General features: G+C 40.6%; 4 protein-coding genes and 3 long non-coding RNA genes across 10 annotated transcripts in view; 3 read left to right on the forward strand and 4 right to left on the reverse strand.

Moving 5' to 3' along the window:
- Nucleotides 1-1,266: 1,266 nt before the first annotated feature.
- LOC115568388 (uncharacterized) lies at nt 1,267-3,490 on the forward strand. The gene is made up of 2 exons (XR_003981387.1): nt 1,267-2,886; nt 3,092-3,490. It is a non-coding gene; the product is annotated as an uncharacterized LOC115568388 (long non-coding RNA).
- A 379-nt stretch (nt 3,491-3,869) lies between these two features.
- On the reverse strand, nt 3,870-8,646 carry LOC115568389 (uncharacterized). The gene is made up of 2 exons (XR_003981388.1): nt 8,363-8,646; nt 3,870-4,930 (listed from the first exon to the last, which is right to left on the reverse strand). It is a non-coding gene; the product is annotated as an uncharacterized LOC115568389 (long non-coding RNA).
- Nucleotides 8,647-10,591: 1,945 nt separating this feature from the next.
- sybl1 (synaptobrevin-like 1) lies at nt 10,592-16,656 on the reverse strand. 2 transcript variants are annotated; one of them, XM_030396927.1, is made up of 8 exons: nt 16,480-16,656; nt 15,888-16,069; nt 14,945-15,002; nt 14,431-14,568; nt 14,202-14,292; nt 13,822-13,889; nt 13,232-13,324; nt 10,592-11,680 (listed from the first exon to the last, which is right to left on the reverse strand). In XM_030396927.1, exons 2-8 carry the CDS (start codon nt 16,031-16,033, stop codon nt 11,615-11,617), a joined length of 660 nt encoding a protein of 219 aa, XP_030252787.1. In that variant the 5' UTR covers nt 16,034-16,069; nt 16,480-16,656; the 3' UTR covers nt 10,592-11,614. The 2 variants fall into 2 exon arrangements, with proteins under 2 accessions (XP_030252787.1, XP_030252786.1); XM_030396926.1 differs by having other exon boundaries at nt 15,888-16,055; nt 16,480-16,646.
- Nucleotides 16,657-16,761: 105 nt separating this feature from the next.
- Nucleotides 16,762-21,450, forward strand: polr1d (RNA polymerase I and III subunit D). 2 transcript variants are annotated; one of them, XM_030396928.1, is made up of 5 exons: nt 16,774-17,207; nt 17,751-17,848; nt 18,277-18,353; nt 20,219-20,301; nt 21,195-21,450. In XM_030396928.1, exons 1-5 carry the CDS (start codon nt 17,169-17,171, stop codon nt 21,240-21,242), a joined length of 345 nt encoding a protein of 114 aa, XP_030252788.1. In that variant the 5' UTR covers nt 16,774-17,168; the 3' UTR covers nt 21,243-21,450. The 2 variants fall into 2 exon arrangements, with proteins under 2 accessions (XP_030252789.1, XP_030252788.1); XM_030396929.1 differs by lacking the exons at nt 20,219-20,301; nt 21,195-21,450 and adding an exon at nt 18,593-18,888 and having other exon boundaries at nt 16,762-17,207; nt 18,277-18,406.
- A 5,694-nt stretch (nt 21,451-27,144) lies between these two features.
- Nucleotides 27,145-40,254, reverse strand: LOC115569216 (endothelin receptor type B-like). Of its 2 annotated transcripts, XM_030397192.1 has the most exons (9): nt 40,026-40,247; nt 35,143-35,242; nt 34,709-34,957; nt 33,499-33,611; nt 33,203-33,407; nt 29,861-30,010; nt 29,623-29,756; nt 29,395-29,503; nt 27,145-29,290 (listed from the first exon to the last, which is right to left on the reverse strand). In XM_030397192.1, exons 3-9 carry the CDS (start codon nt 34,925-34,927, stop codon nt 29,150-29,152), a joined length of 1,071 nt encoding a protein of 356 aa, XP_030253052.1. In that variant the 5' UTR covers nt 34,928-34,957; nt 35,143-35,242; nt 40,026-40,247; the 3' UTR covers nt 27,145-29,149. The 2 variants fall into 2 exon arrangements, with proteins under 2 accessions (XP_030253052.1, XP_030253050.1); XM_030397190.1 differs by having other exon boundaries at nt 34,709-35,242; nt 40,026-40,254.
- A 1,020-nt stretch (nt 40,255-41,274) lies between these two features.
- LOC115569198 (uncharacterized) lies at nt 41,275-42,707 on the forward strand. Its single transcript, XR_003981520.1, has 2 exons — nt 41,275-41,307; nt 42,224-42,707. It is a non-coding gene; the product is annotated as an uncharacterized LOC115569198 (long non-coding RNA).
- Nucleotides 42,708-70,072: 27,365 nt separating this feature from the next.
- Nucleotides 70,073-71,224, reverse strand: part of cysltr1 (cysteinyl leukotriene receptor 1) — a 3,661-nt gene continuing 2,509 nt past the window's right edge. Inside the window, exon 2 of the mRNA XM_030395756.1 lies at nt 70,073-71,224. This exon is cut by the window's right edge and continues 1,220 nt beyond it. The gene's annotated coding sequence lies outside the window, so the exon portion shown is untranslated.

Here is a 71,224-nt window from a genome sequence, read left to right on the forward strand (position 1 = left end):
TGAGGTACCCCCATGAGATTATGCCGAGGTCTTACCTGTTTGAACAATGTTTTTATGTTTCATCTTAAGCTGCTGCCAAGTGCGCTTCTCCCCCGCGGGGTTGCTCCTAAATGAAATAAATTAATAGGCTACCACTCAAGCAGTTTCCCCCTGTAATATTATTGTGATTGCAAAGGACTACATTTAAACTTACGCATTGACCTGAGCACCAATGTTCTCCCACGCCGTCTCCCTCTCTTTTGCTGCTGCAGCGGTGTTACACTTCCTTCTAAAAACGTGCTCAAACTCACCGTATGAGCGCATTAATATTTCCAATTTCAGTGGGTTGAAAAACGTAGCCCTCCTCTTCCCCGTTGCCATGGTGACTCGTCGAATTGGGGCTCCATTGATGCTGTCTTTTTATACTTGTGGTGCACGTGCTTAACTCCAGGTTAAACTACTCCGAGTTGATCAAACTAACTCAAATCAGCTGTTCTGGAACCGAAAACTCATTCAGAGTTTCCTATCTCAGAGTAGATCAACTCAGAGTTCAGGGTTAGGCTCAGAGTTTGTTGAACCTGCTTCGTGAAACGGACCTCTGGTATGGCATGACCCATGTGTGTATGATTATATGGATTAGAAAACAAACTGTTATCCTTAGAACACTACGGTGGAAACAATGAACCATATTTTAATGTGTTTTCAGGTTTCACACAACAGTCAGGTTACAGTGGAACCACAACCAACTCTATGGAGCCAGAACAGTCTCATAATAATATATATATATATATATATATATATATATATATATATATATATATATATATATATATATACAACTCCCCAAATACATTTGTGAGTCCTTTTTCGTGCATTTATTCCTTTATGTGTGCATTTATCCATTATCCAATAAAAATTTGATCACAAAAAAACATATTTCTTTATATAACAGATTCTTGTACTAAAAGTGATTATGAGGAACTTTTAAGTGTTATGAAACAGTCGTAATTCTTCTGATGATTATAAATGACCTGTAACAGCAAATGCAACCATCAGCCTACAGTATTCATGCCTATACAATTTTTGCTATAACTTATTCACAATAAAAGCCCCAATTGTTTAGCTATAACACGTTTTTTCACATGCAGAATGTTGTTTCTTAAATGTAGTTTAAACAAATGATGTCATAAATGATGTCATAAATGATGTCATAGTGATACCACTGATTCTGATCTTGAGCAACATTCTAAAGAAGGGTTTGAGGCTTTGATCTTTTAGAATGTCCAGCAGAAGATCAGAGGTGTAGTGAAATACTGAACATTTTTCATTTGAACAGCCAATCTCGCACCAGCCAGAGCGTATAGTAAAATAGTGACTTAGTGACTAGCACACATTCAGAAATCGGGGAGTCATCTCACTTAACGAGTATGTCATCTACAGAGCAAATAGAAGTGCTGACGGAGTCCTTAGGCGATCCGAAGGAGCAAAAGGATCAAGAAAATGAGGCCTGTGAGGAAGGAATGGTGTCACCGACCAACACAGGTTCAGAAATCAGGGAATCATCTCACTCAACGAGAATGAAATCAACACGGCAGATAGAGAAGAAAAAGTTAATAGTTGATTGGCTGGAGCTGTCCGAAACAATACGAGAGCTTCACTTGGAGTTAGAGAGGACTCATGCACGCATAGTCCCAACACCATGTCGGATTTCTCTTCTTTTGAAAAAAAAATAGGATAGCTGCGGAGGAAAATCAAAAGTTGACACACAAACGTGAGAAATTGAAAGGCCTCATAATTAAACATGTCTGTGAGAAGGCGACGGTTGAAGAACAGCTGGAAAAGTTACATGAATGTGAGAACAATTGCGAAAGACTACAGACTCGGAAGTCAAAGAGCAAGAGCGTGTTTGTAATGATAAAAGACGTGCTCAGCCAGAGCCTCGTAGATGAAAGTAGAGACTTGTATCAAGCAGGTGATACACAAAGCCCAGGTTCAGAAATCAGGGAGTCATCTCGCTCAATGAGGATGTCATCTACAGAGCAGATAGAAGTGCTTCCAGACTCCTTAGACAATCCGGAGGAGCAAAAAGGCAGAGAAAATGAGCCCTTTGAGGAGGGAACAGTTTCACTGACTGACTTTAAGAAATGTGGAGACACAAGTTCAGAAATTGGGGAGTCATCTCACTTAAAGAGTATGAAATCAACATTGAAGATAGTGCAGCAAAATTTATTAGTCGATTTGGAGGAGCTGTCTCAAACTATAGAAGAGTTTCGATTGGAGTATGAGAGAGCAATGGTAAGCACAGTCCCAAAATCATTCCTGTCTTTTCTTTTCAAGAAAAAATTTGATCGTGCGCGTGATCGAGTCCAAAAAACAGGATGCCAACAAGTGAAATCATTCATTCTTGAAACTATCAGGCTGAAGCTGATGGTAGAAGAAAAGATGCAGGAGTTAGAAGTATATGAGGACACTATACAGACTTGGAGGTCAGAGAAGGAATATACAAGAAACCTGTGTGGACGGATAAACATATGGCTAACATAAACAGATCTAACCCCTAACCCTAGCTATTTTAATGGTAACTATAAGCTTTGGTTTCAGTGGAGTTGGAAAGAAAAAGGCTTGCACATGCCCCTAACAACAACAACAATCTGGAGAAGTGAACAGCTGGACAGTTGGATCTCTGAGGAGGGGGCTCTCCCTTTAAGCAAATATTCTCAGGATTTCTGTAAGGGTTTTCGCCGGGAGCTCCGGTTCACCCAAAAAGCATTAGCTTTTTTAAAAAATGGCATGGAGAAGAATCTGGAGAATTGAACAGCTGAACAGTTGGATCTCTGAGGAGGGGGCTCTCCCTTTGAGCAAATATTCTCAGGATTTCTGTCATCTGATTCCACTTGCCAATGCTTGGTAGGTCTAACAGTTGTAAACTGTAAAAATATTTTTTTTAATAGTCCCATGAATTGAAATATATTTATTCAGCGCTGAGTTCAAAGCTCTGATATTCAGCGTCACGGTGCTGCTGTAGCAGCCTGTTTGTGTGTTCCATGTTTTGCCGTTCACCCCTCCTTTCTCCCTCACCTGCTCCTTCTCTGTGTGTGGGGGGGCGTGGCAGCAGCTGCAGCAGCAACAGCAGACTGGCACACCTCACGATATATTGCGTCATGATTTCTGCCGCCCAGGTCCACAAAAGTGAAAGAAGAGTAAAGTTTTCCTGATTTCCTTTTCAATCCTGCTCCTTGAGGAGGAAGAGTAGAAGCAGCCAGGGACTCCTGCTGAGTCTATTACTGTACATTATTTTTAACTGTTTTAATATTTTTGTTAATCAATAATTGTTTTGGTTAATAGTTAATGATAATCTGTAAATAGTTATTTATGCTGTAATTTTGTAAATAGTTGTAAATGTTAATAAAAGAAAAAAATGAGATCCCTTGTTTTTGATGTCGTTTGCTACTCTGTCATAAATTGTACTTAACTTGTAAATACTAAATGGAATAAACAACGTGTAACAATAGAACAATATTTTATTTCATGAATTATATAAAATGAAGAATTATGAACACATTTTTTTAAAATAAATAATAAATTAACTAAATTATAACAGAAATAATGTAACGATTGGCCAGCCTCTAGAGCAGAAAAGAGCCTCTCCATCCTCTCTCTGTCCTAAAACCTCATCCATGAGGACAATCCAGGGCCAAGTAGCAGCGCTGGGCCTCCTGCTGACCCCCTCTCCTGTTCCTGGATATTTGCAATCTTGAGGCAGTGGAAATCAATCACGTCAGCAATTATCAGCAAAATATTTATGAACTTGCATGGGTAGGCATGCAGGCCCATCTATTCCAGAATGGTTCAAAACACAGAGAGAAGCAAGAGAAAAGGGAAACACAAGATCACATTCAAAATCACTTTTAATCAATATACACCGAGAAAACATATCAAGTAAACATCCAGTCTGTGTTTTTTCAAACATGCCGTTCTGTTACTTCTCAACTCTCAAATTCAAGGACATCTAATGCTAGAATAATAAAGAAAAATAATTGCATAACATTTTCTTAGATTACTTGTGAGTAAAGTTTATATACTTCCCCATTATTTGGGGCTTTATTAATGGCAACATCTGTCAGACTGCTTGAGAGACATGAGATTGCTAATCAGCTAGATATGACTGGCTGAGAGGCACATTAATTGGGTAAACACATTCAGAAAGGTCTGTTAGTACTGGTAGTATAAGTCTCATGTATACACATTGTGAAAAAAAATTTTGTTTAGCTTCACAATGACATGGTCTTAAATCTCTGAACTTTAATGGAAACTGCTCAGATCTGTTAGACATGTAGGAGCTCAAATCTGGAACATGGACTGAAGTCAAAAGATCAGCTGTTAGTTTCATATTGTGACCCCTGCATTGGATTCAGTATCCAAGAAGCTTTATTTTAACCTAACATCATTGAGGGTAAAGGAACTTACAGGATACTGGGTCCTGTTACATACAGTCCATTAAATAAGCATTGACAACACAATGTTATATGACGTATAATATAATCATATTATCTTTATTTACCAAAGAATTCAAAGTGGCATTGTAAAAACTGAGAATCAGGGGCAGCTAAATAATTTTACAAGTCTTTTAAAAAGTTCTGTTGTTATAGACTTAAGCATTTAATAAGTAAAGTCATAGTTTTCCTACCAATGCTATTCCCCGTTAGGAAATACATTTTTATATTAACTGCAGTTAAAAGTAAAATATGTAAAAATTCTGACTTCTTGAATGAAACTTCAAGGAGGTAGCATTTCTACTTCATCTTCATGGAAACACTGGAAGCCCTTGATCTTCGACGTTGTGTTGCGCTGCAGGGGTCCTGGTGATGGAGCAGCTGTACACTGACACGAGGACACTCAGCTCCCGCTTGCACCCCTCAGAACGGTGTTTGGAGTCAGCCAGTGGCAGCAGCTAAAGGAACATAAAAACAACATAGAGTGAATGATTTCATTAAAAGGAGGCCCACGTTAATGTCATCATGAACTATTTCCATACAATTATCTGTTACAGCCACCTGCATCTCTGTAGAAAAACACAACAGTTTCGTCCATCCATCATCCTTCATGTGTCAGCTGATGTCAGCTGACTAGGACAAAGTGTTTTTGGTGGCGAACATGTCAGACCTGTTTCTGATCATGTTGTAGTGACAGTGACAAAAACTTGTTTCTGCGGGTGAGAGTCACTGTTGTGTTTTTAAAAATCCTTATCTAATGAAGAAGTCACTTGGACAAAACACACAATCATCTCAGCAACCCGATGAAACAACTGCCTTGAGGAAAGTTATTGACATACGAACTCATACTGCTTGTTACAGTGAAAACTCAAAACAGTTTTAATTACAGTCCCCAATTTTGTGTAGGTTTTGTTACTATTAATGTCTCAATGAGCCAGTAAAAAAAAAATCTGAAATCATTATTGTGTAGTACTTTATTCTGGAGTCAAAAGTGGAGGTCCTATTTCTGAAATCAGCCAATCAGCTGAAAGACTAAAAACATTTCCTGTTCTTAGGCTACTGCTCTAGATTTTAAAAAAAAAGAAAGAAAAAAGAACAGCTGCAAAAAGAATTAAAAACCTTTGAGAAAATGCATAAAAATACAATGAATGAGGCAACAAAAATAGAAATGGATAAAAAGAAGAATGAATTGAATGAAATCTACTCAAATGACATTAAAAACAACGACGATCTTCCTTAAACAAAGGTATTATGATGCAGGGGGAAATTCAGCAAAACTGCTAGCTTATAAATAAAAAAAAGCAACACGCTAAAAACACAATTCACAAAATAAAGGACCCTGAAACAAATTGCATTAAATATAATAGAAAAGATATACTGCAATCTTTTGAAACTTTTTGTAAAAGCTTGTGTACACAACCTACAGCAGATAAAAAAAAGACGGAAGCTTTCTTCGACCTGTTAACTCTGCCTAAAGTGGGGATGAACAAAATAAAGGTTGAATTAAAGAAATTACAGATGAAGATATTAAAAGGCCACATGAAATTAAAACCCAATAAGGCAGCAGGGCCCAATGGTTTCTCTTCGGAGTGGTACAAAGAAACACATATAACCACATTATTAAGACTGGCATAACTCCTCCTTCTTGGAGAGATGCAGTGATTTCTCTGAAAGTTATCGGCCAGTGAGTGTACTCAATCAGGATTACAAAATCTTTACACACATTTTGGCAAAAAGACTCGAAAAAATCCTTCGTCTAATAATAAGTCTAGACCAGACGGGCTTTACCCAGCAAAGGCAGACATGAGATAACATTCGCCATATAGATAATATAAAAAAAATTAACTTTAGGCAGAACTATTGAGCCATGATGCAGAAAAAGCATTTGACCGAGTCAGATGGGAATTCCTATATAGTGTATTAGGAAAATTTGATCAGACCTTTATTAAAACTATTAAAGCCTTATATAATAATCCAAAGGCAAGAGTAAAAAATCAACAGAGAAGTATCAGACACATTTGGCCTGGAAAGAGAGACCAGACAAGTTTGTCCACTAAGTCTGTTACTGTTTGCAATTTTTATTGAAGCATTAAGTCAGGGGATTGCTCAAGATGATACAGGCATTACAATGTTAGACCAAGAACACAAAATTCCTTATTTGCGGACGACGTTTCTAAATCTACTTGTCTCACCCAGAGAGTTCAGTCTTGAAATTGTTAGAATAGAATAGAATATACTTTATTGTCCCCTAGGGCAAATTTGTCATGGACTCATAGTGCGTATTGCATAGTAGTAACTGCCCTTACAGACGATAAATACACATAAAATACATACAACAGTTCAAGGCCTACACATAGGCTACATACACACTCATGACACATCCAATAAGAGATTAAAGCAAATAAAAAAAAAAAACAACCTAAAAAAAAAAAAAACAGAACATCAAGTTATTGCACACTTCCCAGGCCATACGGATATATTTAACATTTTGATGGAGGCGGGTATGAAAGAGTATTTAAACGGTTCAATTTGCATTTGGTGAATCTGTACCTTCTGCCAGAAGGCAAGAGCTCGTATTCCGTTTGAAGGATGTGGGACGGGTCCGACAATACCCTCCGTGCCTGCCTGAGTACAGACTGCTCATAGATGGACTGAAGAGAGAGCTTGTCAGTCCTCCCCATCACCTTCATAGCAGTCTGTACCAGGCGCTGCAAATTAGATTTGGACTGTGTGGAGAGATTGCCCAACCACGCTGTCATCCCATACCTCATGACACTCTCCATCACTGCCTGATAAAATAAAAACATGTTGTTCTGGCTGACACCAAACACCCTCAGTCTGAGTAGAAAATATAGCCTTTGCTGTAAACGGGAACATATAGTCCACATGATCACTTCAGCTGAAGAGGTTATCCAGGTGGATACCCAGATCCATCATTTCATTTCATATCATTTCTGGATACCTTCAGCTCTGTGTCATACGGAAGCGCATTGCATTCATTGGATAAAAAAAAAATTAGACACCTTATCTCGTAATTATGAGAAAAGATCTCATAATTATGAGAAAAGATCTCGTAATTACGAGATCCGGATGTCGTAATTATGAGAAAAGATCTCGTAATTATGAGATAATACTTTTACAGTAAATACTCCCGGTAATAAACTGAAGGTATCACGAAGGTATCCGGATTTCAAAGTAAAGGACGACATGAGAAAAAACAACAACAAAACATTGTTTCCATAAGTAGTTCAAGATTCATAAACTGCTGGATTTAGCACTTCCTAGACTACTTGCATGAATAATATTAAGTACTTTTACTGTGTACTTTTCGAGTAATCCTGTGTCAAAATCCTTAACAGAGAAAAAGAATAAGGACATTTCGCCCAACTTTTATGTGTTATTAAAAAACGTATTTTCTATTAGTAGACCAAGATTCATATACTGCTGAACTAAGTACTCCCTATTGTGTAACTATAATGAAGTACTTCTACTGTGTTCTATTTAAGTAATCCTCTGTCAAAATCCTTATCCTCGTATGCTTCATGGGTCTGACTGAGAGACTGCATTCTGACCCACACAGTCACCACCAGCCGCTCATCAGAGCGGCTTCAGTACGATTACCGTAAATGTTATTCACAATCAACGACGCACCTTTCCTTATCTCATAATTACTAGATCTTTTCTCATAATTACGAGATCCTGATCTCATAATTACGAGATCTTTTCTCATAATTACGAGATAAGGCGACTATTTTTTTTTTTTATCCAGTGAATGCAATGCGCTTCCGTAGTAGTATCAGGATACAAACTCAATATTTAAAAAGTCTGCAGGTTTGTATCAAGTTCACACACACACACACACACACACACACACTTGGCTGTCTTCCTACCATTGAGCAGGATGAGTTTGTAACGGTTGCGACAGTCCAGTGAATACTCCAGGATGTCCTGCAGGGTCCTGAAGAAGAGCAGGACCTGCTATCTGCGCTCAGGCTCTCCGAAACCAGCGCTGCTCTCCTGGGACATGCTGTACAGCGTCAGCAGAGGCGTGGCATACTCCACCACACACTCGTGGCCCTGTTAACACACACACACGCAAGAGAGACACCAAGAGATAGGTACATTATATGGACTAATAATCCTTTAAAAGCTTGTGGAAGACTGGCACCAGCCATGTTTGATCTCTGTGTTTTACAGGTAGATGGTGCTGTTACTGTGCTTTACTACATTCTGGTGAATTCTCAGGTTTGACCAGGAGGCGGTGCTCATGCTGTGATATTGAGGGGAAACAGCATGTTGAATGTTGTGAACTATACTCTGAGTATAAGGCATCACAAGTCTCAAAATGTATTTAAAACACAAGAACATCTTAAAGGGTAAAATGTTAAGATTGGAAACAAATACTTGCTTATGAATTCTTTCATTTGTAAATTGTAAGTATTTACAGCTTAGTACAATTTATAACAGCAAAAGGCATCAAATGCTACTTTTCAGGGACAACAAGGGATTGAATGTTCACAGAGGACCATTTCAAACAAAAAAGCAGTTACACATTTCCCAAAAACAAAGATGGGAGAGTGTCGACATGACTTTTGTAACAGAGTCTTAGTCAATGGGGAAAAAATCAGAAGAAGCGCAGTGGCTGATGTACTCAAACAGAAATGATAGCTTGCACTGCTTCTGCTGCTAAATGTTTTCTCCAAAAGAATACAGACTTAAGAAGGAAGGACTAAAGGTCTGGAACAATGCAAGCCACTTGCTGAAGGTTCATGAGGATAGCCAGGAGCACAATACCCACATGGCAACATGGAAGGAGTTGGAGGTTGTTTTGCAAAGCGGCTGACAATAGATAAGTGAGAGATGGCACTCTGAGGCTGAGAGATAATATGTTTGTGCAATGCCTTATTTATATAGTATTTTTATCACTTGTTACTTTTTTCAGTTTTTATTTGGTGAGATATTTTTGACTTAAAATAAATAAAATCTTAAATACATACATGCAGTTTCTGTGTGAGTGTATGAAAAATGATTGTGAAATTGACTGCGATGAAAGAGGGTGATGGCTAAGATCTTGCCTAAGGCACCAAATTACTCAGGGCCGGCACTGGCGGAGCCTTAACTCATTTGTTTACTTCCAGTTGGTCAAAGAGAGATAGGTGTCGTTGGTTTAACATTGGCAGTTTATAAAGTAATCAAGGATTTATTTCTGAGGTAGTAAAGTGTTGTCAACTTTTTGAACACGGTCACCTCTATAACCTGATGATTGTTCATTGTCCTACTGCTGGCAGTGGTTATATAACATATGTATGAAATACATAAATATGAAGTGTGAAAAGGAATATCCCACCCATAGCAAAATTCCTGTTAACTTGCAAATTGTCACTTAAAATGTCTTGGATAGGTTAGTTATGGTTTGTGAACAGGAACAACTTAGTCTTTCACTAGAGACACTCATGGACTAGAATCCTAGATTTGTTTAATTGAGCATATGATCAGTGTGGTTCTCATGTTTTTACTGAAGCATGTCTCAATTAATAAACCTCATTAGATTTGTTCCCTTGAGCTATTTGAATGGATTATAGCACCAGTATATTATAAACTTCAGGGCCTTTGCGCTGACTCTGCTGTTTAGGCACTGTTGCTTATAACATAGATTTTACATGTCAGCCTTCAAGGGGAGGCTGTAGCTAGCTCAGCAGATAGAGCAGGTTGGCTAGTGATCGGAAGGTCGCTGGTTCAAATCCCAGCTACCCCGGGCTGGACTGAGCTGCATGTTGAAGTGTCCACCTCCCTTGCCCTTGAGCAAGATACTGAACCTGATGTGCAGGTTGGCACCTTGCATGGCAGCCTCTGCCATCAGTGAAGTGCTCTGCAATGAGCTGGCGTCTTGTCCATGGTGTACCCTGCCCAGAGACAGCTGGGATTGGCTCCAAGTTACAGTTTAAATGACTGATATGTTTCCTTCCAGGAAGTTAGTTTACGAACACTTTTTGAAAGAACTGCCTTCATCAACATGGTACGTCATGTAAGATTGTCAAAATAAAAGCCAAATAATAATAATAATAATAATAATAATAATAATAATAATAATATAACTGGTTTCATGTGTAGAGATCAACCACTTGATACCATCAGATTTTATTATTTCAAATCTGAATGTACAATAATCAAATAATATGATTATAAATCATATGTTGCCAAGAAGCAAACTATGTACAATGTAAAAAGTGCATTGTTAACAGAATGAAAAAAACAACAACATTTGGGCACACTGAACAGCTTAGCAGAGGTAATGGTTAAAGGAAGCCTCCTATCAAGTTGAGAAAAGGATAAGGTTATTCTCAAAAACCAGGCTTGATTTAAAAGAACCATTGTGTCTTCTGAATCAAGGATATCAATTATATTTACAATATTTATTTGTATGATCATATCTTGTATTTTACAACATCCATTTCAGAATATACTACTGTGCTTGGTGATAAATCACGAAAGAAATCAGAAAATCTGTTTCACGAGCCACATGCCACTTCAGACAAACTGTACACTGCATCAGTTTTGTCAAAAATAAGCTTTCAGTTATGTAAGAGACAACCGGACAGTGTGCTGAGGGAGTCCTTGTTGATGGATCTGAAACACAGTTAAGGCTACCGACACTTGCAGGTCTCACAGATATTAGTTGATAACAAAGGAAAAGCAGAACAATAACAAAGCACTCTTTGCTATTTTTTGTGTCTCATTCCAGGTATCAGTCTGAATGGGTTAATTACATAGATAGGTGCAGGACAGTATCACAAACTGATACATCAGGCCACTATGTGCATGACACAGGATGAATGAACAAGATTAGTATAAGACAAGATCATTGTTCCACATCAGTTTTAGGCCACATGGCTGCTGTCCATTAGTGCAGGTATGAGGTGGGACTCCCTGTCCAGAATGCAGGTCAATGTGCACAATATCGAAGAGAAGAGCAAGGAAGGAGGCAGGAGGAGGAGGAGCAGCATGTGTCTCCTGGGGATGTTGAAGCTGTAGGAGTAGCGGAAGGAAGTTGTGGTTCCTTTTGTATCCATTGGCAGGCAGAGGTGAACAGGCGCTTCTCCCCCTCGTCCTCATCTCCTTCTCTTTTATCCCCACCTCTGCTCTCATTTGACACAAGAGGGCCAGCTGAGGCCTCCACAGGCAGCAGAAACGATAATGTAGAGGACCACCTGAAAAGAGTGTAGATGTAGAAGAAAATGTCGAAGCAAATTGCAGCAAAGTTGCACCAAAAATGGAAGCAGTAGCAGCCAAGCTACATGGGCAATTTTTTTTAAGTGAAAGCAACATTATGTAGAAATTGGCATTTTGTGTGATTTGGCACCCCCCACAGATTCTGAGCCCACCAAAGAAGAAAGAAAGTCCAATGGAGGTGCTAACTACACTCCAAGGCCATTCCTATGCTGCTGACACTCAATTATATCTCTGCACCAAACCATCCACCCAGCTACCCCCACAGTCACTCGTCAACTGCCTGTATGACATAAAACTCTGGACGACATCAAATCTACTCAAACTAAACACTAATAAAACAGAGCTCATAGTTGTGGCCTCCAAGGCACTGCTCCAGAAGGTTGGAGATCTTCTCCTGGACGTGGATGGCTGCTCTATCTCCCCATCCATGGATGTCCGCAACCTTGTCCGCATCCTTGATTCCACGCTATCTTTTCAATCACACATAAAATCCATCACAAAATCAGCTTTTTATCATCTCAAAAATATCTCCAGACTCCGGCCCTCCCTCTCTGAACCTGTGGCTGAGACCCTCATCCATGCCTACATCACCTCCTGCCTAGACTACTGTAATGGAGTTCTGTCCGGGCTCCCTTCCAAAACCCTGGACAGGCTCCAGTATGTGCAGAACTCTGCTGCCAGGGTCCTCACCCGCACCAAGCCCTGGCAACACATCACCCCCACTCTCATCCGCTGTCACTGGATCCCAGTTAAATCACGCATCACTTACAAAATTCTCCTCCTGACCTATAAATCTCTCCATTGCCTCACCCCCCAATATCTGTCTGACCTCCTCATCCCCTATACCCGGACGCTACACGCATCAGACACACACTAGCTCTCCATCCCTCACACCAAACTACAAACCTTCTGTGACAGAGCCTTCTGTGTGACAGCCCCCACTCTCTGGAACACTCCCTGAGCCAAAATCCGCAAACTGACTTCTCTGGAGACTTTCAAAAGAGACTTAAAAACCCATCTTTTTAATAAGGCCTATCCGCGCTGGGTCCAGCCCCATCAGATCAATCAACTTTTCTATTTCTTTATCTTATATGTATTTTTTGTTTATCCATTTATTCTTTGTTTTGTTTGTTCCATTTTGTTAAGTGTCCTTGGGTACCCTGAAAGGCGCTATATAAATCAAATACATTATCATTATCATTAGTATTATTATTATTATTATTATCATTACAACAAACAAAACTCATTAGGTCATAACGTTATGTGTTGAATACTTGTATGTTTAAGTAAACAGTGATGAGGGCAGAATGACTGAGACAAAGACACCATTCACACTATTACAAGACACAGTACTAAAAAAAGTTACATAATGTTGCTTTCATGAACAAAATATACGATTTGCAACTCTGGGCACAGCATAGATACAGCCAAGTAACTATCCACCAAAAATTAAGAATTAAGAAACCTTTACACTGTATCCAGTTCATTACCAACATCTCATTAATCAATCATTTTTTTTCCTTACTCACCAGACACACCAGCACGATGACAACAGTCAGCTTGAGGTTCTTCATACACATGGCACGTGCCAGGTTACGACTAGTGGTCTTGAATGTGACCGACTAGATGAAGAAGGGAGATAATGTAATGTCATTGACTCGCCTGATTGCTGTCAAAATGTAAACCTGTGTACTGCAAAATTTCATGCATCAGAAAACGTGTAGGATGAGGTGGGGCTAGGCAAAATATCATATTATATCTTATACCTTATATTATTAATCTTTTCTGGTTTTAAAACCCTGACCTGGCCTACCAGACGGTTCTACTTTTTCTAACACTTGCCTTTAACCACTTAATCATTATATCCGCATTTCTGATTATTCATGTAAGATATATACAATATTGTTACAATGCTGATGTCAAAGTATTTGGTCATAAATATCATGATATTGGAATCTGTCCTCCAGTCCTAGCATTTATGAAGCGCTTTTGAGGAAGATTAAAAATATTGAGATATGTACTGTGTTTCACAATATAGCCTGACAAACTGCACTAATATTTTAAGGCTACATCCCTCAGCCCCAGGTTAAACAGGGATAAACTAGTTCATTAAACTCACTGAGTCAACCAGATTTTCTGTCTTGTCGATCAGCAACTCCAGCTTCTCTCCCCTCTGAGCGACCAAGTCTATAAAAAGACACAGCACCAAACAAAGTTAACATGCCAGACACAAAAAGTCTAGGTAATGTGAATTCTATCCAAATGGAGATTAAGTTTTTGGCCAAACTATTTGCTTCTGGCATGAAGACCAACAAATACCAATCTGCATTGGCAAAGCTTAAATGGGCATGCCACTGCACACTGCATTCATTTAAAAAGGGCAAAAATGCACACAGCAGGTTAAAAAGTAATTTAATTGTGTTGTTATCTTATAGTTTTGTTCATAAAAGTAGACATTTCAGCCTCCCTGTGCCATGGGGAAACTCATGAAAAGCCCACCTATGTTGCGGACCATGATGCCCTTCAAATCATCCACTTGCATCTGCGTCTCAGTTACACGGTCTGAGCCACGTGGGTCTGAGTGGTGTTTCTACAAATAGAAATGTAGACAGAGAAAGTGACTTCATTTGTGTTTTTTTATAGATTACAGAACTAAAAAGCCGTCACGGAGCCCTTGCAAGAATTTTATGTGCAATATGCTCCTGTTGCAATCAATTGTCATACTCACCATCTGAGCTGCCAGTGTTGAGGAGAACTCACTGTTCATGGCGTAAGGCAGGGCTGTTTGTGCTCTCGACCCGTACGTTGTCTGGAAGCGCTTCTTGACTTCACTGAGGAAGCTGAATGCGCGTGACCTCTCAAAGTCCTTAAGCACAAAACAATTATACACAAGAGTTACTCCAAACACATTCCCATTAAAAGTTCCAGTGATAAGAAAAATGGCTCTCTATTAACTTGGGTCTCTGAGTTTATTTTTCTGCTTCCTGTTGTTATAGGCTGAATATATTACTTCACAAACATGGTTTGAGTAAACACAATACTATATTTCTATTTCTCAAAGTGACTGGTTTACTCATCTTAACTCTTGAACTCTTCTTTACATTCAGTAATTCACATAAAAGGCATCATAATCCCCATCTTTGTAATGCAGACGCAGGTCAAACAACAAGAACAAACAAACAAACAAAAACACAGACTTCTAAATGAATAAATCCACAGATATCTGAGCCATATATACTTACATCATCAGTGATACACAGGTATATGATTCTGTCATGGCAGATGTAATGAAACAGATAGCTAAAAAAGACAGAAGGCAAAAATTGTCAACATAACAGACAGTTGAAAACACACCATTTAATACAGAACACCATGGTCACTGTAACATCTCTAAGGAAACATTAACTGAGAAAAACATAAGGAATTGGGCTGTAACTTAAATTACGGCATGTCATGAGGTAACATGGACTTGTGTCTTTGTAGCATGTGACAAAGCTTTATTATTTCATGTGATTGTTTCCTGCAGTGCATCTTCTGTAAGCGCTGATATAACCCCTAACCCAAGTGGTCTTTGGGATTTGCAAGTACATTTGTTCTACATGGCTGATTGTTATTAACAATAATGCATAGCGAAAAAAAAATTACATCACTTTTTATAGGGCAAAGTTTTCTGTGCACAATCATAGCTGACTGTTGACAGTCAAAGTTTACAATGGCCCTGTGAAACCACTGTGAGTTAATGTGGGTAGGTCAGCCCTCATAACGGCTCATTTTACACTTTCAATGCTTTGATACTCCTTTATAGATGTCCAGTGTATTACACTAAATGTTGGTGCCTTGTTTTGTATTTTGTTTGTGTATCTTGTGTAGTCTGAATGGTTGCTTCACCCACATTCAATGTGGTTTCACTCATTATTTGTGCTTACACCAGAAATCTGGAGACAAAAAGATTTCTCTCCCCTGTTTACAGTGATGTACTGCATAAAAAATGATGACAATACAGCAATCGCCACACCCATGGTGCACCTGTCCTTTCACTATATAGTTATCACTGCTTGTAAATAAATATGGCTAGGGGGATATGAACTTTTCTAAACTGGGAAAGACAGACTCATGTAGCAGCCTCATAGTTTCTGATGCTAAGTTAAGATATAAGTATAACACACATCTGTGTGTAAGCTTTACCTGCCGTGGCTGTAGGTCAATTTATTATTTTCTGATGGGATTTTGGCTAAAATCTGTTCAGTCACTTCCAGGAAGTTTCCACCACACCAGGCATGTTTTGCCAGGATGGTGGTTCCACGAGCCACCACAGCAAACAGGATTGCCATGGCAACAGCTGGGGTCTCAGCTCTGTTTTTCGCCGTCAACACGAGAAGAAGAACAGTGACATGTTAGAGACTATAGGCAGGAAGACGACAGAGGAGATTGCTTAACAGAGAATGATTCTGGCGTAACATTTGATAGTAACGTTTCAAAGGTGAAACTACGTCTGTGAAAGGAGCCTAAGTTAGTGCCGTTACTAGGAGAGATTCCTCCCGAAGTAGTAGACACTAAGCTCCACTAGCACTTCTTACATGATCTAGCTGTCACGAGAAATGAAAACAAAAGCCGATGGCTTAAAAGACAACAGGATAGCTAGCTAATAAGGTTGTTAACCAATGTACACAACAACGTTAGGTAGGTTAGTAGTTAGCTAGCTGTCGCAATACAAATTATAGCTTCTGTTGACGAATGTAACGCAATAAACAGTGATATATAATAACAAACTCAATACCTCTGTGTGTCAGCGCTGTTCAAAGTAGCCCGTGCAGCGCAGATTCCAACATCTAAGGAGATTTCATCTGCTAGCAAGCTAGCTAATCCCTTTCGAGTGACTTCTGCTTTGCAAATCACCCAGATCTCCCGACCGGAACGAATTCACTCTCCCGCTGGGTAATGTAGTTCTTACCACATTCCTTAGCCCATTCACTCAAATATAGTGCGTCGTTATATGGACTACACTTTTGACTTCCTCGTTATTCAGTCTTATGCGTCGCATGTTTTCATACTACGTCACATCATCGCGACAGTTGTATCATGAGGTTATTTTAGCCCTTGTCGAGGTCTTACAGGCAACGTAGGCTCTATTACAATCGATAGACAAATTGTTAACTAACCCACAGTGCGCTGGTCTTACTTAACAGTTTATTACTAACGTTAATACAAACGCTGTATATAAAGACACACTAGCATCGTGACACAAGAGCCAGCTACCACTTAAAAAACTGTGGTGCCGAGTTAAATTAATACATCACCTATACATTTGAATAAAAATTCGATTTCTTAATATTGTCTCAATATCCCCTGCCCATATAATATCACTCTCCAAACACGGGGCTCATCCTCTTGCCTGTCAGACAGTGGTGAGGGAGGAACTCAACGGCGCAGCATTGACGGACATAGTAGGAATGCACTGATGTAAGCATGGCCGGGGAAGGAGAAAAGAAACCGGTGCTGGAGATGGTAAGAAGCTAAATAAACCCGTTTGCTTTTGGCATTATACACAGCTTTGCCTGTCAAACTCTGCTTGTAAGAAAATATTCAGCTAAAGACGCTAATCATAGCATTTCGACTGCCTTTTAACTGCTCACGTGGGTAGCTACAGAAGCTAGCAGTGAGAAAACAACAAGATAACAAACGCAACCAAAACTACATTGAAAGCAGTTGTGTCTTAGCACAAACCACGTTGTGAGTCCACAACTTTGATCGTGCTAAAGTTACCGTAGGTTTACCGAAATCACTTCACCGGCTTTAGATTTGCCTCCCTCTCAGTCTGTAGCTGACTCAGAGTGGCTCCACTGGGGGGCAGTGTTCCCTCAGTTTCTCAGTATGCCATATGTTAACCTCATGCTTGTCAATATTCATAATGGAGACAACAAGTATTGGATATGCTGTCAATGCATAATAGTTCCCCGATTCTCCCACTGCCATTCTCCAAGCAGGGTAATGTTTGTGTCTAAAGATAGATGTGTGGTTCTAATTTAAAACATTTCTGTTGTGTTGTAGATCCAGGCTGATGGGGCTGATGAGGGCTGTGTGACGTTTGTGCTGCATGATGAAGACCATACACTGGGCAACTCCCTCCGATATATGATCATGAAGACGTCAGTGTTTTTTGCTTTTTCTTTTCCTCTCCAACAAACTGCTGCTTGAAACTCAGCATATTGTTGCCATTTGTGATCTATCTGCCGTTTGTCTGTTTAAAATCATTGAACCCTACACCGGTGTAGCACGTTTGAAGTAGTATGACTTATGCTTAATTGGTGTCATTTGTGATTTGATTCCAGCTGGATGGGACTGTTTATTCCCTCAACGCTCATACTTCATTCTAGACATTCATAATAATCACGCCAAAAAGGAACTCAAGTGTGTCTGTGATTCCACTGTGTTACCAGTGTTGTTGTCGGTCCAGGTCAGCTGGGATGAGTCGATCATGGAAACATTTGTAACAAAACTGACTTGCCTCTGCCCACTTGAAGCAAAACATGATGATAACCACAAATCATGCTTTCACTTTATGATTTTCTGTCAGTTTGGATGTGGAGTTCTGTGGCTACACCATCACGCATCCGTCCGAGAGCAAGATCAATTTTCGCATTCAGACACGAGGTGAGAGAAATCCCTGTCGCTTCATCTTCTTTAACCTCCTCTTCCCAATCCAGGTTAGTTCATGTGTTCATACATTCGTCAGACCACTAGAGAGCAAAACATTTTCAGGCTCTGTTATGGCGTAAACATTTAGATTGGAGTCTGGTGCTTTCACTTTGTCCACTCAGCCGACTAAGAAGTTCCTGTGACTGACCTAAAGTGACACACATACACATATAACCCCTCTTGTTCCAAAAAAGTCCCCACAGATAACAGCGGCCCATCACATGAAAGGATTCTAAAGGACTGAGACACAACTTGTTTTTGTTGGTGAACTGGGTTTCCGGATGCCTGGAAGATCTTTCCTCATGTCGTCATCACAGAAAAAGGCACAATTACCTTCCAGGCACCCAAAATACCCCTCGTTTCGACTGTGCTTTCATATATTCAACTACAGCTCTATATTTATTTCTGTATTTACAAACTCCCACCATGACCACAAGGAAAACGGGTTGCTTTATCCCCGTGGGAGACGAATAAAGTTCCAATCTTGTCATCTGCTTGCACTCCTACGCTAGTTGATCACTTTTGAGGCATTTAAAGTCTTCATTACCTGTTGAATCACAGTTCAATGATTTCTTAATATTTATATCAATTTATATGAAATTGGTTGGGTGCTTGATCGCAATCTGGTCCTTTCCCTAAAAAGGGATTTGAAATCCACTGCTTACACAGACATTATTGGCAGAATCATGTTTCTAGAATGATTGTCACTTGCAATTTGTATGTAGTTTGATAGTCCTACAGGGCAGTGTACCAACCCTGGCTCTGCACAGCACACCTGATGGTCTCCAACCCATTCAGAAGCAAGAAATTCCACAAGTTAACTCTTGACAAGGCACACCTGTTAATTGAAAACTGTTACATTGAGAGAATGAAGTGTGCAAAGCTGTCATCATAGCAAAAGGTGGCTACTTTGAAGAATCTAAAATATAAATCCTATTCTGTTTTTTTTAAACACTTTTTTGTTTACTTCATAATTCCATATGTGTTCTTTAATAGTTTGGATGTCTTCAGTGTTGATCTACAATATAGAAAATAAAACAAATAAAGAAAAACCATGATATCTGGTACTGTATATTTAGGCGATAAATTGCAGCTTGCATGGTCCATTTATGTGAAATCATCCCTGGAGCAGCATTTTACTCCAGCTTTGTGTTTTGCGAGTAACTCCGCCCGCCCTCATCATGGCTGTCTACAATAATCAGTCACAATATAAAACTACTGACAGGTGAAGTGAATAACATTGATAATCTTGTTACTGGCATTGTTCCGCTGGGAAACATGTTCCAGGCATTCATGTGGAAAGCACTTGACACACACGCCCCACTCAAACACCACTGCAGAACATGCACACCCCCTCTCCCCCATGGGGCCGCTGTGCGTTGGACTTGTTCCAGGCTGTCTCACAGATGCTCGATCAGATTGGGATCTTGTAAATGTGGAAGCCAGGTCGACATCGTGAGCTCTTTGTCACATTCCTCGGGTCATTCTTGAGCAGGTTGTGAGTTAGCAGTGCCCATGGTTCTGCTTAAGGGGGACACTGTCAGCTGGGAGTGCTATTGGCATGGGGGGTGTACTTGGTCTGGTACAATGTTTTGGTAGGTGGTGTGTGTCAAGTGGCATCCACATGAATTCCAGTACCCAGGTTTTCCCAGCAGAACATTGCATTACAATGAGATGATCAGTGTTTTCACTTTGTGCATTGTGGAGCAGGATGAAAACTCACTATCTGTCCTGAAGAGGTGATTGAATTGAACCACAGAATGCAAGTGTTGTGTGTTTTTATTTAAACTGTTGGTATGTGTGGTTTTCTTTTGTTTCAGGGGGACTTCCAGCCTCAGAGCCACTGCGCAGAGGACTGAATGAGCTCACTGATGTTTGTCAACATGTTCTCAACACCTTTCAGGTGAGCCTTTGTGTCCATTTTGGACAGCACGAACGATATATCGGTTTGCCCATATTATCACAGATATCGGTATCTGTGTGTTTGATGTCTGATAGGCACCAATATGTAAACTAATTATTAAAAGAGATTACAATTGAGAAAAAGATGTTTGGGTTAATATAAATGATTGAATTCCTTGCAAAGTTTGTTGTTTCACTGCACTAATGTCATTTTAGACGATAAAGATTATTGTTAAACTGTAAAATATACCAACTCCGTTTGTTACCCACATGTAAGGGATCATGGCAAAAAAAAAATGTGTATCCAAGTACGGCACCCGAAACAGCCCCAGAAATTGATTATCAGTTGTGCTCTGCCATTTTGTACACTGATGAGCAGTTTCTTGAGCCGCAGTGGTTCTATTTTGATTTTAGGGTTGGATAATCAGTTGATAACTTTAAATTGATACATTAGTAAATTATGAATGTGCCTCAGTGAAGGATCCACAGCCAATTTACAGATAATTCTCACGCTCAAGTTTTCCGTTGTGTCGCCAACATAATTTGATGGCGTAGTGGTGTCCAAGTCCTGTGAACTGTGCAGCAAGCATCATCTGTCATCCTCCAGTCGGCTACATCTGTCTTGTGAACGGTCCTTGTCTGTGCGTGTTCAGACGCTGACTCTGTGCTCTGATCTCTCTGTAGAGGAAGGCAGGCAAGAAGTGAAATTCAGTTTCCACAGATGGAAAAATATTATTATTCACTGATTCATGGGGGATACAGGAAGAAGCCCTGCGTTGTCTGGTTGGCTCTGTATATCAGCCCCATGTTGGAAGGAAAGTCAGCCAGCATCAATTCAATTTAACACCCCCTGCACAGCCTCAGCTCCATTTCTGTTTCTTTTGTTGGTTCCAGGCAAGAGTAAATGAATTCAAAGAGGGGCAGGAGCAACCCATGGAATGAAGAGCATCACATACGTGAATATGAAGCTGCGGGACACCGTTTCTACAAGACGTTTTATATTTCTACTGGTTAAAGTATGAGAAGTTCTCCTCTAAGTACTTTAAACATGTCACAATCAAACATTTGTACAGTTTTATATTTTGTATTATGTTGAAATTGGCCTGTGCTGTATGATAAATGTGTATGATAAATGTGATTCAGTCCTGTGTTTATGATTCCTGAATTTTTGGAATGATTAGCAAAGGAAAATTAAGACGTTAAACAAAGGACTTTCATTTTCTTTCTTTCCTTCTTTCTGAATTTCATGGAAAGATATCTAGCTGGAATAACACTCAGCTCTCTGACTTGTGCTTTTAATGTTTGTTTTTGTAACTCCTCACATAACACTGTCTGAAAGATGTCCAAACCTAAAGTGAAGAGTGTCAAAAACCAAATTGCTCTCATCTGTCCTTTGAAGCCGAGCTTGATGATTCGAGGGAAGAAGTGTAACCTCAAATGTCCTTATTAGCAGAGGAATGTGGTGCGAGAGACTTGCTACAGCGCCATGAAGACAGAGGGGGAAAATGAGGTGAGACAAGTGTGAATAATAAGGTTAAAGTTACTGAGGTTAATTGTATCCCTCTGTCAGTCTTCATGCGTGGCAGCGTCTCTGGGTACGGAAGATAATTTGAGGAAATACAGCAACAATTACGTGTTTAAAACACTTTATGTACGGTACAGGAAATAAGATCCGGTGGAAATTTGGTTTGTACAGGTTTGTTTTCATATGAAAGAACATATGAAGGAAACCATGGGATAGTGGGAAATCGGTGGAAAAATATTTTCTGAATGTAATGCTGATACGCTTTCTTGCAGATAGGTAAAGATATCAATGCAGCCCCTCATGTCTGTAAAGTAAATACGAAGTTTAGCTCAGCAAAAGGGCTGAAACACTGGACAACAGCCAGCCTGGGTTTGTCTGCACGAACCATATCCAGCTTTGGGCACCCTTAAAGCCCACAAATAAACACGTTATATTGTGTGTTTAAGACAAAAACTGTTGTGTAAAAAATTCATGTTTTATGTGTCGAGTTTGACAGGAAGTGTGGGAGGAAAAAGTCAGAGTTCCGTCCAGCAGAGGTTTGATTCACAGCTCATTTGAGCAGATGGGAGCTTGTATCCTCACCCTAGAGCCTATAACGGCTAATGAACGATCGTGTAGACATGTGATCCACTCTCTCTTTCCTTTGTCTCCTGAGATTTTGTAGTTTATGCAGTTTTGTTCATTTTGCCCTTTGGAAAAGGTGAAGGAATTTTGATTCTGATTGAATAGGCAGTTTTTCAATTTAAATACTTGCTTTTGACTATTTCATATGCTCAAAATTAATCTAAATAAGATGTTAAGAACCATAATGCGATTTTGCTGTCATAAAATGGCATTTTTTACAAGGCGCCTGAGTATTTCCTCAGAAAACCATACTATGTAATGTGGACCCATTGTGTTTTCCAGCTAGTAGGGGCAGTTACAGGTCATCTGCAGGCTTATTTCTGCATAAAAAATGTAGACGAGAAAAATTACTTGACAATTCAGCATTTTCAAACTCTTATAGATCAACAGTAAAATAAAAAAATCTGCTTACTATCTTTCAAAAGAGCCCAAAGGCATGTATATACTCCAAATGGTTCAACAACAGCTTCAAATGTACTTTGTGCTTGACTGAGAGGTGTTTTAGGATCATTTTACATACATTTCCAGGATAAGATAGCATTAAGCGGTTGCAGGTTTTTAAAAAAGTAATTTTTAAGATGCATTTTGGAAGGAGCCACTTTGGGCCAGTCTATTGTGCTAAGATGACTGTCCTCTAGGTGTTACAAGACACAGAACTGTAAAAAAAAAGATTTTTGAAACTTTTATTTTAAGGTGTTTTAAAAAAGTTACATGATGTTGCTTTAACTTGTACAGATAAATGCCAGCACCAAAAAGAAACAAAACACGTTTAAAAGCCACACTTCCTGTTCAAAAGCAGTGATTTTAGTTAGTTAAATAAACATGAGTTGTTGTGATTTTGGTTCTGGATTTATTGAGGGATGCTCCAGAGCGGGAAATGAATTGCTCGGCATAAAAAAAGCCTCATTTAAGAATCCTATTTGTCACTTACACTCCAGTGACCTGTACATCTCAAATCCACTGGAAAAAAAAAAAATCTGCCCTCTGACTTTCACTCATGTAATGCCAACACAAATGAGGAAATGAAGACTTATTTACAAAAAAGAAAAACTTTTGGAAGATGAGATCATGATGATGGTGGAGGAAATTGGAGCCAGGCAACATGTATTATTCTGTGGACTAACTTGTTTGGACGGGCACATTTTTCAGAAAGCTCATGCAAAATTCAGTACAGGCGTAGAATATCACTAACCAGGAAAATTACTGAAGTTAAGTCCAGACTTTGTTCAAACATGAGATCCTTTCCATGTCAAAGAAAGTAGTTTTTTATGAATAACTACTTGCATGCAGTTTTCAGTTTAGGTCATACTCAAGTTAACATTAATCTTAAGAATTTATAATTGAGGACACGGTCTTAACGCTAGAAAGAGTCATTTAATTATCTGTAGATAACAGCTTGTTTTATTATGATGAGTTATTTATATGAAATAAATCAAATACAAATGATTTATCAAGTTTTCTCTAGGAAATAAACAGCAGGTTTCTCAAAAATAATGAGGATGAAAACAGCTTAATTAGATTCAGAGTGGAGCATGACATACACATACTGCTCTGTGGGCTGGGTTTGGGAGTTTTGAAGAAAACTGTATGAACTTATGACCTTGTGGACATTTGTTGTTAGAATGTTTTTCCACTGATTTGATATGATGGTAGTTACATTATGGTTAGTTATTGTAAGGGATAGGATGGCACACAGTGGTCAACTTAAAGCAGATGTGTTACTGTCCGGGAGACAATAACCCAGAGAGTAGACTATATTCACCCGCTATATATATTCATCGCCATTTTCCTCTGCAATCACACTTGCAGCTCAAATGTTGGACAGCTGTGTTCTGGGGTGCAGGTCATAAACCAGAGTAATCTGACAAATTGTTATCATTTTACTGCTTCCTGGTAGATTAGCATCTGTTGAGACAACGAATAGTTCAGTCCGGAGGGACATTGGACCACATTTCAAGCTAAAACAACAGGTTTGATAACTGATAAGCATCCATTCCACAACAGCTAACGTTAGCTTTCAACCATAGTCTAGCTAACTTTACTGTTTCAAAACAAAACGGTTGGGAAAGGCATGAACACAGGATAAAGTCAAACAGTACCACTAGCCAGGAAGTCGTTGAATGCTAACGAGATATTAAATATGTTGTTTCACCTTGAAATGTAGCCGAATGTGCCCCCTGATCTTCATTATCCATCCTACTTTGAGTTGCTGATCAAGTTGGAAGCTATAAAATGATAACATTTTGTTAAGTTATCCTACCTTTATTTGACTTGCAACCTGGAACATAACATAACATAACATAACATAATTTCCAGGAAAATGGCTACTGTGTGAAAAAGGTCTATTCTCAGCATAGAACCACTTGAATATAAACTACCAGAAATGAAAAGGGTTTTTGAATAGTAAAATAAGGTATTCGTATAGATGAGTAACACTGGCTTACTGACGCTCTGACAATTAATCAGCACCCCTTGATTCAACATATTCATCTTTGATGCCACTCATATGTACTGACACGGCATTCTTGAACTCTGACAAACATTGACGGAGCACTGTTGTGATAACAGGCTCATTATCTCAAGATAATAAAGCCAGTTTTCTCCAGATCCCCAAACAGTTTACCTGTGATCTTGAGATGACAAAATAATTGCAAGCATGGCCGTTCTTGGCTTCTGTATGTAAACTGAAGCTATTTAACTTCTGCTGAACAGCCGCCGCTGTGACCTCAAGCAGCAACAGTAATAACAGAAGCACAACTTGTGAACCAAACACCCTGTTGCTGCAAGATCCCCAAATGAAATGAATAAGGGTGCCTTTTGTTGCTGATGCATTCAACTTTCATGTGTCATGGAGAGAATGTGTTGTATCACAGGATTGATTCACTTAGAAAACAACAATCTTGTTCGTTTTTTTTGCACCGTCGCTGTTGATGTGGTCTTGTTCAGAATGCCACACTGTCATGAAGTTTAGGATTTGTTTACTCAAGAGGGATGAGTTGTTTTTGGAACAAATGTGTTTCTGGTTCAACATATTGCAGGGAAATTCCTCTAAACTGACAACATTTTTCTTTGTTATTCTTCAGTGTTTTTCAAATATCTATATTGAAGTGCTAGCAAGAAATGGAAGTTGCAGAACTGTTGATGTAATGCTTTCAATAATTTAGATTTTTGTTCATCCTACACTGAGGTTTATTGATCCAGCAGTGTGTGTCTTTATCCTTAGGGTTCAGCTATGTAGATTATTGACTACAGCCAGTTCTTTGTGGTTTGTGAAATGTCAAGAAAACAAACCCGAAGCCTTCTCTCTAGAACTGCTAAAACCGTTTTCTCTGTAACTCAGACATTGAACCTCAGAAGCAAACCTTAATGAATTACTCTAGCGCAAAATGATTAAATAAAGCCTCGCGAAAATCAGGTTCTCGTGTCTCGTGGAACTTGTGAATCTTTCCAAGAAACAGCTTCACTGAGTGAAAAACAGGACTTCTTCAAATCTGTGATGTGCACTGATGCAAAAGATCTTCTCTGAGATTTAATCAGGAGTTATCTCAGTAAAACCTGGCCACTGGCGCTTAATGTCTAGTCGTCCAAAGCAAAGACTTCAAACTAGGTAAAGCCTTGAAAAAGGTCCTTTATGTCCCATTTCATTTGTTTTTTCCTCTGACAATGTTCTTCTGAAATGTAACCTTTCTTCAACCAGAAAAACAACAGGCATGAAACATGGGACTCAATGTTTAACATTTTACAGGCTGTTTATAGGATATATAATCAAGTCAAGTCAAAGCTTTTTATATAGCCAAGAATTGCAAATCACAATTTTCCTCAGGGAGCTTTACAATCCGTACAAAATATAACGCCCTCTGTCCTTTGACTCTTGATGCTGATAAAGAAAAACTCCCTTTTAACAGGAACAGAAAAGGACGTTCAGAGGGATGTTGATAATAAGAGTTTATGCTCACTTCGGTCAAGAGTGCACCAGTCACTCATAATGCAGCTGTACTCTGGTTTTACAGGGGAAGAATAGACATTTTTCTAGCATTTGACAAAATGATCTTATACTGAGGTAACTGATATATAAAAAGAGATGTAAAGCACATTACATCGAACATTGACAAGAAAGCTCTGCAAGACATTATACCAGTGATGTGACCCTTAAAGTTTTAAATGTTGTCACATCACGGTATTTCTGACTGAGCCGGAAAAACGAATTGGGTGCCGTGAAACCACGTGAGGTGGGAAAATAGTGTTTTAAACTTACTTATACTTACTCTCTCCCCTACGTTCAGATCAGGAGCTGGACTCTTACGGCAGAAATACCGAGACTCACCAATAGATTTAAATAGAACTAGACAGTGAACGCAAAGATGCCACCCGTGCAGTCCACTGAGAAAAGTCCACCAGTGCATACGGCAAAAATGTTTCGAAGAAAAGCTTCAGTGTTTACTTCCTGGTCATGTGGCCCACTGAATAAGCACCCTGCCAGTAAATTCCCGCTCTGCCAATAGACTTTTTATTTGGATGATGTCATATATTTTCAAAAATATAAAGCGGCCATTAAAAAGAAAATTTATAATAGAAAGGGTCACAATTAACATTGTTTGCAGTTTGAGGTGTCCTGTGAAGTGTTACAGATGTCTCCTTTATAATGGTGCATTATGGGCCACAGGGGAATGTTCAGTAAATAAGTCAAACAACACAAACGCTATAAAATAATATTTATTGTTTCATAACATCAACAAATAAGTACAGTATAAATGTCATTTAAAAACACCAGGGCTTATATTCACATTACATTTTAATCTTTGCTTTCTCAGTCTCAGAGCTGCTCAGACCTTCCAGCCCGGCTGCTATTTTGGATGAAAGCACAGTGAAGACGGCACAAACAGATGTGATGAGTTAATGAGTCACATACTGCTAATCAGCTGATTTGTGCGCCCTTGCAAGAGAGATAAATTGTCTCAACCTTTCTACATTTTATTACATGCATCAAGTCTGTTTTCAAAAGATGTTTCAGTGTTAAAAAAAAAACAAAACACCTTGTCTGGTTTCTCAGCACGAATTTTGGTTCTGAAAGGACACTTTCGCTCATAACACCACATCTCAGTCACGATGTGCTGAGAGCCAAAAAAACACCAGATATAATTGGATCCATCTTGTGCGTCTCTTCAGTAAGGGCTCTCAGTACTGCCAGTGTTCAAACCTTTGATTCATGTAGGTTTAAAAGCTGCTTATAATATTTTTTTTTTTTTCCAAATGAACACACAATCCATGTATTCTCTCTGACGCAGCTTCAGGGTTGGAGACTTACTGCCGGGCACAACCGGCACTTTCACCTCAACTCTGACTGTCTAAAGAGCTGGAAGAGTTTTTTTTTCCTTGCTGTGTCGGCGTCACAAGATAAGTCACAAGCATGTGACTACTGAGTACTGCAGTTCGCTCTAGCTACAGACATCCTAACTCTGAAAATAACATAAAATAACAACACTTTTCTCGTTGCACCACACATATTCTGCCTCTCTTTCACAAATAGTCAAACACATTAAATCAGCTAGATTTCATGATTTTTTTTACCTGGAATACATATATATATAAACAGCTTATATAACTAAATGATTTCTAAGACCATTACTTAAAAAGAAAAAAAAAAACGTATTGTCCACTAAAAACATTCACTTCTTAAGAACATCCAGCTGTGCAGGATTTATTTTTCCTTACGAAAAGGCTTTTCAATGGTTCAATTTTAGAAAACGTGTTCCTCAAGCAGCTCTCAGTCGTAATTGTCAGAATCATTTCCAGCCACAGGGACCTTCATGTAACATGACCACTCACTGACAGAGGTAAAACATTCGGAAAGTAACAAATGGACACCTCATGTTAGAAGATTAAACAAGCTACACATGTTTTGTATTTTCTTAGAAAAATAGAAGCTACATTGTAAGACACAGGTTAAGACTTTATAAACAGTGGACATGGAGACCACGTACAACACCATCAATACTGCAATAACAGCAGACCTAATGATGCCCTTTTTCCGCAGAATGTGATGAGGATCAGCTGGTATTTGTCTCCGTCGTCTGCGTCAACAGCTGCCCTCCACATGACTTGAAGCAGTGACGATTTCCAGGAAAAAGATGTCCGCTGTTTGACTCCACGTGACTGCGGGGCCTGTTCGACTCAGGTTTGTCACCAGGACACATGGCCGTTGAGGAAACTCAGTGACAACATGTGCCACATTGTCAGATGATGAGCTACCAATTGTGTTCATATGCAGAGGCTTTTTGAAAATAGCTCAGGGCCGCAGCGTCCCTCCGTCTTTCCCCCCTGAGGTATTAAAGCTTTAGTCAGTGCTGCTCATATTAAGCACTCAGGCTAGATATAATCACAAGTCTGCGATCTGCACATTAATAAAACCTGTACATACATTTTACATGTGGTTAATAAACATTCTTTATAAATGTATTCCATGTCGGTCCACTTAAGGCCTCAGTGTCGGAGTATGGACGGATTTATGTCGCCTTTGATCAAAGCTTTTTGCAGTTAGTAATACAGCCTGAACAGGTACAGTCCTGTCATTTCAGGGTGGGTCAATCCTTTTCTATCAGAGTCTTCTACCTCCATTGTCTACCTCCTTTTCCTGGGTCTGACGGCAGGGTGTCTCCATGATAAGAACATGTGTGGTTTGGCGCGTGTGTTTATGAAGTGTTTATGAAGAGCTGGTGTATTTCTGGCTGGAGCGGGAGCTAGAACGGTCGAGTCCGTTCCCGTGACAAGAGCCCTTCCAGCGTCCCCCTGAACCTCGTTCATCCAGGGGAGATGTTCTGTAGCACCAGCAGCACAGGCAAGACTGCAACACACAGACACACACACACACACACACGCGTAAAGTTATTTTCTTTTCTGTGTTTGCCAATAATATCACGTTTTTAGTGTCGGTGTGAGCCCTCTTACCTGGAAGCAGTTTTTAAACTTCTGGCTGACAAAGTAGAGGGCAATTGGGTTTATGCAGGAGTTTAGTGAGGCCATGTTGATGCCGATGTAATCCATCACTAACAGGAAGCTGGCAGAGAAAAGGACAACGTTTACACTAAAGACCACAGGAAGTCACAGAGGGGAGAACAATGGGCTTGCACGAAGTTCGCAGTGCATTTGCATCGCTTGCTGTATCTGCATGCCTACCTGAGCAGTTCACAGCGGTTGGGGTCATTTTGGTCGTAGATTGTTTTCTTCAGAATACGGCTGAGATGAAGGGGCAGCCAGCAGAGAGCAAAAATCAACACCAGGCAGAACACCGTCTTCGCCACTTCCCTCCGCTGCACACACAAAGACAAATATTGATGCCTCTCAGTTCCTCCATCTTTCCGAGTCTTACGGTTACAGTGAACATGAATGTGCCAACAGACATTTGCATCCATACCTGTTTCATGTGGTCGTTGAGTGCGATGCGCATGCCTTTTTTGCGGCTAAGCATCTCACAGGACATGAGCGTGTAGAAGATTCCTGTACAGGCCAGCGGGAAGCAGAAATAGAAGCCAAACAGCCACCAGTCTTTCACATCCTGGTAGAACTGGAGAAAGAAAAATGTCCAGACCGCAACAAAGACTGTGTTACTTATCCATAGAATACATGTACACTTATCCATAAAATTTATCCTGTTGCAATGCTACTCAACGCAACTCAGCACAATGTAACACAACATAATGTACGGTAACGCAACGCAACACACTGCACTGCAATGCAACGTGAGGTAAGGTAACATCGCACAATCCCTAACCTTGAAGATTTTAATTTATATAAATGTCTGTTCAGTAACTATCTATAGCTGAACAAAGTAACCCAGTGGTGATTGAGCCTATGGCTGATGAAAGCACTTGTATATGAAATATTCAAATGGAACTGGATGTCTGTGGAAACAGTCTCAAGAAAAATCAAATGGGGCAAAGTAAGTGATGTGTTTTCCATCACCCAGCAGTGGTTTGTCAGCCAGGGGTGGACTCGCTCTTCGACCCACTTGTGCATATGTGTGTGTAGAAGCACACTGTTTTTTCTACTGTTGTAAACAAAGTAAAAGGTGACCATGACAAACAGCAAATTGAAAAATAGCTGCAGATGATGATTTGGATCTCTGGGAGCTGAGGTAAAAAAAAAAAATCAGAAACACGTGCAGTTGGTGCTTTACGCCATGGGTGCTGCCAAAGAGAACAACACGGAATTTTTTCAGATTGGTACTTTAGATTCCGATCAAAGAAAACAAAATCACTCTGGCAATGTTTTAAAATGTTTTTAAAAAATTGTTTAAGTCGGTCAGAACTGACAAGAACTTCTTTCTTAAAGCCATGCGACCTGCTCTAAGGCAACATGATTTTAGTTGGTTAAGGCATGAGGTTTTCAGAGGTTCTGGATTTAATACAGAGACCAGAGTGTGAAATTTGTTGTAAACATGTTAAATTATTTTCAGGCTGATCTTGGTTTGGCACAGATTTTATTCTTATAGTATTACTTGTTTGTCCTTCGTGGAAAACTTGGATGAATTAAGAACATTTCCTTGATTCAGACAAATACCCTTTCTTCTCAAAGTAGTCCACTGGCTCAGACTGAATTATGTCTTTTTCCGAAGAACAAAAAGCACAAATTATGATTCACTAATTTAAAAAAAACAGATTTTACATGAAAGGAGAGTTCAGCTTCATGCTTTATCTCAACCACTTCCTGCACCTCCCCCGGACTCTTCTGGTTCTGATAAACTAAGTGTCCACATATTGGAAATGTCTTTGCAATTTATGTCTTTCCGTGCAGCTGTATGAACATACCATGAATATCATGAGAAACATGTTCAGATGATTTGGATGCAGTGTGGGACATTTTTTGGAACAACTGCTTGTTGGCAGAGCTTGAAAAAGAGGAAACAAATCCTGATTAAGGAAACACATTAATTGTATTGTTGCTGTCCGGCGCTGTGCTTTGAAGTGGGCCACTCTGTTCTACTTAGTATCTGGTTGAACTAAGTCCATACCTCGGAGGTGATACGCATCTGTGCAGGATATTTTGACCATATGCCTGTGAGAAAATAATAACATAACATGTGATCCCTGTAGAACACTTCGAATTGACACGACTACAATCTATGCCAAGCTCAAGTCAGCCTGACTATAAATCTGGGGCAGCAAGATGTAAGTGTCCAGATGTTTGAGTTTATTGTGCTATCAAAGTCATTCATTTCGTTGTTGTACTCCAATTTATTTCCACGTGAATTTTGAGCCTGGCAGGTGTCAGAAGTGATTTTTTCGCCAAGCTAACAACGTGACTGTAGGAAGCACTGTGAGTCAGTCCATCACCTACTTACTGGATTGGTACAGATATTCATGGTGTCAAGAGGATGAAGCCAACTGACTTTGGTCATCGTTAAACGTCATCATCAGGTCAAAAAATATCAATTGTCCAAAACTTTGGATAGCAAATGACCAAAGACTGCAAGACTAATGAAATCCAGCCTCAACTGCTGAGGACTCCACTGCAACTCAAATGTTTACTTCAACATACACGTTTTAAACTAATAACATTATTAAGACTTAATGAGTTTTGTTTGTAATCGGCACCTACATTACATCTGAAAAGCCATTACAAACCTGGGATTTGTATTTACGACAATGGTGTGCTCAGAAACTGTGGGGGGCACAAAATGTTACATTTCCACGTGATGCTGCTTTAAAGCGAAACTCTCACCAAAAAGCAACCAAGCCTTTATTTGGGATTTAATATGATTCAAACCTTCGTGTGAAAGCATAATTACGACTAAAGAGGCACTTTTAAGATTTACCGTACTTTTGGTTTTGGGTGCGTTAATTTTGAACAGGAGTGCATGGGGGCAAGACATGCTAGCATCAAAATCGCTATTTTTAGAACACTAAGAAGGCTCGACACAACATGAAACTTTGCTCGTAGCATCACTAGGGTCTCTACTCATGAACACGAGCATTGAGAACATTGTGTGTGTACACAGAGTTTATGAAAAAGAAGGTTTTTGAACTACTCACGTTAGCTGCTGCACCTCCTGCGCGTTGCCGTCATGGCAGGCAAAAAGTGTCGCAGGTCGCACTCGGGGATCGACACTTTTTGTCTGGCATGACGGCGACGCGCAGGAGGTGCAGCAGCTAACGTGAGTAGTGTATATTTGACAGATATAGTTGTGAGTTACTTACTGGCTCAAACCTTTATGTACAAAACCTCTAATAAGGAAAAAAACTACCCAGCAGTAAGTAATAACACTGAAATTTGCTCCACCTCGAGCAGTTACAGCTCTAAAATGCTGCATATACGTTGAAGGTCTCTGTTGGTGTTAGAGGCAAAGAGACGAGGAATTAGAGAACATGCATACACTAACATCCTTTGGATGGTTACGAATAATCCGACCTGAGTTCCAGCAGCATCAAAGGTTAACATTTTTTACAATCCAATCACATGATTCATACATGCACATCACTATATATTGTTACACAGAGCCTACACTTTACCTAAAAAATTGAAATACTTCCTCACTGCTAACAGGTTACACTTCTATTTTTTTTTTAAGATTTTTTCTGGCATGGACACCTTTATTAAGCAGTAGACGGATAGGAAATATGGGAGAGGGAGGGGGATGTGACATGCAGCAAAGGCACCTCCGGCCAGAATCGAATTGGGGTCGGCTGCGTATGTGGCATGCGCTCTAACCACTCGACCACCTGCGCATCCGAGATTATACTTCTAACCAGGTGCCTACCTTCATAAAGCTGGTGGTCTGCTCTGGGTGCAGCAGACACACGCGCAGCTTGTTGCCTCTGTACGGCAGCTCCATCATGTCGAACGCCAGTGCCTCGGGGACTGCGAGCAGCACAGCAATCGCCCAGATCAGAGTCACCTCCACTGCTTTCCACAGAGGGATCCCCATCCCCTTCACCCTGCTCCATGATGTCACGGCATGGTATCTACACAAACAGCACACGCACACATAAATACACTGTCTGCTTCCAGCATGAATCATTGTTGTGAGTGTGCGTAGAGTAGAAGTGTAATCACCGGTCAACACTGAGGGCACAGAGACTGAGGACGGTGATTCCCACTGAAGCTTTCTGGATGAACGGCATCAACTTGCAGACGTACACGCCGAATGGCCAGTCCTCAGCTATCAGCTGTGAGAGAAAAAATAATGTGGCAGACAGAGAGGGAAGACATTTGTAATTAATCAGAGAAGCAAGTGTCATCTACGTAAGAACATGGACAGACTTCTTTGAGGTTCATGCAGGGGTCATGTCTCTTTTATTATTACTGCATCAGCTACAGCCAAAAGCAACAAGACAGTGTTCCTCCTCACTGCTGAAGTCCTTTACTCAGGGGGTATGAAATCAGTTCAGCATCAGGGCAGAACCTTCAACAACAAATGAATACTTTGTGCACCTCAACGTCTTATCCACCGTTATGTTGCTCGTAATGCCAGGTGAACCTTCAAGGCAAGGAAAGCACAAATCATAGTGACTGTTGCTTAGATCTGATGGATAAAATGCAGCACAGCATTCAAGCCTAACCCAAGTGAATCCAATCGGATCAGGAAAATAAAACAAGTCTCACGTATTGTTTTCTCATTTTGTTTTTAGAACCTCTGACTGGCACACAGTAATGGTTCCAGTGCGACTTGCACAATTGGCAGTGACAGTGATTTACACCCGAGCCAACTGGAATTTTTTTCCCCCCTTCACATAAACAAGGCGAGTGAGGAAAACAAAGACATAGTTTCCCCTCAAATCCCAACACTCAAGTCGGCAATAGCTCTTGGCTCACGTCTGCCTTTATTGGGTTTCTTAGTTTGAATTATCCCTTGTTGTCGGGAGTTAAAAAGTCTGCAGAGTGTGCTGGAAAAGGGAAATGAAGGAAACCACACAAAACACACTGACAGAGACCGCAGAAATAAACTCATAAACAAACCACAGCTAACCTCGGGATGTGCCAAGGAAGGCGTGGCGAGCGACTCCCTCACTGTGAGAGTGCAGCGCAGGGAGATGGTTTGAGATTAATGTCATTCTACCTTAGTCACAGGCACCAGGATGGGTAGTAAATTAAATTAACCTAAGATTATGTTCTGTTGGATACTTTATCATTTGACATTGATGAAATAGTGAAATGCATTTGCTTTAATGGCTTAACAAACTTATGAAAAGTCATCATCAGATCCGAGAAAGTGAGTGAGTGAAACAAACACAGTCAGATTGACACATAGGATGAATGTGGTTACCTTGAACACATTGATGGGGATGGCGATGATGATATAAAGCAGGTCCCCCAATGCCAGGCTGCCAATCAGGACGTTGGGTCCGTTCCTCATACACTTGTTCTTGTATATGATCCTGAGCAACGTGGAGTTGCCGATGATCCCCACCACGAAGATCAGACACGACACAATGGTGTTCACGTACTTGAAGGCGTACTTGATCTCCGTGGGCTTTATGCACATGGGGGGGAAGGAGCCCCGTGGTCGGGATGGCTGCAGGGGCGGGAGAGGGACGGAGGAGTTGTTCTTGACGGGTTCCGAAACTTCGGGGCTGCCCTGGGAGTCTCGGACGAACCGAGAGGCTCCGACCCCCACAACCAACAGGAAACACAGCAGAGCGATGGCCCTCATCCTAACACAAGCAGCACTCAGAGGCACAGAGCAGTCTAAAAACTCACCCTTAGAGGCAGGCACACATATTCACACCCTCACGCACATCCACAAAGTGGTCTGTCGAGGGGGCCTTGCAGCGTGGGTCTGAATCTGAGCTGGTTTGTCCTGTGGAGAAAGCAGACGACCCATTAGGTTTCACATGAACACAAGCACAGTAATATATATATATATATGTGTGTGTGTGTTTTGTATAGTTTTGTTCAGAGAACCATGGTCCCCAGAGAATAAATCCTACTGGCTGTGATGATCCCCTGACTCTTTCTGTAGTACTACCAGCAAGTCAAAGTTTTCACTTATCATGTGGAATATCATCTACTCAGTAGAATGGCTCAAATGTATTTGCAAACATTCTTGGTTGCAAGAGGATGAACCTTAATGGCAGGCGATTTTCCAGCTTTGTCTTTTTCTCAAAATTGAGGGAAATTAGTCAATGACTGTTGGACAGATTGCCATCAGATCTGGTACATACATTCATTTCTACCTCAGGATGAGTTGTCACTTTGTTGGTCTCTCAAGTTCAGCGCAATCATCAGGTCAACATTTCGTTCTGTCAAATACTTTGGATCAGGTTTTCCCACAGTTGGCCCCTCATTAGATTTTATTTGGCCTTCCAGCTGTTTCTAATATTTATTTGTGCGGTAAAAATGTTCTTGAAACATGTAGGATCCCTAATAATGAATGATTTTGTATAATCTAATCATGGGCCTTATAATCTGTCAAGTCGCACTGCTGTGCCTGATATTCAGCAGTGCAAATTTCAAAATTTTATCAAAACACGTTTTATTCCAACTTATTTTGTAAACTTTTAGATCAGTTAATGTTTTTTTATTATACGTCAATAATATCTGATATTGATTTATTTATTTGTCTATCAAGCAGTTTAAACATCAGCTCTGTTAATTGCACTTTTTAAACAATGTGATTTATTTGAACCTATATTCCTGTATACAATTATTTAACAAATGTGTTACAAAAGTAAATTAAAATGTATTTTGGATGCACCTAAACATAGTTGATTAATTAATAGGGCACATCAGTGCAACCTGTTTAAAAGTTACTCTGGAGCCCTGACTTGGGATCATAGTACTACAGTTGCTCAGAGAAGAAGGAAAATTATTTTTTATAAAAGACTTAGATTACATTATTTTGGCAAACATATTTTTAACATTTAGTCAGAAATTGGATCACCAGTTGCCTCTCAGATCTGCCATGCAGTAAAATTTAACACAAGAGGTGTTTACTTTTTTTTTTCCATGGTCCACCATGAAGTTACAGTTTTGGCTGTCAACAGGGGAAAGTTTGGGCGCCCCAGCTTTAAAATCCTATCAGCCTCAGCTGTTATTTGTGTTTAGTGGTACCAAATGTTACAATGCTCACAAACTAATGCACGGTCAGACAGCATCTAGCTCATTAACACAGCATTGCAGAGCAGTAAAACTGAATTTTTGACAACATAAAAATGTGTTTCGACCATAACAAACAGTTTTATATTTGGTGAACTAAGAGCAAAAGCATCCACCGCACCAGGAGATTAATTGCCTTTTTTTCAGGCAAAATTTCATTCCATCAGATCAAGCTTGAACCTTGTTTTTGAGCAACTCGGTCCTGATTCAACGTGTTACATTTACTTTCATTCAGATATTATTTTTAAGTTAAAACATTTTGGGGAAAGTCTTACGACATGAAGAAAAGTGGGTTCAATGATGAAAAAGAGAAAAGAGCAGTTACACATAAAACAGACAAATGGAATAGCACTTCTGTGAGTCCAGTATGTGTGTATGTGCATGAGTGTGTGTGCGTGCGTGTGTGTGTGTGTCTGTGTGTGTGACAGACGACACCAGCTAAGTTCTGAGCCTCTGAAGAATCATGTGTATCCCCTTAGCTTACCCTGAGGCACTGTCTGGATAAATGGGCTTATTGATGATGGCGACGATTTTTTCATTCTATCAGGGCACACGCACACACACCCACACACACACAGACATTCACATTCACACACACACAAAGACACACACACACACACACACACACACACACACACACACACACACACACACAAATCTGGTCATCTCTTAGCAGATGTGCAAACGTCTTGACACTCATAGTTTGGAAAGGTATGTGCACAGCTGCTTAGTTTACTTTTTAATACTTTTGTGATCACATCGAATATACTTCAAAACAACAGTCACACACACGTGCACACACACACACGCGCACACACACACACACACACATACACACACTCATGCACATACACACACTCTCTCTCTCAACACAACTGGCATTCATCGCTTCGTTCTGCTTCGAAGCGCACAGAGGCTCATTCTGTTCCAAAACACAAAGACACAAAATCACGTGGATGAACTCACACACATATCACAAGAAATCAGTTTTGAACAATTTGGCCAGCATCCATACATATCCTCTCCATCATCTGAACTATGCCTTTGTGTTACATGACATGGTACCTCATTAGAGCCATGTAAGAGTGCGATTGTCCGATCTAATTGGAAAGCTGAATTTGAATTGGCCCGACCCTCTTAATCTAATACATTTGGCCTGGAAAATGTCTCCGACCTTTAGCTCCGCTGGCTCCACCTCATAGGAAGAAGTAGAGGGAGGTGGAAAGTTGGCGAGCAGCAGAGTGGAAGTGAAGGGGATACTGGCGGTGGCTGGACAAAATGTTTGTATGCGGAAAAAGTGTGAAAAACAGGTAATTCAGGAGGCCGTGATTGAGATGCATGACAGTTTGATCTACTGTATTGTTTATTAGAACAATGGGAGGAAGGGGAAAGACAGGCAGAGTCAGCAGAGGAAAGAGCGAGAGCTGAGGTACAGTACAATGACTGAAGGGACTTTTATCCTAAGGTTGGATAATGAAATAGTAGCTCACTACACAAAATCTAATTTATCGATGGCGAATAAAGTCCTCAGACCACTTTTTCTTCCTCCCCGCTCTCCGGGAGTTATCAGAGTTATTAAATTAACACTGTTGCTCATGACTCCATCAGCTCAGTCGTACTCCAATCTTTGCTGGGTGATGTAAAACACGTCATTACCTGTGTGGGAAGCTCAATTGAAACAGGTGTTCATTTATCTGTAAAAGTTCTGCACTCCAGGTCCCAAGTACAAGTCCTGCATTTAAAATCCTACTAAAGTTCAGTTAAGTGTACAGCTCAAAGTAAAATTATTATTCTGTGATAAAATGTCCCCTGTGACTGATATATGATTCTCTCTGATGCATTGATCAGTGTTTAAGCAGCAGTTTACTGTTGTACCTGCTCAAGATGGAGCTAATTTGAATTTTTTCATACAGTTTAGTCCAGAGATCAATTAAACATTAGTGCATTTAATTGAGTCCAAGTAGGCTACAATTTTGAGATACTTGTACCTTACTTGAGTGTTTCCATTGTCTGCTACTTTATTCTTCCACTCTCCTACATTTTGAAGGCAAATATTATACTTTTTCTCTGCAACATTTGTTTGATAACTTGTTACTTTGCAGATTACCCATGGTGTCGGAGCTAAAGTAGTGCTTTTTAAAAGGATAATTTGCTTGTTCTTTTAAATACTTACAGAAAATTACTTTTGATGACTTGACTTCAGTACATTTAAAATTGGACACTTTACAACTTTGAACCCAAGTTCTATACATTGGAATGTGACCAAAGTAAAACCATCACATTATATCTTTCCTGTTACTCAAGTACGACATTTGGATATTTGTAACAACACTGTTAGGATCCTTACAAAGTGTAAGAATATCAATCTGGGTGTGGAAAGAATAAACATTTACAATTTTTTAAAAAGACTTGTCTCTAATCTTTGCTTTTTGTATCAAATACTGGGGACTCTCTATTTTAATCTATAACTATATTGTATTGAATAAGCTCGGTATTTGTTTATTTCATGAAAAGTCCTGATTGTAAATGTAACTAGATTGTGTAATGCAATGTAGTAAAAAGTAGCCCACGGTGTCGTGGCAGAGTAGAAGAGAGCAGCGTCGTGGAAACACTGAAATGACACTCCACCTCTGTACAGTTGGATTCAAAACTTTACAAAGACACCACTCAAACATTAGCCTGTACAGTAAAGCTATTACTGCCCACCGGGACACAACTGCACAAACAGTCTGACACAATATACATCTGCAACACGTCCTTTTTAGTGTTGTATTAACATTGCATTGTATTCCTGTTATTTTGTGCCAGTTCCCTGTAGTTTAGCGGACGTCTGGGTGAAGGGATCCAATAAATCCTGTCTGTATAGGACAAAAGGCCGGGGAACTGAGCATAGCTGCATGCATTTGATTCAGCTTTAATGTGTTATGGCAATATATGCAGCCATCCATCATGTGCCACAGTTTATAGCAACTTCAGTGCTCTGCTGGATGCCTGCACAATGAGCATTAACTGTGTAATCTGCGTAGACAGACCGTCGCTGTCACACTGCGATGACTGGAGCTGCTACAAAGCGGGCCTGCGTTTTTCTTTTCTTTTTTCTTTTCTTTTTTGTTTTATGTTCGTATGAAAACCATATAATCCCGCTATGAGATCATCACCGAGACCCTCCGGTCCAACACATCCCCTTTGAACAGCTTGTAAAACATTCAACAAGTCGAGGACTGAAGGCTGATCGCGTTTTAGAGGCGGTAAATATAAAACACGACATGCAAACGGGTCGGTCAGTATGAATTCACAGACGGAAGAAAAGACGCGTACTCCTCACATAACATAAAAGTCTTCTCCGTTTTGCGCCAGCCCAGGAGTCACTAACTGAAGTCATGTGTCTGCGGTTACTTGTGCGCAAAGTGCACACCGTCAAACTCTTTTACTACTCACAATTACACGCGACAATTAATCAAACTATCCCTGACGCGCGAGCTTACCAGACGGCGGTGTTGAAGTGAAGTTCAGGTCCAAGGTTCCCGATCGATATTCCAGCAGAGTTTTCTGCTAATTGCTCTGGTGCCTTTAGAGTAATTGGGTAATTTTCTCTGGTGGGTTTCCTGCAGTGAAAGCGCACAGTGTGTCCAGTGACTCCCGCTGCGCGTCAGGCTCCTCCGCTCCCAGCTCCGGCTGCGCTCTGACGCATCTAGAGGACTGTGAGGGGTTTTATAGCCACACGCCGGGAGACTGCGAGGACAGCCAATCAGCTTACAGACATGAGCATCCTTCTCTCTCCGCTCCGGAGAGGGACACATGGACTCTTCACATACTTTTCAAGAAAGCCTGCAACGATGCTCCAAGTTCTGGTCTTTCAGCTCTTCAGTTTTCAGGTGATGACGTAGACATGCTGCAGGTATAGAGTGAAAGATGAAAGATGAGTTCTGTCCTGTCTTCTGATGTCCTGTCATGGGTGTGATTCTGCCTCCAGGGTCCTCCCCTGCAGGAGCTTACTTCAGAACACAAGATACACACACTCCCACACGTCATGCTTCCTCCAGAAAACTTACAAAGCCTCCTGAGGTTGCTGGCTACGTTGAATTTGACATTTTCACTGAATTTCATTGGAAAATATGATATTGTTCACAAACTTGTGACCGCTCTCACAAGTTTGTGAGGCTGTAGTTGCTCCAGTTCACAGATCACAACAACAACCAGTGACTTGTTTCAGGCTGATGTGTGTGTCATTTAAAGACTGGTCCTCACAGTTTAGATTCAGCCGTCACTCACCCTCACGCTGTTGGAAAGTGTCCTCAGATTCTTTACTGGATCAAAGTGGGTAAAACTATACTCACTTATGTGAATAAATTATAAAGTATTGCTTTTCTGAGTTCATTATCTAATCACCTCCATGTCAGTGAAGAGTCTGGTTTCATCCATAAAACTTTTCTGGAGCTTCACAGCAAAACAGCGTTGCAGCATTCTCCTGTACAACTGAAGTAGATGGGGAATTGTTTTGGAACATAAGAAAAACAACCATAATTGAACAAAAAATGGCTCCATACAGAGTCATTTAAGTCCCCCAAAAATGGATCTCAAAAGATCTTATTAACACCCTTATTTATCCAAAAACTGGATAATGGGCCTTTTTAAAAAAAAACATTTAAAAACAATTCCTCATCTACTTCAGTTGTTTAGGAGAATGATGCAACTCTATTTTGCTTTGAAGACCCAAAAATGTTTTGTGGATGAAGAAACTTCAGCCAACATTTCACTGGCATGGAGGTGAGTAGATCATCACTGAATTTACATTTTTGGGTGAACTTGTGCTTTAACAAAGAAAGACTATACTTTCTTCATATTCATTCATATAAGTGAAAACAGTGTTTTCCCCTATGATCAGTGGCGACTGTGTTGCAACTTTTAATCTAAAAAGGGATATGAGGACACTGCTGGCGATGTCTGAGCTGAGCCTGTCTAAAACTGTTACTGTAAGAGGCTCGTTTGTCACTTTTGATCGGGACCTGCTTTTATTTTAAAGTTGCAACACACTCATCGTGCACACAAACAGATGGACAGACGAATGAAAGACAGACTGGAGATATCCAATTCTTAAAAAAACGTAACACACAAACACACAAAGGTAACTCTCTCTGTGCTCGTGACACACTCATGCACACACACACCTTCTTGCACAAGCCCTTACACATGTGCAAACAAAGGCACCAAAACACCAAAGGCGAGGGCTATCTCGTAAACCTCCACACCCCTCACACCACCATCGCCATAGCTGCCACACACACATGCACACACACCAAACAAAGGTCCTTTCTGTGGAGAGTGTTTAATGACATCCACCCCCTGCTCTATTTTGGGAGATGACTATTTCTGGTGCATTATTATTGTCATTAGCACAGTCTCATATTGTTAAGCCATTAACAAACATTATCACCATTATGCACATGGTTATACGCATTACGTCTCCTCGGTTCTGCATTGCAGGGTGCACCTGTGTGTGTGTGTGTGTGTGTGTGTGTGTGTGTGTGTGTGTGCGTGCGTGCGTGTGTGTGTGTGTGTGTGGAGAGGACGTGCTCTTGTCCATGTCGCTCTGTAGTCTACGTGGCCTTGGCAGAGGGACAAGGTTGGATAGTTGCTGTAAACCTCTTCCTGCTCTGTAAACACTCTTCATCCCTCTCCCCAGGAAACAAAGTCACTTTGAACTCTACAAAATGTGCGAATCTGAGATTCTTCATTAAGAAAAATGTGGCAGAGCATGAAACAAAAATCAAAGGCTGAAAGAACAGGACAAAGTCTGACAAATGATCCCACTTTGAACTGAACTAATTTCTGAAGAACAAGATACAACTCCATTCTCAGACAGATATCCAGAGGGAGGAACCTGGCAAAATTTGCTCTGTGCCACATGGCCCCGAGGTAAAAGATCATCACTGAACTCCTGAAGATTCTGTTTTCTAATACCCCCCAGTCCCTCCTTTTTGTCTAATATCATGTCATTTTTCACGGAACATTACCAAAAGTTTGCTGTCAATTCATATCTTCCTCTGTGACTCGACCATTGGAGACATTTTTGCTGGAAACCACCAAACCAAACAATTCAGTTTTCCTCTTAGTTGTAATGGGAACCCGAATCATATTTCACTATATTAAACAACACATACAAATAATCGTTCTTTTGTCTTTATCATCTATTTCCACCAGCTCGACCTCCTAAACTTTTAAGTTTCCTCGAAAAATCCCCTATGGCCCACAACCAGGCTGAATAGCTGAACTTCTACTCCAAACGGGAATACTTAGTGAGTCATTTTATAGTTAGAATTGTTCCCAGAATTTCCCAAAATCGCAAAATAGCGAGCATATCTGCATAATTTGGGGTCTTAAGCAGAATTTAAAACAAAACTCTGTGGGTTGGACAATGTTCCGACACACAACATTTTTAAAGGCGGGATTGGACTACACTGTCTGGCCCTTTGCTCTTGCTGGAGCAAGTTTTAGCAGCTAGTTCATGATATTCAACAAGCTCCCTTAACCTCCCTTATAGTTAAATAACCGCATAATTAAGCAACACTGTTGAATGCAATAATCATGTTAATATGGCTACACTGCTACCAGGTGTGACAGTTTCTACTAACTACATTATGTGTGTTCTTTGTGCTTAGGTTAACCACTAAAGGAGTGTGTTGTTGCTTCTGCTGCGGCTCATTTGTTGGGCTCAGAGGTTGTGTGTTTTGTGCAACACAGTTAGCAGCTGAACGTCAGTCTATCACTGCCACTGCTGCTCACCTACTCTTTGGCGCAGGAGCTGTGTGCTTATGCTAACATTAGCCAATATGGCAGCCTGTTGTTGCAACTGTGTCTCTTGTATTGGGCTCAGGGGCTGTGTGCTTTGTGCTACTCAGTTAGCTAGCTACTAACAACAGGCTCAGTTGCAGTGTACTGTGAGCGCAGCACATCCTTGCCATCGTTTATCATACCCAACTACCCTGTTTCTCACTCACATGCAACTCCAAACATTATCATAATGAACATGGCTGTTGTTGGTACTCACCACTGTCAGGCTAGTACATTAGCATTTGGGTTGCACTTTCTCTGTCATTCTTTAGTATTACATCTGCCCAGCCCTGTGAAAGACTCCGGTCATCAGAATGAGTGCAAAGTGCACAAGGCAGAGTGTGTGGGGGCAGACAGACAGGTAGCAGATCCAATCTTTTCATACAGACTGAAAAAGACGTTTAGATGGGCTTATTAGAGGCCTACAGGTCATTTGTTGATTTTTTTTTATTTGCCAGAGCATTTGAATGATTGACTGCTGTCAAGCTGTTAAGAGATATTCTATGAATCTAACAAAAATGCTTCTAGAATAACTTACCAAGCATAGCTTTAACAACTGACCTGTAACAAGTGACCTGCCACTGGGTGCTCTGGAGTCAAAGACGCAGCCTTTCACGATTTATTTACAGTATGATTTACAATATGCCAAAAAATAGAGAACCTTGTACATCAGAGACATGAGAGTGACCTGACACTATCTCCAACAACTTCTGTCTTTTGAAAACTCTGCAATGCTAATTCAGCTGATTTTCATGTTTTCTCTTCATGTAAAGGGTTACATGCTCATCCATGCGGTTAAAAGAAATTCTCTGAATTCTTGAAAGGCTTAAGACAACCTTTGACGCTCATTGGATAGGGACACAGATACAAGACACATTTTTCCTAGTGTAAATCTTACCAAAAGAAAGTAAGAATTATTATTTGTGATCAATTCTTAGAAACGTATTCTGCAGTCCTTAAAAAGGCATGGCTGCCTTGATGATGGGAATCATGGGAGAAAATCTGCCTGCCAACACATTCTAGATTTTACCTCCTGATGTAAGTCAATGATTAATAGTAATTCAGGCACTCCAGGGTTTAATATTGCCTTCGTCAAAAATCAGCTGAGGCTCAATGTTTTCTACTGACTCTGAAGACAAGTGTAAAGGATTTCTTTTCTTTGGCTGCAAATTTGATATCGCTCAAAATATTAAGTATTCAGAAACAGAATCTGCAATACAAATGTTGGAAATTACATTTATTGTAATTTTTCTTGCTGCACTTGCTTGCTAGATCTGGTAAAAAATGCATTATAGATACCAGGCTGTAAAATGCTGAGAAAAGGATGTTTTTTTGAATATGTGCAATCTGGTTTCTTCTTCTTCTTCTTCTTCTTCTTCTTCTTCTTCTTCTTCTTCTTCTCCTTCTTCTTTTCAATGTCCAGGCATGTAGGACCAATGTTTGATAAAAACATGAAAATCTTCATTTGCATCATGTTTTCTCTCTTGAACTCTTGAAAGCTCTGAAAGAAGGGATCAACAGGGGGTGGTCTAATTTATGGTTTACATGCACACGCAGGAAGGAAGGATAATTGAGTTTCACAACTGTACTCTCAAAAAAAGACTAGACAAAAAACATTTTTGCAATGGCATTTAAAAATCCTCTATATCTACATCTGTCCCATGTCTCCCAAAAACAACACCACCCTTCCTGTACTGCCCTCCACCGCGGCCCACATTGAACATTGCAACACAATGACACACACACACACACGCACGGGGTTGCAACCATGCAGCTGTCTGGGTGTTTTCTCTGAGCTTCTGATGTCCAATTGGACCAAAGCCTTGAAGTAGAAGTAACGTGTTCACTGGCTTGTGTTTGTGTGCGATCTGTGTCTGTCTATCCAAGCCAAACACGGCTGTTTAAAATATTGGTGCCTATTTGCATAGCTCATACAAAGGCCTGAAACTCACCCTTACATATTTGAGCAATCCACATTTCTTTGAAACAAGCATGATAACACACTGGCTTGGTCAGGAGGTTGCACATTTCTGCTGCTCCTGTTTCAGCTCAATGGCTACCATCAATTCTTCACTGGCGATGAGGACATCAGGCACTGCCAGGGTCTGCTTCCAATGGTTTTCTCAGTCAGTGCTCTGCTGTGAGGTGGTAAAAGCCTTCTTGCAGCTCCTGTCAGCAGTGAGAAAGAGATGCTTCTGTTTGGACAGCGAGAAAGTAAAAGTTATTTTGTCCCCAACAACTGATAGTCACGCCTACTGATTTCTTAGTAACAAGGGTTGAGGTAGGATGAGTTGCAGGGTGATACCACAGCTGTTCTCTTGATTATGCTAACACTCAAAAAGCTGTCATGTTTAAGCTCAGATAACTGATGCAACTCTCTCTGTATTAGCAGAAGTGGCCTCCTCCTATTGCAAAGGGTTCAGGTCTGAGTTACTTTATTTGCACCTATATGTAGATTTGGTTTGCAGTAGAGGAGAAGGCACCCATCCTCAACAATCAAAAAAACAATAAGAAATGGCCATTTAAATAAATGAGGCAAAATTCCTGTCAAAAACTAAATAAATAACAGACATTGCTTCTAAAACATTTGTGAAAATGTTACCACAATTAACTCATCTCAATCTGTTGAACACCTTTGGACTTCTATAGGGAAGAAGCTGAGATTGCAAAGCCTGTGAGTCATCATTGGAATTAAGTGAGCTGTAACTTTCTGGTGTGCAGGAATGCTGGGTCAAGCTGTGTCTCACCAATCAACGTGCTAGCTTATTTAACAACTGGAATTCAGAGAGTTTCTGTCCTTTTAAAGATAGGGTTCCAAACCACGACATCAAGGAAAACAATAAAATAGATTTAATGAAAGTGTGATAGAATGTGTTCATCATAGCTTTGTCAGTGTTTCCCGAAACAAAACAGTCTCTGGTGCCGCTTTTTTTGCACATGGCTTCAGAATTCGCTTCAAAGTTCAGTTCTAAGTCAATAGTTGTACCAAGATACTGTCTAAACCAGTGGTGTCAAACTGATCCAGTAAAGGGCCGTGTGGCTGCAGGTTTTCATTCCAACCAAGCAAGAACACACCTGATCCAAATCAGGTGTGTTCTGGATAATGGAACACACCTGATCCAAATCAGGTGTGTTCTTGCTTGGTTGGAATGAAAACCTGCAGCCACACGGCCCTTTACTGGATCAGTTTGACACCACTGGTCTAAACCCTAATGGGCGTGACTTTATGTGTGTGGGCTTGTCTTCTAAAATCATCATGTCTGTAGTTTTAGGCATGATTAATTGAAGATAGGACTCCTCAAACCACTTATAAAACTCGTCAGTGACCATGACTGACTCACAATGTTATTTTGCTAAAGGATGGTGAGGAAGGTCTGTATTCTCTTTATTTTTTCAGATATTTTTCTGCCTTTTATTCAGAAGTAAAAAGTTGGGGGAGGCATTAGAAGAACAATAGAGGAAACAGCATTACATCATTATCTCAGGCTAAGATTCATACAAGGGATATTGCAACCACAGTATCTGGTATCTTATCTTAACCACAAGGTTACCATACCCCATATTCTGGCAACTTTCAAGTTCCCAACAAAACGGGACCATGAAACTCCTTCTGGATCTGTTCCCACAAATTGTACGTAACATTTTGAACGCTTAAGTTGCAGGAGATCATTAAAAACTGTTCCTGCTGGGCGATTTATTTACAATGGTAGACTTGGAAAATACTTTTATTCCATTATCCAGGCACTGGGGAATTACTTTGGACTTCCTCATGACTCAACATGAGCATTGCCACCTGAAGCTCCTGGAAATGAAAGCAGAATTGTCATTCTTGCACAATTTTAGCCCACTGAGGGGAAGCAAACAGCTGGACTGTGGTGGTTTATCGTGAAGTTGCATCCTGGCGTTCATCCAACGACCACTGATGTTAAAATCTACAGAGAGCCTGTGTTTTTTCAGGACAGTCTGAATTCCAGTGTCAAGACTGCACATGTACATGATCCATTTGTCTCCTCTGTCAGATCTTGTCCCTGTAGGAGAGATTTAGTCATGGTAAGCGTCCAATCATCCATGGTCCAACAACACTGCATGAACTATTCTGCTTCTGGTACTGCGCCTACCTGTCACACAATTCTGAGATGCATTTTCCGAAGAAGATGACATGATGGGCATGGTGCCCAGTAAAGAGTGGGCTCTCAAGGATTAATTCTGAAGGAAACAGGTTGGTGCATGTAGGATTATCATGTGCTCAAGTGTTCGTGGTGAATGTGCAAAATGATAGTGCTGCAAGGAAACAGGAGTCACTCTATTTTCTGTGAGCTCCCAATAATCCAACTTTATGCGTGAGGCATCTTCTTGTCAAAAGAAGAAACATTGGTAGAAGTATTGTTTTCCCAGACCAGTCGGTATTCAGTTCTGGTGGACACTTGTGTGTGATCTGTCTCACTCTGGTTTGCACTAATTAGACCTGGATCCTGGAGTTGAGAGGTCATTGCTGGGGTTAGGTTGGCTATGGTGCTGACCACATCTTACTTAGCTAGAAGGATGGGGTACGATGGGTATTCCAGTCGACCTGCTATGATGGTTATGAGTTACCCTACTTCAGTTATTTTGCACACACATAAAAAAATGCTTTTCTTGGCTCCTGGAAGTTTTACAGAGTTTGGACAACAGTTTTATAGACATCTGTAATCTGTGGTCTGAGGGGAAAATGCTTTTTTTGGCAGCAAGGTAGACTGACTGGAGCTCTTTTGATGCCTCCATGGGTCAGAGCCTATGTCAAACTCAGTTACCCCATTTTGGCCAAAGCCAACCAAGTTCTGGTTCTGGGCTCATGCTAGATCTGGTTTGGAGTTGATTCAACCTGCAAACCTTTTAAGGACTGGTTTGCTTTTCAAGGGGCGCAAGAGTCACAGAAAAGTCAAATAAATCAGTCACTGTCCAGTACCTGAACCATCTTAGTAGCCCATTTTGTTAATCTCCAAATTCCTGTACTCTTGAACCAGGACTGCTGGAAGAAGATGTCTGAACCGGGTTAGAAAGGTTAAACTGTTTATATCCTGATGTAGCATAGTAGTCAGCTGTTTTGAAGATAGTAAAGCTCCTAATCTTACACTCCCTGCCCTTTGCAATCTAGGTTCATTGGGTGTGTAATAAAGCAGATGATGTTAGTTTTGTATCCTGCAGCATTGCTAACTTCCCCTCTTGGCATCTCACTTTGAGATAACCTAATACACAGATTAATATATCATTGTGTCAGTGTTATGGCAGGAAACACAAATTATTAGGCTTTTCCCTGTGCTGACAGGAATAGAGCTCTCCTGTCATTATCGAAGAGGAGTTACAATACATGACAACGATTCTTGGATGGGATCAGCCCAAAGGCCCTACAGAAAATGGATAAAGAGATGGTTGGAAGTCTCATTCTACTGTTAGATTTGAACCAGAATTTTGCAGCTACATCAAACTGAAAACAGACAAATCTAATCACCCAATTTTCCCAGCGGGGATCAATGATTCTGATAATCCCGCCAAAGTAAAGACCTTTAACGCCCTCAAGATTTTTCCTATTTAACTGGATGCTTTATGAGAGTATTTTTCTGTTATACTCAGCAAAACACAAATATTCTTTGAGCTGATGCAAACACAAGACTGTTGGAATTCATCTTTTGATGTAAGCATCCAATTCTGTGACTGACGTAGTGTGATGTGTTGTGTTTTTCCAATGCTTTGAAATGAGGAAAATATCAGATTTCCAGAGTCCAGTGCATGTAAAACCAAGCAACATTTAGATCACTCAGTCTCGAGGGGATTTGACCTCAACAGATTGTTATGCATAGGTTGCACTTACTGACGAATGATGAGACATGTGTGCTAAATGTTTGCCAGAAAACTACAGTGGTGGATAATTGAATAATATCCTCTGGCTGGTATGAAGCAACGCGACATCTGCTAGCGATCTCTCTTGCTTAGTTTGCATGATACTGTGCACTCTGTAGAGGCGTATGGTGTGTGTATGTGTGTAAGTATCCATTGGCGTATATCCGTCTTTTTGTTTGCATGATATTAACATCAAAATGAAGGAAATACCCAGGAGGTTATTATGAAAGATGTTGCTGAATAAAAAGAAAATCCATTTTGACATTCCCGTTCCCCCTCCCTGTTCTCTCCACACTTGTCTGGGGGTAATTTCACAAAAAGCCTTCCAAGTTTGATGGATTCTGTGGGGGAGCTGAATGACGCAGGGGCAACGTGACCTCACATTGTGTTGAGGTTTGCTTTTTAATGGTTTGTTTGACTAGCTGGCCCCCTTAGCAGTTCTATGATAACCCCAAAGCCACACATCCTTCCAACGTATGAACACCAAACGTGCAAACACACAGTTCTTATTCCTGCACTGTAACAATTTGAACTCACCCTGCCCGGCTTTACCCTGAGAACAGGAACAGCGGCTCCCGGCTGACATCAACAACTGCAAAACCTACTGCACACATCCGGTGTATTTTTGTCCCGAGCAGCATCTGCAAGGACCACAATGTTGTCAGTTGCAGGGCAAAGGGTCTCTCTCTCTCTCTCTCTCTCTCTCTCTCTCTCTCTCTCTCTCTCTCTCTCCTCCTCCCCCCCCCCCCCCCCCCCCCCCCCCCGCCCCCATTTAGCAACAATATGAAAGTAAAAGACAGCTGTCGTCAGGATAGGTGGGTACTTCCTCTATTCAAAGCTCTTGTGCAGGAAACTTCTATTATACAAACCAGGGATGGATGAAGGAAGTTAAATTCAGTGCCTTGAAACCTTTCAAAAACACTACAGTTAATGTACAGCAAGTAACTTTTTTACCAGTTATGAACAGTCTTAGTTGAATACTGATGCCTCTAAATGACCAAATGAGCAAACAAAGGTAACAGCTAACATTTGCATTCAGCCACTTACTAGTTAAAGTTACTGTTTGATTACATCCAGTGCCTTTTCACTTTGAATAAATGATCATATTTTCTAATTCATTTATGCCTTTTTCCCATTGCATCTGGTCACACTATCAAACTGTAACATTAACCCGATGGTTGTTGAATGCTAATGGGTTATAAAATTTGTTGTTTTACATTGAAATATGATGTCCGATCATCCGATCCGATGTCCCTACAGATTTTCACCATCCATTTTCTTTTCGGTTGCAGATCAATAAGGGAGGCCACGACTTGTCAGATTCCCTACATTAATGGGACTTGCAAACTGGAGCACAGCAGTACAATTTTGTTGTGTAAATATTGTCTAAAGTTAAGGGTTAAGTATTGACATTTTAAAGGCAATACTTCAATTAAAAAATAATCATAGTCATTTAAATTAAATTTATCAAATGCTGTGTAATCTTGAATGGTGAACGTTGGTGACACAAAGCGTCATTATCAGCTGTTATTATATGACAGTTACGCTTTTTACTCATCACCACTGAAAAAGGCGTGACATGGAAAGAAAGAGAGACGGACAGACTCAGACTCCAAAGTGAGAGGAAAAACAGAGACAGTGCCATGTCATCCAGTCCTTCTCTGAGCAGACTGACCTGGCTGCAGCGCAGGTGCTGTAAGCATTACTGTCTGTTGGAGTGTCTGGTCTATTCCCTCAACTGAAGATTTCATGCTGATCCACAGCTGACAAAACGTCCCCATGTGCTTTCGATATTACATTTTGCTTCAAGGAAACCAGGAAACCTGTATCGTGAGTTCCTTGGCTTGAATCTGTCATGCACAGCGGCCTGCACTCCTCTCAGCTCTGTCTTCACTCAGCTGTCTGAAAAAAGAATGAGGCGGATGAACGCAATTTGAATCTGCTCTTTGGGCCTCATCTATTCATCCATCTTCTTCTAGTTCTATCTACTTTGTTTTTTCATGTGTTCTGAGAAATCAGATCATTTAAAAGCTATTTCTCTACAATGGAATCCCATTGAGGCAGACTATTTTGAAATTCTTGAGCCCGAAATCCCATACGCTGTCACTGATATAAGGAGTCTGTGCTGTCTTTTGTAGATTGGATTAGATGTTATGAATTATATCCTGTGTTTTGGAATATGAATTACTGAGCAGAACAGTCATTCATGTTTTCACTGAAAAGGTTCCAGCAACCTAATACAAATAAGTCAGAAGAGTAAAAATGCACTCGCCAGCTCCGTTGTAGAAATTATGGAGTTGTGACTGGCAAAACATTAGGCTGTATATCAGGACATGCAATGTGAGCCTCCTAAAACCTTCCAAAAAAACGTTTAAATCAAAAGCTTGTGTCCTACGCAAACAAAAAAACAAACAGTTTCAGCCCCCTAGTTCTCTCATGGGCTGTCGGTTTGTGTTTCGCCCACGAACAAACACTGCAGTTCCTCAATACCCAAGAAGTTCCCGTGTCTTGCTTCCCAGCTGCTGGGCAGGAGTGAAAGGAAAGTCTGTGGGATGACAAACAATAGCATACTCTGCTCCGCCTAGGTTGCAAAATGTAAATAATTAAGTTTGTTCAGTGCCGTTTTAGTGGGCCTCAACCTCGTACTGTATGTGTGTTCTTGAAGCGTAAATAAACGCTTCAGCATGTGGTTATGCCCAACGGATGCAGCTGAGATGCGAGCCAGCATAAATCTGGAGCAAACAGCTGCATAGAATCGAATATTTCTTCTGTGTGACATGTGGGTGAAAAACAGATCTGACTGGCTCACGGTCTAGACGCCTGGTTAGTAAATCTGGGTGCACCTGGCTGGTCCGTCCTTGTTTCTCTACTCTGTCAGTCCATCGCTGGCTCTTGCACACATCACTGATTTGCTTTTGTTTGGTTTGGGTTAGCTGCACTTTTTTTGACACAATAAATCACCTCACTTACACCACTGACTGCCTTATTGTATTTATAGTCATTCATATCAATAAATAGGATTATTTGAACTTTCCCATACAACCATGTGCATTTTCCCATCTTTTGCCATGGTCCAAGAGCAGTGGCAAGCAATCTACAGTAATAATATATTATCATATTCCCCTGAACAGCTATTACAGGGGGATACTACTATCATTTGGACTCTGAGACATTTTTAAAGTCGAGCTTGGGGGCCAAGTGGTATTTTCTTCTCCATATTTATATGTTTCCTGTAAAAGCATCCAGGTAGTGAGCAGCTCCTAGTAGCCGACTCTGTCTGACTGGGTCAACGAGAGCTCTTAGTTAAAGCAGGGGATTAAATGATGAAATGTCTTGCCAAACATAAGCGGGACCTGCAGCATCTGAGACCGACAACTGCCAATTTGATGACAGAGAATACAGCACCGAGGTGGTTTTCTGGCTCCTGGCAACCCTGGGCAGAGTCAGCCAATAGGGCCGCTGACGTTAGCTGCATGACTGAAGAAGCAAGCAGTAACTGTCGAACCGCAGCTAAATGCCAGTAACAAACCGGATTCGTTGATGTCGAAATGGCTGCAGTTGTTGGTCTCAGAGTAAGTGTTCAATCCCGTTGACCTGGAGCCCTGTACAGTAAGTCGATCTCTTCCTCAGGAAACTCTGTGAATCACTGAGGGCTCAGGCAGAGCAGCCAGAGGACGTCAGAAGGAAAAGCAGAAAACAATGACTCCATAAAATATGATCCAGTTTCACCCATATCAGTGAATAAAAAGTCACTTCAACTTTTGTTTAAGTAATCAGTGAAATGTTCTGCTCCAGCGGTGTCCCTCTGGCATGAAAGTATAGCTCTGTGCCACTCACTCACCGCTTAAAGATTGAACATTGGGCGGGCGGCATTATAATTTTGAAATCCGTCTGTACTAGCAGAACACGTGGCATTGAGTTGTAGACCTCCTCCTTACACAGACTTACATTGTCTTTGTTATTCTAAATCTAGCCTTTGTCTAATTTAAATTATGTGATTATGTAAGTATTATTCTCTGTAATAACATGCTTATTTTCTTTGACTCTGTGGTGGCATCAGACATGGAGTAGTCTGCTGGAGCAACAGTATCTTGGCAGCTGACAGGAGGAGACTTGCAGGTGGTTGGAGAGAGCAGGATGATGAACAAGCTGTCATCGCTGCTGGTGCAGGAGTCCCACCCTCTGCAGGTCACTCTCACAGCACTGGGCAGCTCCTTCAGCAACAGACTAATACACCCTAAGTGTGTGAAGGAGAGGTATCGCAGGTCGTTCCTTCCTGCTGCTGTCAGACTGTACAACCAGCACTGCTCCCAATAGACGTTTAGAGGTTTTTGCATTATCTGGTCAATTTCTCTTAACACCCATATTCATTATTTATATTTGTAAATAAAAAAATGCTGTTAATTTTGTACTATATCATGTTTATATGTATATATGTCTATTCTATTTCTTACCTTTTTAATTATACTGTTTATTTTGACTGTTGGTTTTATCTTTTGAAATATTCTGTATAATTTCCCCATCTGAGGGACATGAAAGGATTTCTGATTCTGATTCTGATTATTTACAATCCAAAGTATATCTTTTCCTAAACCTAAACAACTACGACTGTTTCACAATATACTTAGGTCTACATCACAGAGTTTTTAATGCCAGATGACAGTGTAAAGGAAGTTGAAGTAAAGAGAAAAAACTCAGTAGCCTCCTCCTTTTTCAAATCCTGTCCACCTATCCCGACTGGGCCGGGCTGAAAAAACACTTTACGCAGTCGTTTAGGGCAACGCACAATCAGTGACCTTCTGTGGTGCTTACTCTTCAGACTTTTTTATAAGGCCTTGAGTTGACTAGCTTGCTTCAAGGAGTGCGTAGCCTTGGTAACACACCGGCATTGTGGATTCAACGTTTTGTTGTTATGAAGCAGCGCCAGCCTGTCAAGTGTGTTCATTAGCATGGCAATAAAAAATAAGGTCAAGAATAAGAAATAAAATTAAGTCTAAAGCCTTCCAGATGATCTTTTCAGTCGTATGAACAGATGCAAGCTTCTGGGTCTTGTATGCCAGAGTTAGGACGGATTCATATTTGTAATAAAAAGTTTCAGCTTACAACAACAGCTTGTCATGAGCCGCAGTGACAATTAGTTTTGACATACATCTGTTATCGGTCATTGCATGTTAGGCTGAGGCAGCTGAACTGTGTCAGTGTCATGTCATTTCCAATAACTCTACTCTGAAGCGGAGTTTTTCTGTACTAATCTAAATTTTCTTTTTTTTTGTCATTGATACTCCTTCTGCAGGGAGGCATGAGACTGTCTATCAAACATGGGTCTGTCATGGGTTGTATGTGTTGCTCCAGGACATTTTCAGCAGATACTTGCAGACAAGGATGCGTTGAAAGTCGCTGGTCCCCCAGTTAAAAGGTCACCCTGGTGCGTGTAAACACGTGTGTGTGGCCACCTCTGAGGAATGTTGAGTATTTGTCCATCCAAGAGCCACTTGTCTGCAGTGACTTGCAGTGTGTTTGCGGTGTGTTTGTGTGCACATGCAATTTTCCCGGGTAATTTATGCAACCGAGGGGCTCACCGTCCATCTCATGTGTTCCATTACTGACTGCCAGACAGCGTAATTAAAGACACAATGCCGACAGTTGTTTTTCGAGTTTTACGCTGTACATCTGTGGCGAAGACAACTCAGTCACTGATTGGTTCTTTTATTTGCTCCAACATATTTTAAACTGCAAGCTTGTAAAATGTCTGTTTGCTTCTAAATGTGCCCTACGTGCCGGTATGCCGGTCTCGAAGCAACATGATGAGATTCTGAGGTCAACAGGGCCAGCAGAGGAGAAAATGCCATCTGTCATTAAAAATATATATCTACAACTCCTGTCAGAATTTGTGTTCACAATTGTCAAAGGGGATGCTTTGGTTGGGATTTTGGCTTTGCTTACAAACCTAGCTAGACATCTGCTTTGAATTGTTATTTCCTCCGCTCCACTGACTGGAGATCTCCATGAAACATGTACCATCATCATCACCATCATCAGGGCCGGAAGAGGTGTAGGAGACATAACTGAAGTTTACCCCAAATAGAGGTTTTAAATGTACATGTTGGAAATGTTTTACTGTGGTCCTGATCACTGTGCAGCATAAATTATACCACTAAATGTCTCAAGTGCACGAGTTAATGTTTTTGAACAAAATATGAGCGAATCATCAGTTCCTTGTCCAGTGCTCGAGTCTCACATGAGTATCACAGTGGGAGACTTTATGAAATAAACAACGTTAGGATGTCATCAGACTTGTGGACTCTTCAGTATTTGACAAACACTAATCTGCAGCAAATCAAATAGTATATATCATGTTGTATAAACGTACATATGCTCTATAAAACCTGGCAGCTGTGATGAGTTTATTGCAACTTAATTGTTTTGGGAAAATTAGTATCTGCAAATGTCAAAAGTGAGCACGAGATTAAGAACCCCATAATGTGTTTTTTATGGTATGCTCCAGTATGCTCCATAACAACGGCTATTGTCCCACGTTACAGCTGCGACTGTTTCAGTTGACCTCGAATAAATCTCTAATTATGCAGAATTTAACCAGAAAAAGTCAGCGAAAGTGCATCATTCAGTTTGACCATGCTCTCTGTTGTCGACCACATTGATAACTATAATGAGAGGAAATGAGTCTTGTATCAATGGCCTGTATTGATGAGGTTTTCGGGTCAACGAGGGACTCATACAGGGCCGTGCCAACATCTTGACTTGGGCCCTTTTCTGTCAACTCCGAACTGGAGAGGAGGCTTCCTGTACACTCGTTGGGAGTAACAAGCGACCCATTGTGTGTGTCTGAATGCGTGATTGTGTGTGTGTGTGTGTCTTTGTGATGGTGGAAGTGGAGGGTCGAGGACAACCATGATGAGGAGACTGTGACCAGGTGTCATGTGATGGGTGGAAAGCGAACACAATGGCCACTTGAAGGAGAAAGTAAACAACATTAACCCCCTTTTGGTATCTTCTCATGCATCCAGGTTGCTGTGGTGACCCCTCACCCACCCACACACACAGTCACACATCCCCTCGACAGCCGTATAACGACCCACTTCTTCAGGCCTGCAGGGTTTACATTTGAATTAAATCCTGCTGAGGATGCAAGACTTCTCCAGCTTTAAATATCTGTAGGAAGTAGGCTATTGTTTTATTATCAGTGTACGTGCATCGCTATAATACCTTTGTCCGTTTGCTTTTATCCCCTAGATTCAGGTTTCATTGAAGCTAATGGATGTTTACACAGAGTTAAGTATTCAAACCCAGTATTCCAGATTTCATTTGCATCATTTTATAACCCCCGAAACTCTGACATGTTAAGTTACGATGGAAGCTTTGGGGTCTCCCCTAGAATCCAAGATAAAGGTCTGCGGTTTTGAAGAGTGTTTGGCTGTAAGACATCAGATGGTATCTGATTTTCTGATAAATAAATACCCAGCAATCTTTGAAAGAAAGCTTACTGTGGTTCTGAAGGTATTTCCAGACCATTTGTCTAAAAAAGATCTATTTTTTATTGTTTTCCCCCCCGTTAACAGTATTTCCTGGAAATTATATGTGTCCTTACACTTTTTGTAAAACACTAGCAAAATAGAGTCTCATTCCCAACTTGTCATACTGTATACTGACACATGGGGATGGCAACTGGCTTAACTTACAATCTATCTACAGTATAATTTAAGACAATTTACAGTATATACCCTTGTAGCCAGGGACACATATTCATGGCGATGACTTTATAGCTGAAGTTCAGGAGCAGGACAACACCTCAATCACTCCCATCCTGTCATGTGCCTGTAAGAGCCTCACTTCCCTCCAATCCCGAGCCAAGCCTTCACCACACCACAGCCGTTCAACAATTCATCAACATTGCACTCATACGCCGCCTCAATAAACCGTCACACACATCTCACTGATGGTGCGGTTCTTGCTCGTGAACTGTTTATTTCAGTTAGTACCAACAAACCATGGAGATACTTCATTCCCTCCTACTGGCTCTGGTTGGATCAATTAAAAATGTACAAGCTGGGAAACCAGTTGCAACCAGATGTCAGAGGAGTCTCTAACTAGCTCCAGAACAAACAGCCCAGTCGCTGCAATCTGCGTACAAATCACACGATTTTAGACTTTTCAACATTAAGCTCTGTGGAAGATAGATGCGACCAGACAAGGCCGTCACTTTGTCAAGACACGTGGTGCAGATCTACGGCCTCAGATTACGAAACAGATTTAAATGGTAGGCAATAAAACACAAAAAGGGAGAAAACAGTCTTTGGCCAGTAGCACTCTACCGTAAATCACCATCTTGTCATGTAAAATCCGCCCGGCAACATGCACATATATGGACATATATCCTACATATTTGCTCGCTAATCCATCCAATGTATGACATTCTGATTTCACAGTAGGCCTATATTGACACATGCAATGAACAGTTTTCTTGCTCATGTTGCAGACTGTCACTCAGACTAAGTTATCACTTAGTTATTACTGCAGAAATATGTTCCTCACCAGGATCAGCAGCAGCCGCTTTCAACTGCCTGAGCAAAAGAAGAGAACTGTCTTGTCATTTGTTAACATTTTTTGGTGGTCTAGAAACCACGGTGGTTAAGGCTCAGAGTGGGTGCACATCTCGGTTAGGCTCACCTATATAGGTCTGCACAGGTGACTGAATCGGAGAGGCACAGGTGGTTGGGTTAATGAGACAGGTGGCAAATTAGCGAGGGTGAGTGACGTGGTCTAGCTCCTGGACTTATGTAATATTTGGTATATATACTTGGTTGTGAACAGGATTACACAAAAACTACTGAACTGATTACCACAATACTTGTATGGAGGATCAGTCTTGGCCCAGAATAGACCCCAATATCCTTTGGTGCGGATCTGGATGAAGCGACAGATTCAGGAATCTTTTCAATATTCGACAACATTTTGAGATGGGGAGGTTTTTTCCCCCCCATTTTGGGGGCTGTTATCTATGAGTGAGTACAAACGGGGACTGTTGGGCCTTTTTGAGAAAATCACATTCTTTGTCCTGAATCTAACATTGGTGATACACAAGAAGCTCAATGCAGCTGGAGTTGATTATCCCATCAGCAGGATTGAAGACTTAAACAAAGACATCTCATCTGTTCATCGGTATGTAAGTAGAGCAAAACTCACCAACATTTTACTCTAATAGAATTGTTTAAGACAATACAGTAAAAGGCATTGCACAGTGATGTCGTTGTTCACATTGTTTTGTTGTTTGGAATGCCTCTATAATCACTTCTGGGGTTTTTGTTATTTTTTTCCTTCTCACACAAATGTGGCCATAGAAGAATGATGAGCCTGTTTTTCATGTCATTTTATAGTTTACCACACTGTTGTGTCTTGTGATGCCCTCAGGAAACGAGCATTAAAACCCCCCACATGTAAAACAACCAGAATAGTTGTAGTGTTTTTCTTCAGCTGTCATAAATTCTGCCGACAGTAAACACAGCAGGAGGGTAATTTTATACAGTTTTTTTTTTTTGTTTGTCTGCAGGGAGTATGATTATGGTGTAGTATGGATGTTATATCTTGAACATTTGTTTGTCATGCATTAGATTGTTTGTATGATATTGTTCTATATGTTGTGGTTTCTTCCCTGTCTTACTTGCCTCAAGCTGACCATTTAAGAGTTACTGTTTTAAAAAGCTGATGTATGTGGATGACCTTAACGCAGCTACATTCAATATATTAACAATAGATAACACAGATGCAAGCAGACACTATTACTGTTGAAGAAACAGTGTATGTTGTTGCATTCAAGAACACATTTTCTTACATTAAAGCAGCTTCAAGGAACTAGACTTTTTGTTGATTCTGGCGGCCCCTCTGGACAAAAGCAGTGCGAGCACCACTGCCTCATCTCATAAAGATCTTGGTCCGGATAGTGCGTGCATTTGACTTCTTAGCAAGTGAAAGACAGATGCATCTTTTTAAATCAGACTCCTGAAAAAAGGCTGAATTCTAAATTTAGTAGTATTTTTAGTATTTTTATTACCTAAATCTAACCTTTTAGTTGTATTAAACAGCATCTGAAAACTTAATAAACAAGCTGTTCCCAGAAGAAAAGAAGGTCCCAGAACACTGTTTGAAGCTAGAAAGGTGGTGGGGTCCACCACATGTAAACAAAGTGAAACAGTATGAAATTGTGTTGTCCTTTAAGGTCAGTTTGTTTATTCAGTTTAATCAGTCATATCATTTACCTAGTTTGTTTAGGCATATTCATCAGTGAATGAAGACCTTTCTTCTCTGATAAAACATTTTTTCTACAAAACTACACAGTGCACCTTTAAACTACTGTAGGTCAATGCAGAGGACTAATGGGTGAATGTATATTTATGGTTATATGAGATTAATAACTATTATATCTACCATTGGCTGCTAAAACCCTGTACAGGCCGATTAAGCTGTGTAACAAATTAATGGTTCTTTAAACAAGGCTGTGTCCTATTTCATAAAATGTATTAATGTACACGTGTTCGGATTAAATATAATGAGTCAGATGATGACTCACAATTCTGAAGACAAATTGTATTTTCCAGTGTTCACAGTTTTTGGTGGTTTTATTTTCCACCATGTGGCTGGAGGTTTCAGAGCCAAACCTCTACGTAACTCCCTCAGGAGCCGGTATTTGCTTACAGCGGTCTGTTTGGTCTGAGTAAACTGTGGCAGCCGGCTCAGATGCTGCATGTGTGCAGCCCATGACCAATTTATCATGGTACAAAAAGAGCCTTTAGACCACGCGATACATTTCACTGTCGGCAGTGACGAATGTATAGGGAAAACAAAATGACGGGGAGTTTAACTGGGTTATTACCAGACTGACCCAGTTTCCCTGCACGCCACTGGACTTGTTACGGTGTGTCAGTGAATTCTGTGTCCTGCTCTTTAATTTCCATGCTCACTGCTTCAGAGAACCTCTAAATCCTTTTTTTTTCACTTCATTGACTTACAAAGGAGTTTTCAGCCCGTGTTGTCAGAGACAGACTCAAACTGAGAGCAGCAAAGCGATTGTTTCTTTTGACCCTACACAAAGAGCTTTCTGTTTGAATAATCGTTTCCAACTCAAGTTTTTGCCAAACCCTTTTTGCAATTGTGGCGTTGATCTCCTACTGCGAATCTCATATCTTTCTTCTGTGGACTCCTTTATGCAAAGACTAAGACTGCACTGGCTTGGATGACAAAATCATGAAGGAAATTACTGAAATGTGGCGAAATAAGCAGAGTTATTCCTTACATCTGCAGCTGTATGACTCTTTTGGTCTTTGAAAAAGATTTCTTATGTTTGTGTTCGAACAAACTGAGCTAGGTTTGGGTTCATAGCTGCTACAGAATGAGGTTTGTATTCAACCCTAATCGATCATTTTGTCTCGAGAAGCTTGTGTAAGTCTGGCCTCTGGCGAAATGATTGAGAAGAGTAATGAACTCATTGCTGTCATGAACAGCTGCACTGCCACAACAGCAGACAGTATTAACACCTTTAATTAATTAGAGTAAAAGTTGTGGAAACATAAATGAGAGTGAGGAGGGAGATTAACATGAGTATGACACATTGTAAAGGGAGCAGTGGACTAATGGAGAATAGAAATTTTGCAACATTTCAACATTGGATTGATCAAGGTGTTTTCCGTGTTCAAACAGCTCAAAGTTGATAATGCATTCTGCATAATAACAACCAAAAAAGCAGATCACATCACCCAAGTTCTTAGATCTTTACACTGGCTTTCTGTCTGTCAAAGAATAGATTTCAAAATCCCGCTGCTGGTTTATAAAGCACTGAATGGTTCATGGCCAAAATACATTTCTGATCTGCTGCCACGTTATGTACGATCCAGACCTCTGAGGTCTTCAGGTACAAATCTGCTTTCAGTCCCTAGAGTCAGAACTAAACATGGTGAAGCAGCATTCAGTTATTAAGTGACACATGTCTGGAAAAAATTCCCTGATGACTGCAGGTCGGCTCCAACTCTCACCTTTTTTAATTCAAGACTGACGAACTTTCAGTTTTCCACAGCCTTTCACTGAAGCATTTTCAAGGTTTTGAACTGCGCTGTGTCTTTTATTTTCTAGTCTTGCCTCTTTTAAAGGTTTAAAAGCCTGTTTTAGCCTGCATTCCTATTTCTAAACTTGTTTAAATGTTTTGCTTCTTGTTGTCCCAGTTGTTTTTAATTTATTTTTAAATGCACTTTTAAAATTCTTTTTATGTAATTTGTATGCCCCTGTAAAGCAATTTGAATGAATTGTGCTATACAAATAAACTTGCCTTGCCTATGTTGTTTTGGAGAAGAAATTTTAATCTTATTCCTAAACAAACTAAACAAAAAAACACCAAACTGTCTTTGACCTTAAAGGACAAAACACATTTTTTTACTGATGACTTTGTTTATATGTGGCGGACCCTGCCACCTTTCTAGCTTCAAGCAGTGTTCTGGGACCTTATATTCCTCTGAGAACAGTGGTGTCGGCCACATCCACCGCAGGGTTCATAAAAACAGTGCATGAGCGTCAATTAGCAACAGGCTCATTAGTTTGAAACAGATAATTTAATGTCACCTTTAACTGAAAATATGAGCACGTTGCGCACAATACTGTTTTTTATTTTCATTTGCATACCATTGCATAAAAACAATGATAAAAACAAGAAAAACAACTCTGTTTTTTAAAATGTAATAATTCAGAATCAATTTTTGATGACACACTTTCTTTTTTTGTCCGTAGAAAATCTTAAGCTTTTGTAAACACCAGAGGGCCTTCGATGATTTGGAGAAGATGTCTTGATAACATTTTAAAAGGGGCCTTTTACTCCGTGTGCGTCACAGAGCAGACAAAAATACACCGGTGCAAAATACTGTCAATGTTTGGCGCAACGATGAACTCTGAGCGCAGGGTGGGTGCTCTGAGTTAACGGCAGGGTGTCGGTGTGTTTGGTGACACATGATGTGACAAAGTGGCCTGAGAAGTGTTGCCTATTGTCTATACGTAATGGACAGATAATTGTCAGATGTCTGAGTAATGACCTGACATAGTTGAACCCCAGTGGCTCGTCAGGCTCCAGACTGCTGTTAACCCGTCTGTGAGCTGATCGTCTGCCTCACTCTCCTCCAACCTGAACTCAGGAGTGGCCGTAACCCATCGGCTGGCTTTTAACCTTGCACTCTGAAGGTAAAGAGAGTTCAGTCTGCATGTGGCCTTTGATGTGGGTCAAGTGTCCATATTCAAAGCGTATGTATGCGCAGAGACACACGTGAACATGCTCTCATTAGAAACAGCCGCGCTCAGCTCGTGTCCCTCAGAATTTTTTCGCTCTTTAGAGGTATGTTTGAAATGGCATTCCAAGGCATCAGTGTGCAGGACTCATGTGATGTGACGTCAGTAAAGTGCAGATAACAGGGGTCATGTTTCCTCGCTTAACTAAACTCTGATTGCTTTATGTCTAAATATGAAAGAGACCACACAACTGATCACTTATTGGATTATATCCTGTGTCTACACATGAACCAGGTTTCAGGCCTGGCTGCGCTGACTGCTTACTGCTTCCCTCCAACAACAAGATGCAGGAGGCCAAGCTATTTGGCGAGTCGAGTCTGGTGTCACCAAATATCAGGTTTGTAGTAGTGCTTCACAGCAGGCCACCCATGAACCGTGACAAGCATGAAGAAATGGCTAAGTTACAGCAATTTTCCACTGTCTCTACTTTTTCCTTTAAGGCGAGAACTGTTTCTATGAACGAGTAGCAGCAGAAGGAATTGAGATCCCGACAGTCACTGGAGACTTGAATAGAGCTCATGGTTTGAGAATTTCTAATCAGTGTTTTTATAGTAACGGAATGTGAATATTAATGTGAAGGCAAGAGAGAACTAGCCTTTATGAAAGTGCAGTATGTGAGAATTAGTACTACCACGACTGCTGCTAACTGTAGCCACCATTAGCTAGTAAACTCAGTTAGCTGTGCAGCTAGCCGTCCAGAACCAGGGAAGCATTGGTGCCAGCACTGGAGCTTTAGGACAGGCTTGGGCTAGCTGGTTAGCATGCTAGCTTCGGTGGGTATCTCTGCGACACAATACACAGCCATCATAGTGTCAGAACTGTAAGTCACATTCTGTTGATGACTCTAGTTAATTCTTTTTAATATTTTCAACAAAAAATGTCACATATTCCACCTTTAAAAGACTTTGCTGGTTTGTTTTTGGCATCTTTCAGCTAATTTCTTTGGGTTTCAGTCTCACTATGGTGAACATAGTGAGAATTTAGCCACCAAGGAGACATTTTTTTCCATTTGACAAAAGACTAAAAGTAGACTGGATGTTGTACTTACAGTTGCCGGGTTGCTAGAAATGCGACAAGTGATTGCTAATGCTGCTCTGCATCTCCCGGATGTGTGCTATATTAACGTAACTTACGTACGAAGTCTCGTGTCATCATTATTTCATTCAGTTGTGGGAAACAGTGCACAACTAGTAACATACCATTTGTATCATGTCTTCTTTGGCTCTGAGGGTTCTTTGTCCAATCTAAAACAAGCCAAGTGACCTCAGCTTGGCTTTAGAGATACAAGATTTCAACAGAAAACATGTTATAAATCAGTTTGACTCAATCAAGTAGCAGCAAGGGAAATGTAGGATCAAAGGTCTTATGGGTGTGATCGGTACTAGGAGACATCTCTGCATCAGTTTGGAACACTCCTTTTATATCTGTCTTGTCGTGAGCCCCTCTACTTTAATGAAGTACAAAACTGAATCGCTGGCATGTCTATAAATGTTTCATGACTGTACTGGGATGATTTGACCTACAAATTGATATAGACATTCTAAAGCCTGTTAATTGCCTTTCGAGGTATTTGTCATTGTGCGTGTTGCACAATGTGCACCCAGAACTTCAGTCAGTTATTCCAAGTATAGGCTATAGGATGGCTTTAAAAGTGTGAGTTTTAAGAACTGGCCAGAGTTTGAAGGTAATTCTATGAGGAACAGCAAAACCACTGACTTTTGCTCACTATACTCTTTGCTATAGCCATCTTTGGCTGTAGTGACAAGGTGCTGTCAGCAAGTAGCTCAGTTAGTTGTGGAGCTAAATGGCTTTATCAGCTCAACTCAACTCAACTCAACTCAACTTTATTTATAAAGCGCTTTAAGCAGCCGCAGCTGGGACAAAGTGCTGTACATAAGACATAGGAAACAACAAATAGAATAAAATAAATAAAAAACAATAAAATAATAAAAATGTTAAAACAATAAAAACAATAAGACATTAAAACTAGGGCTGTCAAAGTTAACGCGTTAATAACGCGTTAACGCAACATCCTCTTAACGCCGTTAATTTTTTTAACGCGCGATTAACGCTCGGTATTGAGATTGAGGAGTCACGTGCTGATTTGGGTTGATCTGGGCGGGGTCTGAGCCGGTCGGCCATGATGGTAGGAGACGCTATCGGTTGTCAGGGGCAACGCCTGCAGAACTTCACAGAGGCGCGACTAAACAGTCCAGAGCTCTTTAATTTCTGCGCATTTATTATTTCGGCGGGACAGAGACGGATCTACGAATATGTGAAAGAAAAGGAAGAAAGTAAAGCAATGCAAAAAGATAAGGCGAAAGAAAAGGGACCTTACAGGAACAAGCTCACACCAAGCGCATAACAGCGGTATTTGGAGAAGCTCTCGGACATCCAAAATATCGACCCATACGAGCTCCCTGCAGCGGAATGGCACAGAGACCTGGATCATTTACCTCCATGCACATACATGGACATCGTCAGTTACCTTGTTTTTGGTGTAAGTTACTACACAATGCAGGAGTTTAAAAGCCACAAGTCTTTGGAAAGTTACGAGACTTTCTGCTGCGGCTGGGTGCAGGACTTGGCCATCTACAAGCCCCGGGGTGGTGAAAACAGCGTTGTACCGGCAAAAAGACATTTTTAGAGAATGTACCCGAGTGAAAATGCAGAGAACACACTCTCATCGACTGGGGGGTGCGATCGAAAGTAAGGTCCTTTCTTCTTATTGCAGCCAACCAAGCAATCCGGCGTCTACTCGTCAGGTCAGAGACTTGCTTTCCTTATGCTGTGTCCATTTCGGCAACCTAAACTGTATCCCATTGTTCCTATGTTTTCCATATGAATCGTGTGAGGTACTGAATCAGTTTTTAACGCAGCAGTGACTTCCAGGCATGGTAAAACAGTGCGGAATTGTAAAAACCTCCACTACTACAGAGTTAAGGACACACGTAAACAATCGTGTTTTGCCGCCGGCATCCTGCCATCATGGCGGAGAGGGGGAAGATCCCGCGAGATCGAGGGAGGGGCTTTGTACCATGACGACAACTCCTCACTCTCAATAAAAAAACAAAAAAACAAAACGCGCATTGAAAGATTTACGGCCGTCAGTGGCACCTGTAGTCTTGATCCAGAGGGTGGCAGAAAGGGAATCAGAAGAAGAAGCAGCAGGGTTGGCGGTTCGGGAAAAACACGGTGGACTGAAAAGTGAGGAAATTGAGAAAGGACTTACCGTAAAATACCAAATAATAGCCGGGGGGTTTAGTTGTTTCAATCACTTAACAGACCAAAAGGCAATTTGGGACAGGCGTTTAATTCCTTCCTCACAATAATCCTGGATGAAAATGTCACAAACTTCTCCAGCTTCTCTGTGAATTCTCTGGCATCCTCCTGTAAGTGAAGTTGTTGCGGCGGAGGAAACGATTCAGCCAACCAGCACTCGCTGCAAACTCCTCATCTCTGCTGTCACTCACGGTGGCGGACATTTGTTTCTCCATCACCCTGATCATTTTGTGGGACACTCTCTCATGGCGTGCCCGTTTGCTGATAACTCATCCCCGCATGTTTATCTCAGGCTCCTCGCTAGCCTTCTTCCTTCCTCCAGCAGGCAGCCTGGTCCTGTTGCTGTCCTCCTCGGACAGACGCTCAAGCTCCGTTTCTCTCACTCTCTTCTGGTCGACAGAGAAACATCTAGCGGCTGCTTCTCCCGAGTTTTCCTCTGCATATTTTACGACAGAAAGTTTGAATTTCAAGTGGTACTTTTTATTGTTTTGCTGCACCGGAGCCATGGTGATCATCAGTGTGATACTGACTGACAGAAAGCAGCACACTGCATGAAAAAGGCGAAGAAGAAAAACGTGCAGTGTCAGTGGACAGGTCTTCTTCCTTAATTTTTTTAAAAATAAAAAATTAGACCCGACATTTATTTGGAACCGGCGGTTATTTACCAAAATATACATCTGCACCGGCGTTTAAAGGGACCCTGTGGATAATTGAAACCCGTATATTATTTGGTCATTTACGGTATGAACGGCAAACTACTTTCAAAACAGCCAGATGGTTCGGTCGATAGGACAAAAGTTATCTGCATGTACTATCGACATGAAATGAGTTACCATCGAAGTACATTGAGTCTCAAATATCAGTTGCAAGCCAAACACACGGCAGATGCAGAGAGCCCCCCGCCAAAAGCAGACAACAAAAAAGGCCTTTTATTTTCCTGCATGATTTGAAGTGTTGAAAAAATGTTTTCATAATGCAAGCATATTTGCCCTTTCTTATGTTGTTAAAAGTATTGAGCACATTAAAAAATACATCAAGGTACATTTAGAACAGAAAAAAATGTGCAAAAAAAATTGCGATTAATTTGCGATTAATCGGGAGTTAACTATGGACAAAATGCGATTAATCGCGATTAAAAAAATTAATCGTTTGACAGCCCTAATTAAAACACTAAACAACAACAGAGTCCCAAGCTGGGTTGAAGGCCAAGGAATAAAAATGGGTTTTAAGATACGTTTTAAAAATGGACAGTGAGGGGGCTTGTCTGACATGGAGCGGGAGGGCGTTCCAAAGTTTGGGACCGGCGATAGAAAAGGCTCTCTCCCCTCTGAGCTTCCGCTTAGACCTCGGTACCTCCAGGAGCAGCTGGTCAGCTGACCTGAGGCACCGGGCAGGAGCGTAGTGATGGAGCAGCTCAGAGAGGTAAGGCGGGGCGAGACCATTTAAAGATTTAAAAACAAATAAAATAATCTTAAAATGAACTCTAACATGCACAGGCAGCCAGTGGAGGGAGGCCAGAATGGGAGTAATGTGCTCCCTCTTACGTGCTCCAGTTAGGAGGCGAGCAGCAGCGTTCTGGACTAACTGGAGACGTGTGAGGGAGGACTGGCTGACTCCAAAATAAAGTGCATTACAGTAATCCAACCGAGATGTAATGAAGGCATGGATTACTGTTTCAAAGTGCTTTTGTGCAAGAATAGGCTTCACCTTTGCCAGCTGCCTCAGGTGAAAGAAGCTGGACTTTACTATTGCACCAATTTGCTGGTCCAGTTTAAAATCACTGTCCATTTTAAAACCCAAGTTAGAGACTGTTGGCTTCATATAGTGCTCCAAAGGGCCCAAGTCAGCTTGGGGGGGTTCACTAGAGCCGCTCGGACCAAAAATCATCACTTCTGTCTTTTTTTCATTAAATTTGAAAAAGTTCAGCGACATCCATGCTTTAATGTCTTCAAGACATAAAAGAAGTGGTTTCAGACAGGCGTTTTTCTTATTCAGTGGCACATAAATCTGACTGTCGTCAGCGTAAAAAGCTGGTGACAGTATGCCTGGATAGCGACTTTGGATGAGGTATGGTGTTTACTGTGGTCAATGGGGCTCAGCCGCTTCCCAATCAACACGGCTGGACACCTCACTGGGACTGAGCACAGATTCAGAGACTGACAGATGCAAGTCAGAGGTATACAGTACAGACTAGGGGTGGGCGATACTGCAAATTTTGGTATCGATCCGATACCAAGTAATTACAGGGCCGATATTGCAGATACCGATACCGACACTGATACTTTTTACTTGAAAATTCATGATCATTGAATGATTTTGTACTTTTGCCTTTAATTAGTTGACCATGGTTATGATAACGATAAAACAAAGGACAAAGATTTTAGCCAAATAAGAAAATCATACTTAACATAATTAAATCTATAACCTATGTGCATGTATCCTAAATAGGAATACTAATGTTCCGTCAACAGATACACAAAAGGGTTATTATATTCTGCCATATCTGTCATATTTTTGAGCTCCAGTTAGTGAACCTGAGTGAGCGGAGTGAGAGAGGTGAAGAGGAGCGCTGCACCGCTTAAACCTTGCTCCTTTCCAGCACTGGGGAGACATTCTGAAACTTCATTGAGAGCTTGATGAGATCTCCTTTGAAACTTACAGGGAGCCCAAGTTGAGATTTTCTGCACCTGTTTCTCAGGAGAAACAATTGAGAAACAGGATAAATCAGCCACAGCCTCACTTTGGTCTCACATAGATCTCATAGTTGTCTAGGAGAAATGAATGAGACACTACTGAGATCTCTTTTCCAATTTTCGTTTCCTCTGGGTCCCACGCCTAGTACAGACTGTGACTCCGGGGACGAGAAGATATGGCAGGAGGGGACAGGAGAGGTGTGAAATGGTAAAGGACCAGCCATTTATTGAATATATAGAAACATCATCTTGACCAACTGAGGACATTCTTTAACTTCTGAACTGGCTCCATTGTAAGCTTATACTAATGTTCAGGTACAATGGTTGAGATGTCTTAGTTGTTGTGGGGATAGGTTGTGCTGTTCATGTTTACTTGCAAATTTGAGAGGAACTTCAATTCAGATGGTGTGCACATGTTTTTTTTTCTTCTCTTGAGTATGAAAATAGATGTAAAATGTCTATGTGAGTTTCTTTTGTTTAACTGTGGTATTTAGTGAACTCTCGGCTCGCAAACATCTCCTACCTAAAAATCGTCTCTTGCCGGTACTAAATGTTAATATGAGACAGTGGACAGCTGGTAGGCGTGCTAACTTAGGCATCTCTTGAACACAACACACAGACATCTTTGACATAACATGAAGACGATTGATGGTTCACATCTGTTGATAACGTTCATCCATTTTAGGATGATCTAAACTAAAAAGGCTAGTAATATCTTTAAAAATGTGACAGAAAGGCCTACAGTGAAAGCAGTTTTCCTGAAAAGCTCTTCCAACTACTTCTGAACTCACACTGCAGGCATGTTGTAAAGTCTGCTCTCCCTGAAGACAAACAAATTTATTCTTCACCAAAAATGAATCAAAGGTCAAATCACTCGGGACTTTCCTTACTTCCTGTGTAGCAAGTATCTCTGCCATGATGTATGCTAACACTGCAACCACAGAGACCCATCTCTAAGATGGTCCTGCTTTGCAAGACTGAACAAACATCTTTTTGTGAGGCGGCAGGAGGCAGCCGATCATGTGCTCGATATAATCTGTTTATGAAGTGGTAATACAGAGGTCTTCTATGTTCCAGTCAGCAGAGCCAGCCTCGGCAGTCAGGCCTCTCAGTCATGTTTTGTATTTCTGATTAACAGGGATGCTAAATTTACGTCTGCATGTGGCTTTATAGAAGGATGAGGGCATGCTCTTAGCCCTATCCAGAAATAATTCAGAGCCTCAGTTAATAAGATTATGTGCAATACAGACATGATTTATACAATGTGGCACATAGTCAGTTTGTACTGTAAAAATGTACCACACCTCCTCATGAAGTGCTGCTCTCGAAACCAAAAAACAGCGGCTTATTGTTTTCATGGAGATACATCAGCAAAAGTGATCCGTGTTGCCTCTGTTTTGACAGGACTACAACAATATGTGTGCGGGTGCGACACCCAGTGGGCAATGTGTGTAAGTCAACAGGACTGCAGTGGATTTCAAAACTGTGAGCAATATAATGCAAACAAACTCAAGTGGAGCATATGGAATGATTTATTAATGCAGTTCTTATACATAACATCAAATATGGTTTTGCTTACAATGTAAATACTGTACAGCAGCATATTGTCACACAAGACATCTACTAGTTTTTACAGGGAATACAAGCACATACATAACAAATTACATGTGAAGTGTTAAAGCTGCTGTAAGTGATATTTAGAAAAAAATTAGAATAAGTGTTTATTGGCTCTGTGTTACAGCAATCACTGTCACAGAGCGTTTGGTCAGTAAACCATGTCTCCTCCCCCGGCTCATGCAGTAATAGAGAAAATACATTTTCTGGTATCCCTACCCATTTTTGTCCAATCAGGACAGTGATCCTCCTGTTTGTCATGTCTGGTGATTACCGTCCTGCATCAATGCGATGAAGTTAAGATGAGGGAGGGGATTGCTAACTGCAGATACAGACAGGAAGTTAGCTAAAATGACAACAACTCTTACAGCAGCTTTAATTAATGGGCTGCAGAGACGCTGCTCAGCCCCGACTGATCTCCACTTTTTACAGTCATACCGTCTAACTCCCCACAAAAAACCTCAATCCCAAATCCCAAAATGATGTTTTGAAACTCAAAACAGATTACAGTGCTGAAACTGAGGAAGTGTATCCTTAGGAAAAAGCTAATATTCATTATTATTTACAAAAAAGGCAGATAAAACATAATAAAAACCAACCAAGTGCACACAAGCAACAAATAGGAATCCAAACTGAGAACAAATTATTTCATGAAGGTGAGTAGATCATAATAACTCATCACACAACAAACCACTGGAGAGCATCATGATAAATAACAACAAATAGAACTGTTAATTACAACAACATTCCCACAAAATGCTACAAATAACAGTGATAGAAGAAAAAGATTTGTGCAGCCCTTCATGAAAAACAGTCATATGCAGGTTGTGCGATACAACAGTCATCAAAAACATATTAAAACTTCATCTATAATACATTCATACATTGATATACTGCATATTTATGTATTTATTTCTAATGCCATAGTTGGAGTAAATTATTGGTGACTGTCATTTTAATACGACAGAACAACATCACTGAATTATCAAACAATATGCACTATGTAGATAATGAATACCAATTTCTTTTGGAAAAACATCTTCCTGAGACTT

This window comes from Sparus aurata, chromosome 18 (genome assembly GCF_900880675.1).
Source record: "Sparus aurata chromosome 18, fSpaAur1.1, whole genome shotgun sequence".
In the NCBI taxonomy this organism is placed as follows: domain Eukaryota; kingdom Metazoa; phylum Chordata; class Actinopteri; order Spariformes; family Sparidae; genus Sparus; species Sparus aurata.

What these genes read in the sequence shown, in the direction of transcription:
- polr1d (XM_030396928.1), top strand. Translation starts at nt 17,169, where the DNA reads ATGGCCGGGGAAGGAGAAAAGAAACCGGTGCTGGAGATG. An exon ending in AGAAACCGGTGCTGGAGATG is followed by an intron (nt 17,208 to 17,750) that starts GTAAGAAGCTAA and finishes GTTGTGTTGTAG; the next exon opens with ATCCAGGCTGATGGGGCTGA. An exon ending in TTTTCGCATTCAGACACGAG is followed by an intron (nt 18,354 to 20,218) that starts GTGAGAGAAATC and finishes CTTTTGTTTCAG; the next exon opens with GGGGACTTCCAGCCTCAGAG.
- LOC115569216 (XM_030397190.1), bottom strand. Translation starts at nt 35,095, where the DNA reads ATGAGGGCCATCGCTCTGCTGTGTTTCCTGTTGGTTGTGGGGGTCGGA. An exon ending in TCCCCATCAATGTGTTCAAG is followed by an intron (nt 33,612 to 34,708) that starts GTAACCACATTC and finishes TTTCTCTCACAG; the next exon opens with CTGATAGCTGAGGACTGGCC. An exon ending in AACCGCTGTGAACTGCTCAG is followed by an intron (nt 29,504 to 29,622) that starts GTAGGCATGCAG and finishes TTTCTCTGCCAG; the next exon opens with CTTCCTGTTAGTGATGGATT.
- sybl1 (XM_030396927.1), bottom strand. Translation starts at nt 16,033, where the DNA reads ATGGCAATCCTGTTTGCTGTGGTGGCTCGTGGAACCACCATCCTGGCA. An exon ending in CAACACTGGCAGCTCAGATG is followed by an intron (nt 14,293 to 14,430) that starts GTGAGTATGACA and finishes TTCTATTTGTAG; the next exon opens with AAACACCACTCAGACCCACG. An exon ending in CATCATGGTCCGCAACATAG is followed by an intron (nt 13,890 to 14,201) that starts GTGGGCTTTTCA and finishes GTCTTTTTATAG; the next exon opens with ACTTGGTCGCTCAGAGGGGA.